The 72089-nt window shown below is 37.6% G+C and overlaps 2 protein-coding genes and 1 non-coding gene across 4 annotated transcripts; 2 read left to right on the top strand and 1 right to left on the bottom strand.

Moving 5' to 3' along the window:
- Positions 1–27937: 27937 nt before the first annotated feature.
- On the bottom strand, positions 27938–28044 carry LOC113000330 (small nucleolar RNA R71). Its single transcript, XR_003265620.1, has one exon. It is a non-coding gene; the product is annotated as a small nucleolar RNA R71 (small nucleolar RNA).
- Positions 28045–37079: 9035 nt separating this feature from the next.
- On the top strand, positions 37080–56552 carry LOC100813568 (uncharacterized protein At4g13200, chloroplastic). 2 transcript variants are annotated; one of them, XM_014771083.3, is made up of 4 exons: positions 37110–37396; positions 38379–38539; positions 52435–52621; positions 56319–56552. In XM_014771083.3, exons 1-4 carry the CDS (start codon positions 37216–37218, stop codon positions 56321–56323), a joined length of 534 nt encoding a protein of 177 aa, XP_014626569.1. In that variant the 5' UTR covers positions 37110–37215; the 3' UTR covers positions 56324–56552. The 2 variants fall into 2 exon arrangements, with proteins under 2 accessions (XP_003552081.1, XP_014626569.1); XM_003552033.5 differs by lacking the exon at positions 56319–56552 and having other exon boundaries at positions 37080–37396; positions 52435–52814.
- Positions 38550–43394, top strand: LOC121173989 (uncharacterized). Its single transcript, XM_041011892.1, has 2 exons — positions 38550–42041; positions 42140–43394. The coding sequence occupies exons 1-2, from the start codon at positions 41477–41479 to the stop codon at positions 42148–42150; spliced, it is 576 nt and encodes a 191-aa protein (XP_040867826.1). The 5' UTR covers positions 38550–41476; the 3' UTR covers positions 42151–43394.
- Positions 56553–72089: the final 15537 nt, after the last annotated feature.

The following is a 72089-nucleotide window of genomic DNA, read 5'->3' as shown; positions in this document are numbered from 1 at the left end:
AGCGTTAGCAACTTTATTTGTAAAAGAGTTTATCGACCGTATTTTATTCTTTTATTTTCACGTGACGACCTAAAGTAATGGCTGGTACATTCTTTCTTTTGAAAAAGCAAAATAGTTTAGAGATTATGAGCGGTGAGAAAGAAATGACTCTGAATAGAGTTGTGAACTGGCCATTCAGGACTCTGTAGTGAGGATTTTCCTTCGAAACCTTGTTTTGGTGAAAAGAGAAAGAAATGAAAAAGAAAAAGAAGAAAAAAAAATTTACCATGGTTTTTGTTAATTAAATCATTACTATTAAACCAGTCATTATTTTGGGGAGCCACACCATCCATAAGCCACCTATCTTTAATGGTGAGGGTTACCACTATTGGAAAACCCGAATGCAAATCTTTATTGAAGCCATAGATTTAAACATTTGGGAAGCAATAGTAATAGGATCTTACATACCCACCATAGTAGATGCAAGCACTAGCACCACAACACAAAAACCTAGAGATAAGTGGACTAAAGAGGATAGAAGAAGAATCCAATATAATCTTAAAGCAAAAAACATTATCACTTTTGCCCTAGGAATAGATGAGTATTTTAGAGTGTCAAACTGTTCAAATGCAAAGGAGATGTGGGATACTCTCCAACTTACACATGAAGGCACCACTGATGTGAAAAGATCTAGAGTCAATACCCTTACACATGAATATGAATTATTTAGGATGAACCCTAATGAGAACATCCAAAGTATGCAAAAAAGATTCAGACACATAGTCAACCATCTTGCCTCCTTAGGAAAAATCTTTCCTAATGAAGATTTAATAAATAAAGTTTTAAGATGCTTAAGTAGGGAATGGAAGCCCAAGGTAACTACCATTTCTGAAAGTAAAGATCTTTCCTATATGTCTCTTGCCACTTTGTTTGGCAAATTGTAGGAACATGAAATGGAACTTCAACGTCTCAACCAAAATGAAGAGACCAACAAAAGGAAAAGAAGCATAGCACTCAAAGCCTCCTCAATGCAAGAAGAAGAAGAAGAAGAAGAAGAATTTGATGATGAAGAGGACTTCTCACTCTTTGTGAAGAAGTTTCATAAATTTGTCAAAAATAGAAGAATGGAGAGAAGTTACAACATCAACAATGGGAAGAGATCCCAAGAAGTTTCTCCTACACTTAAATGCTACAAGTGTAATCAACCCGGTCACATAAAGGCAAACTGTCCCTCAAATGAGTCATGGCTCGAGAAGAATGAGAAGAAAAGCTATAAAGAAAGAAGATCCAAGAAGGCTTATATTGCTTGGGATGACAATGACTAATACGATGGTTCGGAGAAGGAGATCAACCTTCTATCCAAGAACTATGAAAGCGATGAGAACATCTCTCAAGAAGATTAAGCAAAAAGCAAAAGTCTGACTTCCATCTTTAAAGATCTAGGCACTTGAATCATGAAAAAGGTGACATCAAAAATCATTTTCTTTAAAATTTAGTTGATTGAAATTTTTTTTCAATTAACTTGTTTATATGATGACTAACATTTTTTTTTGTTTTGATTGATTGCTATGTGCTTATATGATTGATTGAGTTATTTTCTTTTTTGAAGCATGAAGTTTATTATTAAATTCTTTCTTGAAGCATGAAGTTTATTATTAAAACAAATAGTTGATAGTACATATGATTCTTGCATGATTTTTTGTATGATATGTGAATTACTTGCTTAAAAGTCATTCATAAAGTTTTTTTTAATCTATTATGCTATATATATTTATTTTCATATAAGAGTTTTAGATATAAAATATTTTGACCCCTTTTCAAATCCTTTCACTCTAAGAATTCATTCAGCACTTAGTTTTTCTAAAAAGCTCTCTGGTAATCGATTACTACAATACTGTAATCGATTACAGCAAGTCAGGAAGAGTGTAATCGATTACTAAATGTTGTAATCGATTACAACGCATCCCTGCTCCTATAAATTCAGATTTCGAAATCAGAAATCAGAAACCTCCATTGCTCTCGCGAAACCCTCGTTCCCAATTCTTCTTTTTGCCATAACTCACTCATTTCTTATCCAAATCACTCCCCACAAAGCCCAAAATTCATCTTTTTTCATTATCTTTCATTTAAACCGATTGAAATTTTGAAGGAGTCTCTCAAATGGTGGAACCATCAAAGAAGCGCAAAGGTTCTTCGAGTAGAAGCCAATGACATTCTGAGGTTCAAGATATTCCAATTCCTTCCTCCATTTCCTCCTCCTCATTGTTCTCATTGGAAGAACAATGTATATGGTACACAAACCTTTTCTCCTCTCGTTCTATCATAGACCCTAAGTTCATAGATATGGATTTCTTTTTTGATGAGAGTTTCGAATGCATTCAAGCATTTCAAAACTCAAATCTTATTCCCTTTATGTCTCTAAAATTGCCTGTGTATTCTGAATTGGTAAAAGCCTTTTATTCTAATCTTGAAATTCAAGAAAGTACCTTAATTTCAGAAGTTTATGGGATAAAGATGATCATTGACCAATCCCTCTTCTATGATTTGACCCAATTGTCTAGTGACGGTGTACCATTTGAAGGTGCACTGGACGATGATTGGAGGTTTGATTTTTTTGTTCATGATGCTCGCCGGTTGGTTTGCACCAACCAAGTGGATATGATCGGAAGGCTTCTTGCCGGTTCATTGGCTCTTGAAAGACGCATCCTTCACTATCTTATTGTTCGTATTTTAATCCCAAGATCTTTAAACCTTGCACAGGTTTCTGAAGAAGATCTTATAGTCATGTGGGCCTTTCATACTGGCCGACAAATTGATTGGGCACATTTAGTCCAGTATCGCATCCATAAGGCATTGCGATTAAATGCTTCTTTACCATATCCACATTTAGTCACTCTTTTCCTTCAACATTTTAATATCCCTATTGATTCTGAACCTTATGTTCCAATCAAGAGATCTTTCTTGATCGGTGCTGCTGTGGTTGCATCCTTTGGTTACCGCAAAGAGCATGATGGCTCTTGGGTAAAAAAGGGTGCTCAACCAAATGATGATGAAGGACAATTACCGGTTGAAGGGGACTCTTCACTCCTTTAGAGTATTTTGGACAGGTTTGATGGACTTCAAACCTATGTTGGTGAGAGGTTTGATGCTTTAGAACGACAAGTGGATTTTGTGTGACACTTAGGCTATAAATAGAGGTCATGTGTGTGCATTTTTTCAACTTTGATCATTTGAAAATTAAACTTCAGATTTGGGAGCTCTTTTAGAGCACAAAATTTCGTGCTCTTCTCTTCCTCTCCCTTCATTCATCTCCTTCTTCCTCCAAGCTCTTATCCATGGCCTTCTATGGTAGTGAGCTTCTTGTAGACTCATCTTCTCCTTGAAGTGGCGTCTCCTCTCTCTCTTACTTCTCCATTCCGCTGTCATTCATCTTCCAAGAAGCAAAAGAATCCATTGATGAAGAAGATCCTAGGCCTACAAGCTCCAATGGAGCTTACATCATGTGGTATCAAGAGGATCTTCATCTAGGTGATGTTCTTTTGCTTCCTCTATCTTTTTGTTCGGTGAATTCTCTTTAGTTCCTTGTTCTTCATCTTATTCTCCATGTATATCCTCCATTGTCTTGTGGTTTGGTTCTGTTTCGAGTAGATTCAAAAAAATAAACCAATTAAATCTTAGATCTACACTTGTTCTTGCATTTCTATGGTTCAAATTTTGTAGATCTACTCTTGAATCATGGTTTTGTGTTGATTTTAGGTTCTATCATTTTTCATTCATAATATTCTTGTGCTGAACCTTAGATCTAAATTTTCTTCCAAAATATTTATTAGAAAAAAAAAACACAAAAATCTAAGTGTAAATCACTTAATCCGTGTTGTCTTAGAGTCATGTTTAGTCATAGCAATTGCCACATTATGTTCTAAGTTTGTGTTGAATTTTTATTTTGTTTATTGGATTCTAGATACATTTGTTCATGTATTATTGTCATTCTTAGCCTATATTTTGAATTTTGAGTCTATTTCATGCATTTTATTTAGTTCATAACATGTTCTAAATCAATTCCTAGAAGTAGTCTTGTTGTTGAACTCTTTTTTTTGTTTTCTAAGTTTCCTACATGATGCCTATGGTGAAGTTGAGTTGTGGCTGGATTTGTGAATCAAATAAGTCTTAAGCTCTCTTGAATTGTGTTATTCAAGATAATTGAGCATAATCAAACACAAATTGTAACTATCCAAGCCTTAAGCAACATAAACACTACTCTTGATTTCTAGGTTGAAATCGCTGGTGCAGGCAGCTTGAACATATGAACTTATATAAATTACTGGGAATTGGTAACTACGTGTTTTAAGCTGAAATTTTTACTGAATTTTCTAGACATCTGGAAAAAAGAACCAAACGATTTGGATAAAAGGAAAAAATAAGAAAAATCACACAACTTGGCAGAAAAATCAGTGTCTAGGAAAAAAAAGGGAAAGGGAAGTGTGCTTGTTGTTTTGGCTCAAAATTTGTTCTAAAATTGGTGCCTATTTTATACCAATCCTAGTTCTGAAATTTCAATTGAAAATTATTGTGAAGTAAGTTGGTGCCTTTTTTTTTTTGTAATTTGTAATTGGCAATTTTCTTTGCTTTCAAACTTTGTAACAAAAAGGCCTTTCATTGGAAGTAAGTTGGGAGCCTCCAATAAGTCACCCTACTTCCATTTGTGTGTAATAATTTTAGGCAATTTTCCATTAGGATAGTGAGTGTTTTGTTGGGAACCTTAAATGAGGTCATCCAAACACTCTTAGGATCCGCCTAGTTTGCATTTCTTGCACTTTAATTTCTTGCTTACTTTTATAGCTTATTTCCTTTACCCTCCATTGTCAAACCGCCTAGATAGCTTGGCTTTTACCAATTAGTTTTTACCTTATCTTTCACACCTCTTTTAGTGTTTATTTTGGCTTGTTTCAACCATAGTTTCATTTACCTTTTTTTTTTCAAATCCCCAACAAGAAAGAACCATAACTTAGGAACCAACATGAGTCTTCATTCTTCATCTAGTGTTAATGGTGAGGGTTCTACTCCTAAGGACCCCTTGTATAAGATATTAGATGAGTTGAGATCCCTTAAGTTGTGGAAAGAAAAACAAGAGAGAAAAGAAAAAGGTAAAAAAAGAGTGGAAGAAATAAGTCAAGATGAAAGAGAGAAAATAAGCGAGGAAGAAAGAAGAAAAATAATGAAAGAAATGAAAAGAGAAAAACATGCCTCGTATAGTAGTCATGACTCTTACAAGAGTTTAAGTGAAGAACTTAGCGACTATTATAGAGGGCGCCATAGTTCACATACTAAACATCACTCCAAAAGAAAAGAAAAGGATAGAAGGCCTCAAGATGTTAACATTAGTCTCCCATATTTCCATGGAAAAGATAATGTTGAGGCCTACTTAGATTGGGAAATGAAGGTTGAACAACTCTTTGCTTGCCATCATATTAGCGAAGAGAGAAAAGTTCCATTGGCTACCCTTAGCTTTCAAGGGTATGCCCTCTATTGGTGGACTTCCCTTGTTAGGGAATGAAGGATTCATGGAGATCCTCCAGTAGAGTATTGGAATGATCTTAAGAGTGCCCTTAGGAAGAGGCACATTCCCTCCTACTATGAAAGAGAGCTTATGGACAAGCTCCAAACGCTTAGACAATGGAGTATGAATGTTGAACTACTCCTTTTAAGAGCTGGACTTAGGGAGGAGGAAAGAACAAGCATAACTAGGTTCCTTAGTGGGCTCAATATGGAAGTGAGGGATAAGGTTGAACTCCTTCCATATAGGGACCTAGATGAGCTAGTCCAACTTTGTATAAGAGTGGAGCAACAACTTAAAAGAAAGCCTTCTTCAAAATCTTATGGATTTCACTCTTATCCAAGGAAGGACCAAGCCCAAGGAGTTTTGGGGGTTGCGCCTTCAAAACCCAAGGAAGATAAGGGTAAGACCATAGAGAAATCCACCACTAAGACTAGTTCCCAAGAAAGGACTAGCAACATTAAATGCTTCAAATGTCTTGGGAGAGGTCACATTGCCTCTCAATGCCCCACAAAGAAAACCATGATTATGAGGGGTCGAGAAATTTATAGTAGTCAAGAGGAGACTACTTCTTCCCCTTCCTCTAGTGGAAGTGAAGATGATGTAAGGGGTGAAGAGTCTAGTGAGGAAGTCTAACCCCAAGAAGAAGGTGACTTCTTAATTGGTAGAAGGCTCCTTGGAGGTTGTCATACCCTAATTTTGTCCGGGAGTACTTGTGTTCGGTCCTTGAACCTTGTTTGCTCCCTTCGGAACCCTCGAAACAAGCATCATTGCATAATCCGTAAAGTTTCGCAACATTCTGGAAGGAAAAACAAGTATCATTGTGTAATTTGTAAAGTTTCGCAATATTCCGGAAGGAAAAACAAGCATCGTTGCGTAATCCATAAAGTTCCGCAACGTTTTGGAAAGAAATCAATAAAAAAAACACCAAGAGGGGGTGTACTTAGTGAAAATGAGGTGCAAATAACAACCAAGCCCACTTGGTCCTTCCTGAGTGTTCCAAAAGAAGGCAGTGCCTTCTGGTGGAAGCAACCCAGCTCGCCTAGGCATGCTGGGCGGCAACCACCTCCCTATTTTCTCCTATAAATAGGGGGAGGAGGGCAGAGCAAATGGGTTCAGCCCTTCTGGTATTGAGAAAACTCTCGAAATTAGTGAGAAAAATTGTTTCCATGAAAAAAATCCAAGCCGAGGTGATGTAAGCTCCGTTGGAGCATGTAGGCCTAGGATCTTCTTCATCAATGGTTTCCTTTGCTTCTTGGAAGATGAATGGCAGCAGAATGGAGAAGGAAGAGAGAGAGGAGACGCCACTTCAAGGAGAAGATGAGTTTAGAAGAAGCTCACCACCATAGGAGGCCATGGATAAGAGCTTGGAGGAAGAAGGAGATTAATGAAGGGAGAGGGAGAGAAGAGCATGAAATTTTGTGCTCTAAAAGAGCTCTAAAATCTGAAGTTAATATTCAAATGATCAAAGTTCAAAAAAATGCATACACATGACCTCTATTTATAGTCTAAGTGTCACACAAAATTGGAGGGAAATTTGAATTTCAATTCAAATTTCACTTGAATTTGAAATTGAATTTGTGGAGCCAAACTTTGGAGCCAAAATTTCACTAATTATGATTAGTGAATTTTAGTTATGGTTCAGCCCACTAATCCAAGATCAATTCCAAGATTCTCCACTAAGTGTGCTTAGGTGTCATGAGGCATGTAAAGCATGAAGGACATGCACAAAGTGTGACTATATGATGTGGCAATGGGGTGTAGTAAGCAAATGCTCACCTCCCCCTCTAAAATTTAATTGGATTGGGCTTCTACCAATTCAATTAAATTTATTTCCAACCACACACATCAAATATTCACTTAGTGCATGTGAAATTACAAAACTACCCCTAATACAAAAACTAGTCTAGGTGCCCTAAAATACAAGGGTTGAAAAATCCTATATTTCTAGGGTACCCTACGTACAATATGGAGCCCTAAATACAAGGATCAAATATAATGACATCCTAGTCTAATATGTACAAAGAGAATTGGACCCAAACTTGGGCCATGGGCTCAGAAATCTACCCTGAGGTTCATGAGAACCCTAGGGCTTTCTTCAGTAGCTCTAGCCCAATCCTCTTGGAGCCTCTTGCTCATGGCTCTAGTGACTGGTCCCTTCCTAGGGAGGATTGCATCACGAGGTGCTTTCGTAACGCTTTCGAGACGTTTTCGTAAGCGATTTCGTGGAGATTCTTCACCGTTCTTCATCGTTCTTTGTTCGTTCTTCGGTCTTCAACCGGTAAGTTCCCAAAATCGAATCTTTCAATTCATTCTATGCACTCTTAGTGGTCCCTACTAGTTTTTTGTACTTTTGTTTTCGTTACGTTTATTTTCTGTACCCCCTTTTAACGAGCTTTTAACCGTTTATTTAAGTCATTTCTCACTTAATAAATGATAAAAATGAATTTTAACTGATCATTTGTGTTGCAACATCATTTAATCACCATTAAAGCAAAATCTAACCGATCGTTCACACTGTAACCACGATTAAACCAAAAAAAGGCAAAATAATAATAAAATAATCAAAATATCTTTGAATAAATTAATGTAAAAATCAATCAGACGTTTTTCTTTGGATGTTTCCTTGAATGAATTGACTAATAACTAAAGTGAAACTAAAGCTAAAATCAACTCACAAATCAAGCTTTGTCCGCAAAAACCACTAAAAATCGTTTTAAGGTCTAGCGCGTTAAACGATCCTCTTTGCTTTCATCGGTTAACATGGACCTTTCAAAAGCATAAAAACCAACATGTAACTTTACCGCTTTGGCAAGAACACGTAGGTCTGATTTTCTCATCGCAATTGAGGATACGTAGGAGCAAAAGCCTCGCTTTTGTCGACCACCCCAAGAGATCGTTAATGGTCCAACGCCTTAACGTTTCTCTCCTTTCAAAAACCAAGAGATCATTAATGGTCCAACGCCTTAACATTTCTCTCCTTTCAAAAACCAAGAGATCGTTAATGGTCCAACGCCTTAACATTTCTCTGATTTCAAAAATAAGAGATCGTTAATGGTCCAACGCCTTAACGTTTCTCCCCATTCAAAATCAAAAGATCGTTTAATGGTCCAACGCCTTAAATGACCTCTTGTTCGGTTAAAATATATCTTGCCAAAAAAGATAAAAACAACTTAACCAATGTTTAGTTCTAAAAGAACTACGTAGGTTTGATTTCCTCATCGCAATTGAGGATACGTAGGAGCGAGGGAAACACCCTTGTCGATCACACCAAAATTAAAAAGCATAAAAACACAGAAAGACATAAAAAGGGAAAATAAAACATTTTGAAGTCATATTTGCACACTTAATTAAAGGTTGTCGTCCCTTGTGATGGACGTGTGGGGTGCTAATACCTTCCCCGTGCGTAAAAACAACTCTCGAACCTTTCACGATTAAAGTTCGTAGACCACACCTTTCCGGTTTTTCCGACGTTTTCCTCAAATAAACGTTGGTGGCGACTCCACGCATTTTCCTTTCTTGGAAGACGCACCTGTGAGCCCCGCGTCACCCTCCCTTCGAAGGGTAGGTTGAGACAGTTGGCGACTCCACTGGGGACTATTTTTTAGAGAGTTAGGCCAATCAATCAGCGTGCAACATCTCATCATGACTTTTTCTTTATTTATGTTCTTCATTCCTTTTTATCTTTGGTTTTTGTCCATATTTGTACATAACCTTGGCTATGTTGTTGTGTTTGGTGTGTTTGTTTATCAATTACATTCATAGTTAGAAATACCATTTTTCTACACACACATAACACCTACCCTTCACACACACATTGAGATACTAGGCCCTACACTCGGGTTCATGGGAATATAAGGAGTGGAGGTGAATTTGTGGTCATGCTGGGTCTCCGACTTTCTTGATAACAGTGAACCCTCATCTAGAGTTTTTATCTTTGATAACATATTGTTGTTGGTAGTCCCTACTGCCACAATATGTTTTTCGAAGGGGGTGATACCTCTAGAAATCATCAAGAGAGATATGACCACCTTGGGAATTATCACTAAAAGCCTTTTAGTTCCTCCCGTTTAGGTCCCTAAAATAGGGGCACGAAGCGAACATGCTGCGTGCCTTTTAAACACTGCCATGCATATAACCTAAATGTCATGTACGCCTTTGTTGTATGATTATTTGAGGATATTGTCATGTTGTGTACATCCCACTATTGCGCTTTTGCGCATCTGCATCATGTCATCACGCATGCGTTGTATGTTGGTCTCGTCTTTTATCACGGGAAGTTGGAAGGTCCATATCACCTTCTTAACTGCACACATGGGGCACTGCGCCCCCAAATGCGCAGGCAAGAAGAGATGATTTTTCGGGCTCTCGTGTCCGTAAATGCATTCATATCATGCACCGCATAAGCATCTCTTCATGGCATCGTAATGGACATATGTTCCTGCATTTGTCACTTACCATATTCATGCATTGCATTTTGCATAAGTCATTTCATCACCATGCATATGCATCTAATAGGTTTTTTGCATACCATTTTTTTTCATGTTTACTCATGCATGATCCTTGCATTTTCCTCTGCAAAACAAAAACAAAAAAAGAAGCATGAAAATTCATGCTGCATTCTTAGTTGCATATGTTCTGTACCATGAGCCAACCATGTTGGGATCATAAACCTGTTTCATTTAAAAAAATTATTGAACTTGGTACCTAATGCATGGTTAACTAAGAGAAGATGTTTCTTCGAGCATCTCAATTTCATAATTACATTTGCCATGCATAACTTAAGTATGCTCGAGTCATTCATCTCTGTGAAATGTTGTCAAATTATTGACAATTGAAATTTTCATTCCTTGGATTATAAGGTTGAACCAAGCTCATGCTTTTATGTAAAGGTTCATCAAGTCAAGTTGAAGTATGGAAGTAACCATCTTGCAAAACATTGGGGCAAAAGATGGATCGAGTTACATTGCTGCTTCGTCTACTGCCAAACACATTTAGGACTGTTGATGTCCTTGTTACTTCCAGTTTCACCTTGACAAAGATGTCATGGACCATGTTGAAAATCTAAATTGATTCAACCCCATGTCCTGCATAAAAATTCACAATACTTCAACCGTGCATCCTTCGCATACATCCATGCTTTTCATTGGTTGCATTGCTCATTGCATTCTTCCTTTGAAAAAAAAACGAACTTAATCATTGTTATCACAAGGAAAGAACACGCTTTACGACGCCTTTATCGAACTTGTGCTAGAGCAATGGGTGAAGTAGAGGAGGTGCAAGAGCAGGTGAAGGCCGACACGGAGGCCTTGAAAGAGCAAATGGCCACAAGGATGGAGGCCATGATGAGCATAAAGGAGATAATGGAGGTCAATGCGGTTGCAATAGCCGTTACCAACACCATTGTTGAGGTGGACCTGACCCCCTCATATGGCCTCAACCAAATAAATCATCCAACCTCAGATATGGTAGGTCTGGAAGGCAAAGAGTTGGGAGGTGCGGGCGGCCCTCATTTAGTGCGAAAAACAGGCATACCTTCCCACCATATGGCTTGCCTCCCAATTATATGCCACCCAATGTGGCGTACACTCCCAATGAGAATGTCAATAGCTCCACTCCTATACTCATTGAGAGCCAACAACCTCAATCTGATCATGCACATTTTCGCAACCTACCCTTCGGCGGGAGGGCGACGCATGACTCGTGGGATCATCTTCCAAGAAAGAAATATGCGCGGAGTCGCCACCAACGTTTATTTGAGGAAAACATCGGAAAAACCGGAAAAGACGTGGTCTACGAACTTTAAGTGAAAAGGTTCGGGAGTTGTCTTTACGCATGGGGAAGGTATTAGCACCTCACACGTCCGTCACAAGGGATGACAACCTATAATCAAATGTGCAAACATGACTTCAATTTTTATGTTCCCTTTTACATCTTTATTTCTTTTTGTACTTTTTATATTTTTATCTTTTTGTGGTCGACGAGGGTGTTTCCCTTGCTCCTACGTATTCCTCAATTGTGATAAGGAAATCAAACCTACGTAGTTCTTTGAGAACAAAGTGTTTGGTTAAGTTATTTTTTTATCCTTTTTTGCAAGATATGTTTTTATTGAATGAAAGGTCATTTAAGGCGTTGGACCATTAAACAATCTTTCGATTCTTTTGAAAAGAGAGAAAACATTAAGGCATTGGACCATTAATGATCTCTTTATTTTTGAAAGAGGTAACAAAGTTACATGTTGATTTTAGGCTTTTTTTAGAAATCTATGTTTAAACAATAAAGGTGGAAAATACCATTTTAAGGCATTGGAGCTTAAAAATGGCTTTTCTAGGCGATGACAAAAAGTTTGGTTTATGAATTGATTTTAGCCTTAGTTTCACTTTGGTTATTAGTCGATTCAATTAAGAAAGAAAAATCCCAAAGAAAACGTCCGATTGATTTTTTTGATTTATTTTACTAAAAGATATTTTTTATTATTATATTATTATTTTGCCTCTTTTTTGGTTTTAAACGTGGTTACGGCATGACCGAAAGGTCGGAATTCATTTTAACAGAAATTAAAGGATGTTACAATACGAATGATCGGTGGAAATTTATTTTATTTTTTGATTAGGCGAGAAAATGACTTAAATAAATGACTAAAACACGTCAAAAGGAGGTACAGAAAGTAAATGAAATGAAAATAAAAGCACGCGAAACAAATGAGGACCACTAAGGGTACATAGAATGAATTGAAAAGTTCGATTTCGGGAACTTACCGGTTGAAGACCGAAGAACGAACGACGAACGACGAAGAACGGTTGAAAATCTTTGCAAAATCACCCACGGAAACGTCACGGAAGCGTTACGGAAGCGCCTCAGCTTGAATTTTCTTCACGGAAACAATTTTTCTCACTAATTTTAAGTGAATCTCAGATACCAGGAGGGTTGAACATTTTTGTTCTTCCCTCCTTCCCCTATTTATAGGAAAAGGAATGAGAAGCTTGCCACCCAGCTCGCCCAGGCGAGCTAGGTTGCTTCCTCCAGAAGGCACCAACTTCCTGGAAGGCCCAAATGGGCCTGGTTGCTATTTGCACCCCCTTTTACTAAATACACCCCCTTGGCTTTTTTTGTTGATTCTTTTTCCGTAACATTAAGGAAACTTACGAATTTCGTGACGATACTTGTTTTCTTTCCATAATGTTACGGAACCTTACGGATTACGTAATCATCCCTTTTTTGCCTTCCGGAATGTTACGGAACTTTACGGATTATGCATTTACACTTCCTTTTGACTTCCGGCATGTCACGGAAATTCACGGGTTGTGCAACAATGCTTTCTTTTGACTTCCGACATGCCACGAAACTTCACGAATTGCCCAACGATGGGTGCCAAGTACCTCGAAGTGGTCAAACGAGGGTCGCATCCCAACAATGGATGGTCCCTAGACGAAATTAGGGTATGACCGTTGCCCCTCTTTACTTGTCTTTTACTGGAGATAAAAGGGAAGTAAAGATAAGACACTAATTTCGTTCGAGCGAAACACCATTCGGTCGGTGAATCTCCCTGCCAGCGGAACCTGCAAAAATTTTGAAAATGATCAGTACCGACACATCATCCTAATACTGTCTAATTTGATCCTCTTGGTTGACACAAGGCGCAGAATGACCATAATTTTTCTCTGCGTGTTGTTGGACACGATCGAGCCTGGGCGGCAAGGCGCAAAATGACCATAATTTGTCTCTGCGTGCCACTGGACACGATCGCCTCTGGATGGCGAAAAGGTGTACGGAATGACCATAATTTTTCGCTGCCCACCTCTCGACTTACTGTCCCCGAATGACAAAGGGCGCAGAATGACCATAATTTGTCTCTGCGCGTTTATCACTCGACTTGCGAAATATGAATGACAAAGGGTGCAGAATGACCATAATTTGTCTCTGCGCGTTTATCACTCAACTCGCTGCTCCTGAATGACAAAGGGTGCAGAATTTGTCTCTACGCGTTTATCACTCAACATGCCGCTCCTGAATGACAAAGGGCGCAGAATTTGTCTCTGCGTGTTTATCACTCATCGAGTGTACGAATGACCATAATTTGTCCCCACATGTCATCGGGCCCGCCGCCTCTGGATGACAAAAGGCGCAGAAGACGACGTTAGTCTCTGCGTGCTATCATGCTTTGAGTCTTAGAGATAGCAAAAGAAAGTTTAAAAGTGCGGGACCAAATGGTTCCCGCATGTCATCGGGCCCACCGCCTCTGGATGACCAAAGGGGCACGAATCTTTCAATGAATAGGCCCAAAGGTGGAGAGACCTGACAGCTCAAGTGGCACCTCCAATGATGGAGAAAGAGATTATCACAATAATAGTAGACACATTACCAGTGTTTTACTATGAAAAAATGGTGGGGTACGCACCCTCAAGCTTTGCGGATTTGGTCTTCATCGGCGAAAGGATCGAAGTGGGTTTGAAAAGGCAAATTTGATCATCTTGCTTTGATGAATGAGAAAATTGGGGCAAATGAAGAGGATGAGAATGAGGAAGGAACCCATGTTGAGGTTGTCATTCCTACATGGCCAAACTTCCCACCAGCCCAACAATGTCATTACTCAGCCAATAATCTTAAGATGGATAGGCTTAGAATGCAGAAGAAGCAGTAGCAATCAATTTAATAATGTTCTTTAAACATGCAAGGCAAAATTGATTGCAATAACATAAATGAGATAAGGGAAGAGAGAATGCAAACTCAATTTTTATACTGGTTCGGCAAAATCCGTGCCTACGTCCAGTGCTCAAGCAACCCACTTGAGATTTTCCACTCCCTTTGTAAAAATCCATTTACAAAATCTGAACCACACAGGGACAACTCATCCCTTATGTTCAGGAATCCTTAAAACTTAAGAGACCCTTAGTCCCTTAATTAATCTCTTTGAATGAGAAGAAAGAAAGAAGAATTCTCTCTTGAAGAGAAGGATATTACAATTGAAGTCCATGGAGAAACTCTTAATGAATTTGCAAGTGCTTGCCCAAGAGTTTCTTTTGAGAGAGCATTTGGCAATGAAGTTCTCTTGGAATCTCTCTCATTTCCTTTTGAGAGGATAAGACATTTTGAACAAGCAAAACTCTCTCTTTAAAATTCATGCCCAAGTCACCTATTTATAGGCCTTTGATGGCCATTCACAAATCCAATGAAAAGATATGACTGTTGGCAAATTTTCTGAAAACTTTCCACTGGTAATCGATTACAATGTCTGTGTAATCGATTACACAGTTATAATTTGAAGGGTCATGACTTTTGAATTTGAATTTTAGGAGTTTCGTTGCTGGTAATCGATTACAAACATATGGTAATCGATTACATGTTGAAAATTCAAAACCCTTTTCAACAGCTATTTCTCAACCCTATCTTCTGGTAATCAATTACCAGAGCCTTGAATGTCTTGAAAGCACTTTGTTTTAAGGAAAGGCTTGATCTTGATTAATCTTGAAGCAAGGCTTTGTTTGTTGAAGCAATCTTGTATTAATCTAGAAGCCATGCTTATCTTTTGAAGCAACTTTGCTTGATTCTTCTTTTGACATCATCAAAATCATGTATACATGCATTCACAGTCCTCTGCCCCTAATGCTTAACTGAGACTTGTGCTCCCGGTTAAGGGGCCAGTAGTTTCCTTTTATCAGTTCCTAGGCCACCCCCTGATCCTGGAGGAGGGCCAACTGTGCGAGCACAACCAGAGGAGGAGGCTATTGTGCAGCTACTATGCATACCGGGGCAAGATTTCACCCGCGCCGCTGCAAAGAGACGAGTGCGGATCATGCGCACCAACATGACCACTCTTACACAGATATGGATGACGTTGCTACTTAGCAACATTCTGCCCAGCGACCACAGTGTCGATCTCCCCCTGCAGAAGTATCAGTTGGTCTGTGTCATCATGACATAGGTAAGTATGCACATGGCTTAACTGATTTCTGATGCCATCCACTATTTGCAGGGATCGTGCCCACAAGACACCCAGTGGACCCGGAGAAGTCCAACAAGGCCCTAGGGTTTCCAGCTCTGGTTACGAGCCTCTGTCAGTCCTACAGGGTGCTTGTCCCCCCCAGCAAGGTCATGCCATCGTGACATAGGTAAGTATGCACATCGCTCAACTGATTTTTGATGTCATCTATTGTTTACAGGGATCGTGCCCGCAAGACACCTAGTGGACCCGGAGAAGTCCAATAGGGTCCTGGGGTTTCCAGCTCTGATTACGGGCCTCTGTCAGTTCTAGGAGTGCCCATCGCCCCTAGCAAGGTCATCAGGCCCCTATTAATAGGGCTTTCATCGAGAAGTATTGCGCCCCCAGACAGGCGCAGGGCGAGGCATCACAATAGTGAGCAACAGACGCACCGCCACCACCTCTAGAGTTCACCTCAGCTCATCCACAAAAAGGTTGGAGCGTTGCCTACGACACATGGCCGACCAGTGTAGAAGCAAGCTTCATGATGATGAATCAAGATTGATTCAAGAAGTTTTGATGATGACTAAGATGATGACAAAAAGCCCAGAGAATGATTTCAAGATTAAGTTCAAGATCAAGATTAATTTCAAGATTCATCAAGAAGATTCAAGATTCAAGAATAATCTAGATCAAGATTCAAGAATCAAGAGAAGACTTGATCAAGATAAGTATTAAAAAGTTTTTCAAAACATTGAGTAGCACAAGAAGTTTTCACAAAATCATTACAAAAGAGTTTTACTCTCTGGTAATCGATTACCAGAATATAGTAATCGATTACCAGTGTTTTAAAATGTTAAGATTTTCAAAATTCAAAATGAAGAGTCACATTTGTTGATGTGTAATCGATTACACCTTAATGGTAATCGATTACCAGTGACTGTTTTCGAAAAATTCATTTCCAAAAGTCACAATTCTTCAAGTGACTTGTTTCTGAAGATTCTTTCAAAAGTCATAACTTTTTAAGTAATTAGTTTTAAAGGAATTGCCAAGAGTTACAAGTATTGACTTGAGTCATCAAGAAATTATAAATATGTGACCTTCGCATGAAACAATCAAAAATTGATCTTACTCATCTCTTTCAATCAATCTTTCAATATTTTCTTTCATCTCTTTCAATAGATTTTTTCTGTTTCATCTTCTCTTCATCTTTCTAAAAGTTTTTGTTCAAAACTTTCTCTTCCAAGAAAATTTCTTTGTTCAAAAACTTATGCTATTCATCTTTTTCATTCTCTTCTCCCTTTGCCAAAAAGAATTCGCCAAGGACTAACCGCCTGAATTCTTTTTGTGTCTCTCTTCTCCCTTTTCCAAAAGAACGAAGGACTAACCGCCTGAATTCTTTTGTGTCTCCCTTCTCCCTTGTCAAAGAATTCAAAACGACACAGTCTGAGAATTCTTTTGATTCTTCCCTTTCCCTTATACAAAATATTTCAAAGGACTAACCGCCTGGGATATCTTTTGTATCCCCTTCACAAAGTTTCAAAGGACTAACCGCCTGAGAACTTTGTCTTAACACATTGGAGGGTACATCCTTTGTGGTACAAGTAGAGGGTACATCTACTTGGGTTGTTGTAACAGAGAACAAGAGAGGGTACATCTCTTATGGATCAGTTCAAGTGGAGGGTACATCCACTTGGTTGTTCAAAGAGAACAAGGGAGGGTACATCCCTTGTGGATCTTTGCTTGTAAAGGATTTACAAGGTTGAAAAGAAATCTCAAGGACCGCAGGTCGTTTGGGGACTGGATGTAGGAACGGGTTGTTGCCGAACTAGTATAAAATTCTTGTGTTTGTCTTTTCTCTTCCCTACACTTTTAATTTCTGCTGTGCACTTTAATTATCGCTTTTACTTTTGGTTAAGTTTTTATTTTTGTTCTTTACTTTCTTATCATTATAGTAAAAGCCTAATTGAATCTAGTAATTAAGAAGGATAAGTTTTTTAATTAGTAAAGGTTCATCAATAATTAATTCAACCCCCCTCTTAATTATTCTGAGGCCACTTGATCCAACAACCAGCAGGCGACCAAGTCCAAAGCCAAAGGTAAGCAAAATACTAGGCCCGTGACCGACAAGTCATCACGCGTCTGGCTCAAAACGTTAAAGAAGCGCTACTAGGAGGCAACCTAGAATTGGCTACGAAGAAGCTCCTCGCGAAGCGGTTTAGGAAGGGCACCATTGAAGAGGATTCCAGTATGGCCCCACAAGCCGACACAAGCTTTGACAAACACCGATTCCAGAGCGTGGAACATCAATAGTGTTTCAAGGCCATCAAAGGATGGTTATTCCTCAGACAGAGACAGGGGCAGCTGAGGGATGATGAATTTTTGCACTTCCTTGGAGGAGGCGGAGCCATACAACTAGGATCGGCAAACTTGTGATCTATCCATCATTATTTCTTTTAGTTATTCTATTATTCTGTTATTTCCCTTGTGATCTGACATTATCTGCTTCCAATTATTATGTCCATTGTGATTGAACTGCACATGCAGTTATCTGTCGCATTGTGAGTAATTTACCGCTTTTGGCATATGGTCGTACTTACTTTATGATAATTTGTCTGAAACACAAAAATGTGTAAGTCTGGTGTACTTTCGTTCACACACTTTTTTTCAATAAAATGTAATCTCGGGTATCAACCGTGCCCAGGTTACAAGCTGTTTCTAATCTTTTGAAAATGGCCAAAACTAAAAACAAACAAGAACAAAAAATATATCTTTTGGCTGAAAGGCCAGCACGCTTTTGAAAAGAAATAACTTCCAGCTTTTCTTTGAAAAAGATTCACTGATCATAACACCAGTTTTTGAAAAAAAATGTGTATGCACCTGAAGGGTGAATGCTATGAAAATTTTCCCGAACGCCCAAAATGGACTCGGATGAATGCATGAATTGATAAAATAACATGTTTTGGAAACACTGGGTTGACTTAAATAGGGAAAATGAATCCTGAGCCCTAGTGTCACATGACCATAAAAACTTGATGCTTGAGTGTCCACATGGGTGCATGCATGACCAGTTTTGCATAAAATTTCCAAATCATCATTGTTGCATGTGTGTCATGGAAATAATGTGAGACATTCCTTTATCCCTGAATCGCTGGCCGAACTAACACCCTGACATATATCATGTCCAGCCGTCCTACAAGCCTTGAGCCAAAATCCCAACTCACCATAAACCTTGACCCAGGGTGAGAATGCCCATCCTTGCCATCAGAAGAAAACAAAAAAAAAAGAAAAAGAAAGTTCCCGATCAAAGATCGGAAGAAAGCAAAAGAAGAAATTCCCAATCAAAGATTGGGAGAAAGAAAAAAAGAAAGAAAAATTCCCGATCAAAGATCGGAAGAAAACAAAAGAAATATACAGAAAGGTCTTTGGCCCAGACAATATCTGAACAATATAGAATTTTCACAAGTAAACAAGAAAAGAAAGGAAACCACGACTTGAAGTGGTCCTCTCCCTTTGATCGCCAACCAAAATCCTGTGCACTAGCGACTTTCTCGCCCTGCACTAAATAAAAACAGAAAAGGAAAAGGCCCAAACACTCAGAGCCAAATTCCTCACCAAAACACCATTCCCGAAGAAGTCCTATTGATCCATGATCACGCATGTAATCTTTGATTTGATAGGAAATGATTTGCAAAATCAAGTCATGACATATCTATGGTTCGGAATTAGGATAAAACACTTACCTCTGTGAGATTGATACACTTTGAGTGATTTTCTTCTATTTTGTTGGACCTAGTGTTTCCTCTAAATGGTCGTTTAGAAACGAAATGCTAACATCCAAAATCTCATTTATGGTTATGAGAAAATTTCATCAGCATACTCTCCTTCCCCAATAGACACATTGTTTTTCACCAAAAATCATATGTTGCTCTGATCAGTTGGAGGTTTTATTTCTTTACTAAAGCATGTTCACATTTTAGTGAAAGAACACCGAGACTATTTTAGTCTCACAAAATCAAGAACTACGTAGGTCTGAGTTCCTCATCACCAATTGGGGATACGCAGGAGCAAAAGCCCTGCTTTTGTCGATCACCCCACCTTTTGTTACCGTGACTCAAGAGTCCGGTGGCATGCGGAGACACCTGACGGTAACCCGCACACACCCTTTGCTATCCAGCGACTCGAGAGTCCGGTAGCATGTGGAGACACCTTATGGTTATCCACACTTTTTGTCATCCAGAGACGGCGAGTCCGATGACATGCAGGGGTACCTTATGGTTATCCGCACCTTTTGTCAACCAGAGGCAAGCGAGCCCGTTGACACGCAGAGACTAATGTCGTCATCTGCACCTTTTGTCAACCAGGGGCAGGCGAACCCGTTGACACGCGGAGACTAACATCGTCTTCTGCACCTTTTTTCATCCAGAGACGACGAGTCCGATGACATGCGGGGGTACCTTATGGTTATCCGCACCTTTTGTCATCCAGAGACGGCGAGTCCGATGTCATGCGGGGGTACCTTATGGTTATCCGCACCTTTTGTCATCCTGAGACGACAAGTCCGATGACATGCGGGAGTACCTTATGGTTATCCGCACCTTTTGTCAACCAGAGGCAAGTGAGCCCATTGACACGCAGAGACTAACGTCGTCATCTGCACCTTTTGTCAACCAGGGGCAAGCGAGCTCGTTGACACACAGAGACTAACATCGTCTTCTGCACGTTTTGTCATCCAGAGACGGCGAGTCCGATGACATGCAGGGGTACCTTATGGTTATCCACACCTTTTGTCAACCAGAGGCAAGCTAGCTCGTTGACATGCAGAGACTAACGTCGTCTTCTGCACCTTTTGTCATCTAGAGACGACGAGTCCGATGACATGCGGGGGTACCTTATGGTTATCCGCACCTATCGTCAACCAAGGCGAATGAGTCTGATGATATCGGGATGATGTTGGTCGTCCGATTCTGATTATTTTTGAATTTTTTTTGTAGGTTTTACTGTTGTCATTCAAGACATTCAAGCCCGACGACACCCAAGATTCTTCTCTGCTAGGCAGGGACGATCGAGTTCGATAGCATGTGGAAACGTCGTGGTTATCCCATTTTATTGCTTTCAAGGCATTGAAGTTTTGCTGACGCCCTGAAGCCTTTTTCTTTCTAAATGATAGGTTCCGCTGGTTGGAATATTCATCGGCCAATTGAAGTTCCGCTAGAACGAAATTAGTGTCTTATCTTTACTTCCCTTTTATCACAATTAAAAGATAAGTAAAGAGGGGCAACTGTCATACCCTAATTTCGTCCGGGAGTACTTGCAGTCGGTCCTTGAACTTTGTTTGCTCCCTTCGAAACCCTCGAAACAAGCATCATTACGTAATCCGTAAAGTTTTGCAACATTCTAGAAGGAAAAATGAGCATCGTTGCGTAATCCGTAAAGTTTCGCAACATTCCGGAAGGAAAAACAAGCATCGTTGCGTAATTCGTAAAGTTCCGCAACGTTTTAGAAAGAAATCAATAAAAAAACACCAAGAGGGGGTGTACTTAGTGAAAATGGGGTGCAAATAGCAACCAAGCCCACTTGGGCCTTCCCGAGTGTTCCAAAAGAAGGCGGTGCCTTCTGGTGGAAGCAACCCTTCTGGTATTGAGAAATCTCTCAAAATTAGTGAGAAAAATTGTTTTCATGAAAAAAATCCAAGCTGAGGTGCTTCCGTAACACTTTCAAGACGTTTCCGTAAGCGATTTCGTGGAGATTCTTCACCGTTCTTCATCGTTCTTCGTTTGTTCTTCGTCGTTCTTCGGTCTTCAATCGGTAAGTTCCCGAAATCGAATCTTTTAATTCATTCTATGCACCCTTAGTGGTCCCTACTTGTTTTGTGTACTTTTGTTTTCATTACATTTATTTTCCATACCCCCTTTTAATGAGCTTTTAACCGTTTATTTAAGTCGTTTCTCACCTAATAAATGATAAAAATGAATTTTAACCGATCATTTGTGTTGCAACGTCGTTTAATCACCATTAAAGCAAAATCTAACCGATCGTTCACACTGTAATCACGGTTAAACCAAAAAAAGGTTAAATAATAATAAAATAATCAAAATATCTTTGAATAAAATAATCAAAAAAATCAATCGGACGTTTTTCTTTGGAAGTTTCCTTGAATGAATTGACTAATAATCAAAGTGAAACTAAGGCTAAAATCAAATCACAAATCAAGCTTTGTCCGCAAAAACCACTAAAAATCGTTTTAAGGTCCAGCGCCTTAAACGGTCCTCTTTGCTTTCATCAGTTAACATGGACCTTTCAAAAGCATAAAAACCAACATGTAACTTTACCGCTTTGGCAAGAACTACGTAGGTCTGATTTTCTCATCGAAATTGAGGATACGTAGGAGCAAAAGCCCTGCTTTTGTCGACCACTCCAAGAGATCGTTAATGGTCCAACGCCTTAACGTTTCTCTCCTTTCAAAAACCAAGAGATCGTTAATGGTCCAACGCCTTAATGTTTCTCTCATTTCAAAATCAAAAGATTGTTTAATGGTCCAACGCCTTAAATGACCTCTTGTTTGGTTAAAATATATCTTGCAAAAAAAGATAAAAACAACTTAACCAACGTTTAGTTCTAAAAGAACTACGTAGGTCTGATTTCCTCGTTGCAATTGAGGATACGTAGGAGCGAGGGAAACACCCTTGTCGACCACACCAAAATTAAAAAGCATAAAAACACAAAAAGACATAAAAAAGGGAAAATAAAACATTTTGAAGTCATATTTGCACACTTGATTAAAGGTTGTCATCCCTTGTGATGGACGCATGGGGTGCTAATACCTTCCCCGTGCGTATAAACAACTCTCGAACATTTCACGATTAAAGTTCGTAGACCACACCTTTATGGTTTTTCCAACGTTTTCCTCAAATAAACGTTGGTGGCGACTCCGCACATTTTCCTTTCTTGGAAGACGCACCCGTGAGCCCTGCGTCGCCCTTCCGCCGAAGGGTAGGTTGCGACAGAGGTCAATCTTGTGATCTATCTCAATCCCAAAGAGAGAACATATTTCATACAAGATGCAAAATTTTAGATAAAACTTGTTTTCTCATTGTGGATAGTGGATCTTGTTGAAATTGTTGTAGCACAAGATTAGTTTCCAAGTTGAACCTCACTATCATTCCCCACCTAAAGCCTGATAAACTTCAATGGCTCAATGAGCAAGGGGAAATGATAGTTAACCAACAAGTGAAGGTACCTTTCTCCATTGGGACATATAAGGATGAAGTTAATTGTGATATAGTTCCTATGGAGGCAGGACATATTCTTTTAGGAAGGCTGTGGCAATTTGATAGGAAGATCATTTATAATGGCCTAACTAATGAGATTACCCTCACCCATCTTGCCACTAAATTTGTGTTGCATCCTCAAACACCTTCACAGGTGGCCAAAGACCAAATAACTATGAAAGATAAGAGGGATGAGAAAGAAAAGGTAGAAAAACAAAAGAAAAAGAAGGATAGTAAGGCCTTGTCTTCAAAGGCCAAGGGGAAGGAAAAAGAGGGAAAGGATTCCTCCAAGAAAATTGTTAAAAAGGAAAATCATTTTGCAACAAAATGTGATATTAAAAGAGCACTCCTTCTTAAACAATCTTTCTACCTTCTCCTATCAAGGGAAACATCCCTTAGCACTGCCACAATTCCTACATTTGAGACCTTACCCCCAAAGGTCCAAGAACTCTTGCATGAATTTGGTGATATATTTTCCAAAGAGATACCCCCTGGGCTACCTCCTTTAAGGGGAATAGAACACCAAATAGATTTAGTCCCAGGAGCAAGCCTTCCTAATAGGCCAGCCTATAGGACTAACCCTCAGGAGACTAAGGAGATAAAGTCTCAGGTTAAAGAATTGTTGGAGAAGGGCTGGGTCCAAGAGAGCCTAAGCCCATGTGTTGTGCAAGTGTTGTTGGTGCCCAAAAAGGATGGTATGTGGAGAATGTGTACAGATTGCAGGGCCATCAATAACATCACTGTAAAGTATAGGCACCCCATTCCTAGACTTGATGATTTGCTTGATGAGTTGCATGGTGCCAATATCTTTTCAAAAATTGATCTTAAAAGTGGTTATCACCAAATCAGGATTAAAAAGGGTGATGAGTGGAAAATCGCTTTCAAGACCAAGTTTGGTTTGTATGAATGGCTAGTGATGCCTTTTGGGCTCACTAATGCACCAAGCACCTTTATGAGGCTTATGCATCATGTCTTAAGGGATTTCATAGGTAGATTTGTAGTTGTTTATTTTGATGATATTTTAGTGTACAGTAGGAGCCTAGATGATCACTTAGGACATCTCAGGCAAGTTCTTTCAGTCCTTAGGAAAAACACCCTCTATGCAAATATAGAGAAGTGTACCTTTTGTGTAGATAATATAGTTTTCTTAGGTTTTGTAGTTGGTAGAAATGGGGTCCAAGTGGACCCTGAGAAAATCAAGGCCATCCAAGAATGGCCCACCCCAAAAAGTGTGGGAGATATTAGGAGTTTCCATGGGTTAGCAAGCTTCTATAGAAAGTTCGTTCCTAATTTCTCTACAATTGCATCACCTCTTAATGAGCTGGTGAAGAAGAATGTGGCATTTACCTGGGGTGAAAAACAAGAGCAAGCCTTTGCTTTGCTCAAAGAAAAGCTTACTAAGGCACCTGTTCTAGCTCTTCCTGACTTTTCTAAAAATTTGAGCTAGAATGTGATGCCTCTGGAGTGGGAGTTGGAGATGTATTGTTACAAGGTGGGTACCCTATTGCTTATTTTAGTGAAAACTTCATAGTGCCACCCTCAACTACCCCACCTATGATAAAGAGCTTTATGCCTTAATAAGAGCCCTCCAAACTTGGGAACATTACCTTGTTTCCAAGGAATTTATCATTCATAGTGATCATCAATCACTTAAGTAGATTAGAGGGCAAAGAAAGTTAAACAAGAGGCATGCAAAATGGGTAGAGTACCTAGAGAAATTTCCATATGTTATCAAATACAAAAAGGGAAAAACAAATGTGGTAGCTGATGCCCTCTCTAGGAGACACACATTGTTTTTCTCCCTAGGAGCTCAAATTTTAGGATTTGATAATATTAGGGACTTGTATGCTTTAGATGAACATTTCTCTCCCATTTACAAGAGTTATGGGATAAAGGCCCAAGATGGATTCTATTTGGCTGAGGGGTATTTGTTCAAAGAGGGAAAGCTTTGCATACCCCAAGGATCCATTAGGAAATTACTTGTGAAAGAGAACCATGAGGGTGGGCTCATGGGCCACTTTGGGATAGACAAGACCCTTGTCTTACTCAAAGAAAATTTTTATTGGCCCCATATGAAGAAAGATGTCCATAAGCATTGCACTAGGTGTGTGGCTTGTTTACAAGCCAAGTCTAGGGTGATGCCTCATGGGCTATACACACCCTTACCCATCCCCTCTGCACCTTGGGTAGACATTAGTAAGGACTTTGTCCATGGGCTTCCTAGAACCCAAAGAGGTGTAGACTCTATCTTTGTGGTGTTGGATAGGTTTAACAAGATGGCACACTTTATACCATGCCACAAGGTGGATGATGCTTCCCACATCTCAAAACTCATTTTCAGGGAAGTTTTGAGACTCCATGGTTTGCCTAGGACCATTGTGTCAGATAGAGATGCTAAGTTCCTTAGCCACTTCTAGAAAACCTTATGGGCTAAGCTAGGAACTAAACTTCTTTTCTCTACCACTTGTCATCCACAAATTGATGGGCAAACAGAGGTAGTGAATAGGTCTTTATCCACCCTTTTAAGGGCTCTTTTGAAAGGCAACCATAAGTCTTGGGATGAGTATCTTCCTCATGTAGAATTTGCCTACAACAGGGGGGTTTGATGTGCCATCATTTTCTTCTATTTTCTAAACCCTTTTTGCACCATTTTAATTACTGATTGGTCTTAATTGTCAATTAATTAGGCAGTTTTATTATTTGGGCTCATTTAGCTAATTTGATGTTTCTAGTTTAATTTCAGGAATTAATGAAACATCGGGCTTAATCCGGATTTTGGTTGTGGACTTGAAGAGGGCAAATAAAGCAGCGCTTACCTTAGTTAATTTCTAATTAGGAAATTTCGCAATTTTATTTTATGTGGTTCAGTGTTTATTTTGTTTTGGGTCAAAGTATGTAATAGGGCCCAGTGACTTTGAGTGACTCTTTTTAAATAGCAGCCTTGGGATTCGTGCAAGGCTATTCTGTTATGTTATTCATTATTCAGAGCTTTGTTTAGGTTTTTACGTTTTTCTGCTTGAATGCTACTGTTTCGTTCTTAATGCAATTTTCCATTTTCTGCTTCTAATAACAATTCCGTTCTTGTTTCTTCTTCTACTTTCATTTACGTTTCTGCTTCATTTATGTTTCTGCTTCATTTACGTTTCTGCTTTTAGTTTCAGTTGGGTTTTCTGTTTGAATTTATGGAAGGCTAGATTTTCTGGTGTTGTTTCCTTTCGAGGACGAAGCCCAACTCTCTTTGAGGTTTCGTTTATAATGTGGCTTCCTGGCAGTTTCCCCTTCACCAATTAACCCAAATTCGTGAACATTAATCAGTGCACGCTTCGTGTTCGATTAATTGCCTCTGAGCCTAACTTGCGTTCATGCTTAATGGACGAAGGGTTAACTGGTGTATGTGTTGCCTAATCACATATTGACAACCCTAAGTTGATTTTCGCTTAGTAAATTGAAATAGGGTTGGACTAAGTGGTTAACTGTTAGGGACGAATTCTCCATAACCCAGGATAAGAGAATGGCTTCTGAATCAGAGGAAACAACCCATTTTTAATATTAGTAGTTTCGTATTCCAATTTACTTGTTCTGTCCTTTAAATGACAAACAAACAAACACCCCCCCCCCCAATCGTTACTGTTACTGCAAGTATATTATGAACATTTGGTTTATCATTGCTCGTTGGGAAACGACCTAGGATCACTTCCTAGTTACTGCATTTTCATGTTTATTTGATTAGGGTATGGCCTCGATCAAATTTGGCACCGTTGTCGGGGAGCAGTGTCCTAAGGTTCATAATAGCTAGTGTTGTGTGTTTAATTCTTTCGTGTTTTATGTTTAATTGTTAGTATTGTGTTAGTATGTGTGTTACTGTTGTTTAATGTCCTGGTATTTTGTTTAGTGTGTGTTCTGTTTCAGTTTTCCTATTAAGCGCTTCCCCTATTTCAGTTTTGGGTGTTTTGCTGTGAATAATGTTTTGCGACGGACTTAGCGACCACTTTTGCTTGCGGCAAAACAGAGTAGTAGTAGAAATCATGTAGCGACGGATTTTAGCGACCACCCATGCTGAATTATTTTGGATTTTTTGTTTTAGTAGCTAGGGTTGTTATTTTTGGCTGAATTTTTTTGTGGTAACTTATTTCAATCCATATTTTGTGGGAAAAATAGCTAGAGCCTTTAGTTTGGTCAGATTTGAAAGTTCCAAAAAAGTAGCTAATTTTGTGTTTGTCAAAACTTCAAACGGCCATAACTTTTGCTCTGCTTATCAGAATCGCAATTATTATATATGTATTTGGGGAAGAAAAAAATTTCCTACGCCATGGCAGCCAGCCTGCTGAGGTCTCCATCGTCCAAAAATAGTGATTCTGTCAAAAGTTTTATATTTTTCAAGTTTTATTCACTTATTTTTCTTAACCTACCATTTTTAGTTTCCATAGTTAAACTTTGAATTTTTGCCTGAAATTTTTTGTGCTATCTTCTCATCATTTTATAAGGTTTCTCACAAAATTTCAAGTCATTTGGATATCATTTGAGGGTAGATGTAGTTCAAACCTACACCTTTATTTACATGGCAAGGCAACTAGTTGTGTATGCTGAATGTAGTGTATGACTAGAGGCAATCCATCTGACTTACAACCCTTTGATCCTGAGATAGATAGGACATTTCATAGATTAGTTAGGCATCATTTTATACCTTTTGATCATCCTGAGCATTCCATTACTGGTGAATCTATGCATTCTGTTATTGGTGATTTTGAACATCCTGATTTTGAACATCCTGATTTTGAGCATTATAATTTTGAGCATTCTGATTCTGAGCATTCTGATTTTGAACATTCTGAGAACATGGCAAAACCTCCACACCGTGAGAGGACTCTAAGGGAAATGGCTGCACCTGATTTCACCTACGAAAGCTTGTGCATCCAATACCCTGATGAGGATGTCCCATATGTTCTCAAAACTGGACAGATTCATTTGCTTCCAAAGTTTCATGGCCTTGCAGGTGAAGACCTGCACAAACATTTGAAGGAATTTCATATTGTCTGCTCCACCATGAAACCCCCAGATGTCCAAGAGGATCACATATTTCTGAAGGCTTTTCCTCATTCTTTAGAGGGAGTGGCAAAGGACTGGCTGTATTACCTTGCTCCAAGGTCCATCACTAGCTGAGATGACCTTAAGAGAGTATTCTTAGAAAAAAATTTCCCTGCTTCCAGGACCACAGCCATCAGGAAGGATATCTCAGGTATTAGACAACTCAGTGGAGAGAGCCTGTATGAATACTGAGAGAGATTTAAAAAACTATGTGCCAGTTGCCCTCACCATCAGATTTCAGAGCAGCTGCTTCTCCAATATTTTTATGAAGGACTCAGTAATATGGAGAGAAGTATGATAGATGCTGCCAGTGGTGGAGCCCTTGGAGACATGACCCCTTTTGAAGCCATAAATTTAATTGAGAAGATGGCTTCCAACTCCCAGCAGTTTAGCGCCAGAAATGATGCTATAGTCATTAGAGGAGTGCATGAGGTAGCTACAAACTCAGCTGCATCATCTAAAACTAAGAAGCTTGAAGGCAAACTGGATGCATTGGTTAACTTGGTAACCCACTGGCCTTGAACCAGAAATCTGTACCTGTCGCAAGGGTCTGTGGTTTGTGCTCCTCTGCTGACCACCATACAGACCTTTGCCCTTCCATGCAGCAACCTGGAGCAATTGAGCAGCCCGAAGCTTATGTTGCAAACATTTACAATAGACCTTCTCAAGCTTATGTTCCATACTTCTCATAGAAGATGTCTTAGTTAGAGTTGGTGAACTGATTTTCCCTGTTGATTTTTATATTTTGAATATGGAGGATGGGTTTTCTCAAGGATCAGTTCCCATCATTCTAGGCAGACCCTTTATGAAAACTGCTAGAACTAAGATAGATGTATATGCAGGCACACTATCCATGGATTTTGGTGATATAACTGTTCATTTTAATATTCTGGATGCTATGAAATACCCATCTGAAGATCTTTCTGTATTTCGTGCTAAAATAATTGAACATGTTGTTGATGAATACATGACTGATCTTTACTCTAATCTGCATGCCTCTCACTCTTCATGCATTGAGTCTGAAATTGTACTTGATCATATGTCTGAATTTGACGCTGAGAGTGAATCTGAAAGTGATATTGATTGCATGTCTGGTGGTGGTGTTTTACCTCTCGAGATTGATTTTATAAAGTCAGATAGGACTAACCATGTTTCAGGAAGTACACATACCTCTGACTTTCTTTATGAGGTACAGGCTGAGAAACCATCTCCTTCTACCACTATCCAGCCGACCACACCAGAATTGAAGCCTCTGCCATCAAATTTAAAATACGCTTACTTGGATGATAGCAAAATTTTTCCAGTGATTATATCTGCCTCCCTTGTTGATGAGCAAGAGGAGAAGTTGTTGTCTGTTCTCAAGAAGCATAAGAAGGCTATAGGCTAGACCCTGGCGGACATTCCTAGTATTAGCCCATCCACATGTATGCATCGAATAAATTTAGAGCATGGAGCTAAACCAGTAAGACAGCCACAGAGAAGACTTAACCCGATGATTCTTGATGTAGTGAAGAAGGAGATAACCAAGCTTTTGCAAGCTGGAATCATTTATCCTATCTCCGACAACCAATGGGTGAGTCCCGTCCAGGTAGTCCCGAAGAAGACCGGCCTCACAGTGATCAAAAATGAGAAGGAGGAGCTGATTCCTACTCGGGTGCAGAACAGTTGGAGAGTCTGCATTGACTATAAGAGGCTGAACTAGGTTACCAAAAAGGACCATTTTCCCCTGCCATTCATTGACCAGATGCTTGAACGCCTGGCAGGTAAATCTCACTACTGTTTCCTTGATGGTTTTTCTGGTTATATGCAAATTACTATTGCTCCTGAGGATCAGGAAAAGACCACATTCGCCTGCCCCTTAGGCACTTTTGCCTATAGGAGGATGCCTTTCGGCCTGTGCAATGCCCCTGGTACCTTCCAACAGTGCATGATTAGTATTTTCAGTGATTTCTTAGAAAATTGCATAGAGGTGTTTATGGATGATTTCACTGTGTATGGATCCTCTTTTGATGGTTGTTTGGATAGTTTGGAAAAAGTTTTGAATAGACGCATTGAAACTAACCTTGTTCTAAATTTTGAAAAATGTCATTTTATGGTTGAGCAAGGTATAGTTTTAGGCCACATTATTTCCAATAAGGGTATTGAAGTAGATCCTGCAAAAATTTATGTTATTTCACAATTGCCTTACCCCTCTTGTGTGCGAGAGGTGCGATCTTTTCTTGGTCATGCAGGATTCTACAGGCGCTTTATAAGGGATTTTAGCAAAGTAGCCCTTCCACTGTCCAACTTGTTGCAAAAGGAGGTGGAGTTTGACTTTAATGACAGATGCAAAGAGGCTTTTGATTGCCTCAAAAGAGCGCTGACTACCACCCCCATCATCCAGGCACCCGATTGGACAGCCCCTTTTGAGCTTATGTGTGATGCATCAAATTATGCATTGGGGGCTGTCCTTGCTCAGAAAATTGATAAATTGCCCAGGGTGATATACTATGCTTCTAGGACTTTAGATGCTGCCTAAGCGAATTATACTACTACTGAGAAGGAGCTTCTAGCCATAGTTTTTGCTCTTGAAAAATTTCGATCTTATTTGCTTGGTACCCGCATTATTGTTTATACTGACCATGCAGCTCTAAAGTACTTGTTGAAGAAGGTTGATTCTAAGCCTAGGTTGATCCGATGGATGCTCTGGCTCCAAGAGTTTGACTTGGAGATTCGTGATAGGAGCGGAGCACAAAATTTAGTTGTTGATCATTTGAGTCGGATCGAACATGTAACGGATGCGGATTCACCCATTCGGGATGATTTCCCGGATGATCATTTGTATATATTGTATAGTATTTCCGACTCTCTTTCTACTCCCTGGTTTGCTAACATTGTCAATTATTTAGTTGCTTCTATTTTTCCTCCCTTAGCATCTAAGGCCCAAAAAGATAAAATTAAAAGTGATGCTAAGCATTTTATTTGGGATGACCCCTACTTGTGGAAATTGTGCAGTGATCAGGTCATTAGACGGTGCATTCCAGATCATGAGACTGACTCAGTCCTGCAGTTCTGTCATTCTTCCGCACCGGGAGGTCATCTGGGTGTTCAAAGGACAGCTCGCAAAGTGCTTGATTGTGGTTTTTATTGGCCCACCATCTTTAAAGATGCGTGGAAGATCTGTAGCACTTGTGAGCAGTGTCAGAGAGCAGGAAATACACTTACATGGCGACAACAAATGCCTCACCAACCTATGCTATTCTGTGAGGTATTTGGGTCAATTCTGTGTGCATGTACGACTTTGCATGTTTTTCTTTGAATTATAGGATATGTTCAAGAAATGGGTAATTGTTTTGAAAATAAAAGTTCTTGACATTTTGTGACTTGAAATCCTTGATTCTCCTCTACATGTCATGATAGTTTTGAAAGTGATGATTTTACCTTTGTGAGAATTTGAGCCTTCCATCATCATAATCATTTGGTGTGTTTTGCCCCATTGATTGCTTGCACAATAGCCTTGGCTAGATTCTTGTTGATGCTTCCTAATTCACATGCATATTTGGAAATGATTGAGGCAAGTTTGTTCTCATAAGCTTCTAGCCAAATGGACTTACCTTGAATTAATTCCTTTGATAGCCCTTTTGAGCCTTGTTTCCCTTTCTTTGTTTTGAAGCTCACTACAAGCCTTAAATGAAAAACCATGATATCACCATATCCTTAAGGAATTTTGGAGCTTTGAAATTGTTTTGGGAATAAGTGTGGGGGTTTTTGTTCATTGGATAACATGTTTTGTTGGCTATGCTTCATGATGTATTTTGGGCCATACTTGATGTACATTGTATATTGGTTAAATGTTGGACATGCTGAATAAGATGTTGTTTCTCAAAGGCTACGTACGTAAAGAAAAAAAACCAAATAAAAAAGAAGAAAAAGAAAAGCAATAAAGTTGAGTGAATAAGACCTTAAATGACAAAAGAATGATGAGACTCTTGGTTCTACTCTTTATGTTTAAATTTTATCTTTACTTCTTTTTATTTTCTTATTTTTTCTTAATATACACTTATTCCCCATTGCTCCTCTATTCCTTTGGGATTCAGCCACTTATTCCATATTTTTCCATACCTTGTCCTTGGCCCCATTACAACCTTAAAAGACCTTTTGATCCTCATGTGCTTGTGTTTATGGGTTGATTGTCAATTTTAGAATCTTGCCAAGTTTATGTGGTGTTTGTTTTCATGGGTGCTTTGAGGGTAAATAGTAGCCTAGACACTTGAGAGATAGAGTGTATATCTTGTGAGGCTTTATCACTTTTCATTCTTGAGCTGATTAACTATTTTGCCATGATTGGGTTGCTTGGATGATTTTCATAAATGTCTTGACTTTTCGGATCTCCTTATGTTAGATGTTACCCATTCCTTTCATTCCTTGATGTTCATTGAGAAATATGTGAATGTTTTCGTTTGTCTCTCTTTGATATCCTTGGACTTTGTTCTTTGTTTCATTTTTCCCAGGAGTGAAAAAGGCTAAGTATGTAGGGTTTTGATGTGCCATCATTTTCTTCTATTTTCTAAACCCTTTTTGCACCATTTTAATTACTGATTGGTCTTAATTGTCAATTAATTAGGCAGTTTTATTATTTGGGCTCATTTAGCTAATTTGATGTTTTTAATCTAATTTCAGGAATTAATGAAACATTGACCTTAATCCGGATTTTGGTTGTGGACTTGAAGAGGGCAAATAAAGCAGCGCTTACCTTAGTTAATTTCTAATTAGGAAATTTCGCAATTTTATTTTATGTGGTTCAGTGTTTATTTTGTTTTGGGCCAAAGTATTGTAATAGGGTCCAGTGACTTTGAGTGACTCTTTTTAAATAGCAGCCTTGGGATTCGTGCAAGGCTATTCTGTTATGTTATTCATTATTCAAAGCTTTGTTTAGGTTTTTACGTTTTTCTGCTTGAATGCTACTGTTTCGTTCTTAATGCAATTTTCCATTTTCTGCTTCTAATAACAATTTCGTTCTTGTTTCTTCTTCTACTTTCATTTACGTTTCTGCTTCATTTACGTTTCTGCTTTTAGTTTCATTTGCATTTTCTGTTTGAATCTATGGAAGGCTAGATTTTCTGGTGTTGCTTCCTTTCGAAGACGAAGCCCAACTCTCTTTGAGGTTTCGTTTATAATGTGGTTTCCTAGCAGTTTCCCCTTCGCCAGTTAACCCAAATTCGTGAACATTAATCAGTGCACGCTTCGTGTTTTACAAAATATGCTTTGTGTATGTTTTAAATTATGTATGTTTTACGTACTTTGGCCTTTTTGATGTTGCCAAAGGGGGAGAGAAAAAGGATATTTTTAAGAAATCAAGATATTATATTTTCAAAACTTTAAAATTAAGCATAAATTCAAAAAGAAATGGGGAGAAAGGGATGAGTGAACGGTAGAACAAAAATTGTATGCATTCTCTTGATTTCATGATTGTCATCATCAAAAAGGGGGAGATTGTGGAAGCAATGTCTTCCAAGGTTATTTTGATGATGCCAAAGAATCAAGAGTTAAGCAAATTCCAAAGATTCAAGAATGAAGTTTCAAGAATCAAGATTCAAGATTCAAGAATCAAGTTTCAAGAATCAAGATTCAAGAATAATCAAGATCAAGATTCAAGACTTAAGATTCAAGAATCAAGAGAAGACTCAATCAAGATAAGTATTAAATTTTTTTTCAAAAACATTGAGTAGCACAAGAAGTTTTCACAAAATCATTACCAAAGAGTTTTACTCTTTGGTAATCGATTACCAGTATTTTTAAAACGTTAAGATTTCAAATTTCAAGAGTTACAACTCGTGTTTAAAAATTTTCAAATCATTTTAAACTTGTGTAATCGATTACACAATACTTGTAATCGATTACTAGAGCTTCTAAATGTTTTTATTTTCAAAATTTAAAATGAAGAGTCACATTTGTTGATGTGTAATTGATTACACCTTAATGGTAATCGATTACCAGTGACTGACTTCCAAAAATAAATTTCCAAAAGTCAGAATTCTTCAAGTGACTTGTTTCAGAAGATTTTTTCAAAAGTCACAACTTTTTAAGTGACAAGTTTTAAAGAAATTGCCAAAAGTCACAAACTTTGACTTAAGTCATCAAGAGATTATAAATATGTGACCATGACATGAATTTCATAATCTAACAATCATCTATCTTTCAATATTTTTTCAACATCATCTCTCAACATCTTTCAATCAATCTTTCAATATCTTTCTACAGAATTTTTTGATTCATTTCTCTTCATCTTTCTAAAAGTTTTTGTTCAATACTTTTTCTTTGAAGAAAAGTTCTTTGATAAAAAACTTGTGTTATTCATCTTTTTCATTCTCTTCTCCCTTTGCCAAAAGAACAGAAGGACTAACCGCCTGAATTCTTTTGTGTCTCTCTTCTCCCTTACAAAAGATTCAAAGAACTAATCGCCTGAGAATTCTTTTGATTCTTCCCTTCCCCTTAAGCAAAAGATTTCAAAAGACTAATCGCCTGAGATATCTTTTGTTTCCCCTTACAAAGATTCAAAGGACCAACCGCCTGAGAATTCTTTGTCCCAACACATTGGAGGGTACATCCTTTGTGGTACAAGTAGAGGGTACATCTACTTGGGAACTGTTCTACTGAGAACAAGAAATGGTACATCTCTTGTGGATCAGTTCAAGTGGAGGGTACATCCACTTGGTTATTCAAAGAGAACAAGGGAGGGTACATCCCTTGTGGATCTTTGGCTTGTAAAGGATTTTACAAGGTTGAAAGAAATCTCAAGAATTGCAGGTTGCATGGGGACTGGATGTAGGCACGGTTTGTGGCCGAAACAGTATAAATCTTGTGTTAGTCTTCTTCTTTCCTATACTCTTTAATTTCTGCTGTGTACTTTTAATTATCGCTTTTACTTTTGGTTAAGTTTCTATTTCTGTTCTTTATTTTCTTAACTTAGTAGTAAAAGCCTAATTGAATCTAGTAACGTTAAGAGGGATAGATTTTTAATTAGTCAAGACACGTTAATAATTAATTCAACCCCCCCTTCTTAATTATTCCGAGGCCACTTGATCCAACATGAGTGACATTTGTATTGATTGTTTCATCTTAGTCTCTATCTTTTCATATGTACATCATGCATCATCATGTAGAGGTAGGAAGATTGTTTCTAAAGTTAGAAATTTCTTCAGTGCATAAAACTCTCTTTTTTAATTGATTACAAGACTAATCGTAATCGATTACACAAGTGTTTGTAGCTTGTAGAGAGATTCTAGTTTTAGTTTAATCCATTACTAGTTAACTGTAATCGATTACATAGTTCAGTTGAGACCATGTCTGGTTTTTCATGAGTCTCTCTACTTTAATTAATTGCTAGGTGATCGTAATCGATTACTTCATTCTTAAAGGTGTTCCCAAAAGTGATCAAGAACACTTTAATCGATTACATCAAGAATTTAATCGATTACATTGTTCTTAAAAGTTTTTCAGATGTTCGGAAGAATACTTTAATTGATTGAAATGATAATATAATTGACTACTTCTTTGAAATAATCAATTACATTGGATATTTAATTGATTATAGGCGGTTATAACTGTTTTCTCTATAAATAACTACCTTGTGTTCTCACTTTTAAGAAGGAAAAAGAGAGAAGAAAAAAATGCTTAGAATAAGTGTGCGACTCACAACTTCTAGACTTCATTTTTTCTGAAGCTCTCATGGTAAAAAGTGAGTTGTGAATTACTTGTGAGATCAAGAAGAGACTCATTCACTCAAGCAAAGATTCTCATGTGATTGACCAGGTTGTGTCTCTCTTTGACTCAAGTTTTTCGTGTGTTTTACATGTTGTTAGCATATGCATGAATTTCTAAAGACATGCTAGAATAGGCTTTTTCTAGTTTGGACTAAGGGTAGATTTCTCTTAGACTCTTATTCACAAAGGATCCTAGGGTTGGGTATCTTAGTCTCTCTTTATGGGGTAGGAACTGAGATAGATTGTGATTGCCAGTAAGAATTCTATATATATATATATATATATATATATATATATATATATATATATATATATATATATATATAGTAAAAATCTAATTCGGTCTGGATTAGATGGCCGAAGTAGCTTCTCTAGAGATAGAGAGTGAACGAGTATAAAAATTTGTATACATCTTCTCTTGATCTTATCTTTCTTTCTCATTGTATTTTTGATCAATTTGTTGAAGTTTAAAGAAAATATATTTTTGAATAAAAATTTTAACAAAAAGATTTTGTGTTAATAATGATTGATTAAATATTGGTTTTAACAAAAGTTTGTGATACAATCCTTGGAAAAGATAGTTTTTCAAAACTCTATTTTTTTTGTTTGATTTGATTTAGAACCAATGCACTCCTCCATCTCGATTTGTGAGTTTTATAATCTTTTTCTACTTCTGATCTAAATTTAGTTTATTACTGGATTAAAGAGTTGGAGAAGATCTTTTGTGCCAAGACATGCCCTGAAAAATAAAGTTACTTATGCCACATATATGCTAGCCGATAAAGCAGAGTTCTAGTGGCATGAAACTTAACAGATGATGAAAGCCCATGAACAACCCCTCACTTGGTATTATAAAATTAATTATGTTGATATTGTCAAAATTTTAATTTTAGTTTAAAAATATATTATTTAATTGATAAATCAATAAATTATCAATTTAAAAAGTGTTTTTTTTTTTCTATTCAGTGAATATAAAATGATTAAAGTTAATTAAAAAAAAGAGAGTAAGAGTCATACAGGTTTATGATTAAAATAAATTATAATTAATTAAAAGACCATGTTTAAAAAAATGTAAAAGTAAGTGTTTCTACACTTTTAAAACAAGAAAATGGATAAGAAAAACACCTTTTTCTTCTTAAATACATGTATTTTTTTTTTAATTTTAGTCCCTAAAAGTTTATATTTTTTAGTCATTATAAATTTATGTTTTTTTTTTTAATTTTGGTTCCTTATAATTTTTATTTGCATTTTCAGTGTTGTAAATTTGCATCTTTCCAATTATAGTTCCTAAAAAATGAATTTATAGGAGCCAAATAAAATATTGTAATCTTATAAAGCATAAAATTGAGAAAACTTAAATTTATAAGGATTAAAAATAAAACAAATTTACAGTACCAAAATTTAAGAAAATGCAAATGTACACGAACTAAAATTCAACATTAAAACTTAAAAGGAGCAAAATTTTAAGAACGTGAACTTAGACCAAATTCATATTTAGTTTTTTTTCTTATAACTTTTGTAAGAAAAAATAAGTGTTTTTTCTTTGTTTTTCTCTTTCTTCAGATTTCTTTTCCAAGTTCAGTTTAGATAGATCTTTTGGACAAGTCCAACTCGTAGTGCGGTTAACGGGGACAACAGAGGCAGAACAAGAGTGTTTCGGAGAAAATGAACACTGTCCTTTCGTTTCTTACGTTGTCCAAAACATCTGTTTCTTTTTGTCCCTTATTTTTCAATTTCGCTGTTCCTTCTTCCAAATCCACTCACATTGAACTTCCCCGCAAAAGGGGTTCTCAAAACACTGGACTTCGCTGCAAATGTAGCATCTGGCCAGGTGGCCCTGGCTCTGGTAAAGTATTGTTTTTCTTCTTTCTCTCTCTCTCTCTCTCTCTATTTTGCTGCTAGTAATGTTGATGATGTGTTCTTCCATGATGTGCCCAGACATCAATTTCTGGGGTTCATGGGTTGCTGTTGTCTGAAAAAATTTCATCCTTACTGCTGTTTCCACTAGCATCTATCGTTACAGTTTTTTTTCTTCCTTTTATTTCACAAATGCTGAAGGTTTTTTAATTGATGATTGGATTCACGGGGAGTAGGAAATTAAATGAATGTTCATTACTTACGTTGTGTTTATTTGTGTTTTTGCTTTCTAACTTTTAAAATCATTTCATGCTACCGTTTTCAAAAACTAATTTTTAGATAGTAGGAGAGGGGGAAGAAAATGAAATGTAAGGATAAACAGGAGTATCAAAAAACTGAAAGTAGAAAACCAATGTTTTGATATTTTTTATTGTAAAAACTGAAAGAAACGTATTACTTTTGAAAACAGCTTTCAAAAACTACTTTTTTATTGAATGGTTTTTTTTGTTTTCTTATTTTTAAAATATAGAACAGAATTTGAAAATCCGGAAACAGACAGAACCTTTCTAACAATCTGTCTAACACACTCTTTCTAACACTCACTCTGTTATTGATTGAAATTCACTGAAAACTACTAAATTAGGAAAGAATAATTAAATGAGTCGTGAATCCTACCAAAATTTGGGATTTCTAATAAATTTCAGCCAATTGTAGTAGAGAGTGTGGTTAAAATAGTGTGTCAGATGGTGTGTTGCTAGCATTTCTCCTTTTCTAATAGTAATGTTTCACTTAGTAAATTGGGTTAATGATAATCCATTCTTAAGGATTTACTTTTTCAATTTGTAGTTTATGTTATTTACCAGTGAACAAGTAGTTTTCAGGTTATAAATTAGTCCACTTAAAGTTCTCTATTTTAAAGGTGATTTTATTATATTTTCTTTTTCAAGTAAATAAGTAGCTGAATCTTGCAGGTGATAGTGATAGCAGCAACAGAAGTGTCCTGGATGCATTTTTCTTGGGAAAAGCTGTAGCTGAAGCTCTAAATGAGCGCATTGAATCAACAGTTGGTGAGATTTTGAGCACCGTTGGAAGATTGCAAGCTGAACAGCAAAAGCAAGTGCAGGACTTTCAGGTATGGAGCAGTTTAAACTGGCATTATCTTGTGCTAGATAAATAATAGGGTTAATTATGTTTTTAGTCCCTGAACTTTTTCAGGTTTTTACTTTTAGTCCCTGAACAAAATTTTGACCGGTCTTAGTCCCTAAACTTGTATTTCGTTAATGTTTTTAGTCCTTGCCGTCAAATAGCATCATTAAATGATGAGATGGCGTTAATGTTATTGTTATTTTATTACATTTAGTGGCGGTTAAAAATCCAGAAATTGCCTTGCTAAGATGTAGTAAACAATTTTTGGCGGCTGAAAACCGCCAGAAATTGCTTTTGCCTTTTTTGATTGGCCCCTTTCCTCCATCCATCAATGCAAGTTCAAATCAATACAAAACTCAGATCCAAAATCAAAATCAAAATAAGTAGAGGCACAAACACAAACCCAGCAAAATAAAAAAGTTTTTTTAAAAAATAGATCAGAAACCCACAACAACCCAAACCCATAATCAGTTCTGCTTCCACTTGTTGCTTGAAACACACAACCACCCCAACCCTAAATCCAAACTGAAAACCTGGAGGCAGCGGTGTGTGCCTTTCTTTTTGGTGACCCTGTGCTATGCTACTCACTTCATTTTGGTGACCCTCCGAGATTGGTTCGTAAAGGCGGGGTTGGGGCTTGGTCTATTGGGTGTGTCGCCAGTTTGTGTACATTGTGAGAGTGAGACGTGTAGGCACACCTACGAAAACCCAACGAATCTTCTAGCTTCCAAAACCCAATTCTGAAATTGAGTTTTTCCCAAATCTCTGAGAGCACCCTTGTGTTTGCGAGCGAAATGTGGGTTGATCCCTTGCAGTAGCTTGTGTCTGCAACCCTCCAAATTTTTGTCACAATACGAGGAAAAGAGCATTCATCTGCAACCCTCTTAATATTTTAAATGAAGCTTATAATGTTTAAAAAAAGATTGATAAGAATACCAGAATAAGGAAAAGAGCATTGTAATTTTAAATAATATGTGATTTTATTTTTTTATTGATGATATTCGTTGGTCAGTGGTTATAAAAGGAGAAAAATAGGAAAAGGCAAAATCAGTTTTTGGCAGCTTTTTAACTGCTAGAAGTTATTTAATACATTTTCAACATTTTAGCAAGGCAATTTTTAGCAGTTTTGAGCCCCCACAAAATTAACTTCCACTAATGCAACTGCACATCATTATTTAACAGTGCTATTTGACGGCAGAGACTAAAAACATTAATGGAATAAAAGTTTAGAGACTAAGATCAGTCAAAATTTTGTTGGGACTAAAAGTAAAAACCTGAAAAAGTTCAAGGACTAAAAAATAATTAACCCTAAATATGTTGTCTCGTGTATTACTTCATGACTACATAAACAATAAATTGTTGCCTATTATTTTTCATCTAAGTCTATAAATTGGAAAGTTATAATCTGCTTAAAGATTTTATGTGGTAACATGATCCAGTGTTACATTTTGGATGCTCTGACTATTAATGTTAGATTGTAACTCAACTTGTAGAATATAGTTCATTCCTTTTATTGGACCTTAATTTGGCAGTATAGGCAAATGTTCAATATTGTATTTCTAATTTTAAAATGATATTACTGCTAATGGGGATTGCCAATTGTCCAAATAAAAATATTTCGAATTCCAACTGTGTATATATATATATATATATATATATATATATATATATATTTAATTTAGTCTACAATCAGTTTTGTATTCCAAAGTGTGTTGGACTGTCAAATTTTAATTACTGGGATAATTATATACAGAAGAAAGACAGATTGTTGAGCTATATAGAGTTACGTTGATGACCTAAAAGTTTAATGATACGGTACCTACAAGAGTTGAAAAAATGAGTTGGAAATTGTAAGTGGCAACCAATTGAGATGCTGATAAACATATTGTGATTTAGAATAACTAAAATGTTGCATTCTTTCTATACTAATAGAACGTGCAACAGTGCAACACTGCTATATTCTCTGAAAAATGATACAGAAAGAAAACAGAATAATTCAATAAAATAAGAAAAGAAAGGTTGTCCTCCTGTCTCCAATTGTGAAACAATGTTTAAGATAGTAAACTCCAGTTAAACGGGCCAATCTCTATTAGTTGTAATAATTAGATTGTTAGTTTGACAAGGCATAAATAATTAGAAGGACAAAGAGGAGTCTTTGGTTTTAGAGTGGAAATTAGGAGGGAAAGTCCAAGGGCTTATTTGTTTACTGTTTTCAAAAATAATTTTTGTTTACAAAAATTTGTTTGTCTCCTGAGCACATTTGGAAGTGTTTGTTCCCTAAGACATTTTTGTTTTCTTAAAGTTTGTCTCCTGAGCAGAGAAGTTTAAGGAAAAAAAAGGATGAGAAGCTGAGAAAGCAGCTCCCACTTGTTATGTAAACAATTTTCAAATTTTAATAGATTTTGGATCAGAAATTGATTGTCGAGTATTGTTGAATTGTTTTAGAAAACAGTTTTTAAAACAAAAAAAAAAAGGAAAAAAAATAGATGAGATAGAGAATCAAACAAACCACAAGTCTCTTGAGTACATAAGGAGTAGAGAAGAGATTCATTTATATTGTAAATCTGTGATCTCTTGAGTACATAAGGAGTAGAGTAGAAACAGGTCAGAATGCATTCTTTTTGTAATTAAGATTGGCTGTTTTCCACCATTCTGAATATGTATCTATCAGTATATTTCCATTCTTGTGAAAATTAACAATTGATTACAATGAATTTTTAAAACAATGAAAATGAAGGTTGGAATTATTAAACAGAAATTCTAGAGTTTAGGTGGCTTAATCATATTAGCTAAAAGGAAATTATAGATATGGACTGGTGTTTTCTGGTTCGCAATTTTAGGGGCTTGCGATCTCTGATTTGCGTGTGGCTCTCTGCTCCTCTTTGTTCTTCGCTTGGTGTTTGGCTGTTTTTCTTGTTCACTCATGGCTATGCCTGTTACTAGTGGTGGAGGTGACCCCAATCCACCACATGGTGATGCTGCGCTACCTGTGCATCCTGCTCCGGTGAACACCAATCTGAATCACACTATTACTGAGAAGCTTGATTTAACAAATTATTTGTTTTGGAGGACGCAGGTGAAACCCGTAATTCGTGGTTACAATTTGCTTCATTTTATTCACGAGGTTCTGATTCCGCAGAGGTTTGCCACTGTTGAAGATGCAAATGCTGGCAGAGTAACTGAAACATTCGAACTTTGGGATCAACAGGATCAATTATTGCTTTCCTGGTTGCATTCCACAATTTCAGCACCTATTCTTCAAAAATTCGTCAATTGCAAGACTTCCTGGCATCTGTGGGACAGAATCAATAATCACTTTCACACTCACATGAATGTAAAGTGTAATCACCTCCGTACTCTTCATCAACTTACTCTTGATGGACACACTGTTTCTGAATTTCTATCAGCGATCCAAGATCTAGTGGATTCACTTAATGCTATTGGCGAACCCATTTCAGTGCATGAACACATTGCTGTCATTGTTGAAGGTTTGCCTGAAACCTATGAGTCGTCTATTTCCTTCATTGATAACCATGCTGAACCCCTTACTGTTGATGAAATTGAAACTTTGCTGATTGGTCATTAGGCACGAATTGAAAGGTATCGAAAGAAGGCTGTTGCTTTGGTTAATGTGGCCTTTTCCTGTGTTGTGTCATCCTCTGCACAATCTGATACCAACACTTTTTTTCGCATCTGCTACTGCAAACTATGTTCAGCAGAATTCCTACTCTTCACATACTGATTGGAATCAGAATCAGAATGCTGGTCGTGGTGGTTGTATTAATGGCAGATCTGGTGGCAGAGGGGGTCATGGAGGACGTGGCGGTCATAGTTCTCTGCAGTGCTATATTTGTCAGAAGTTTGGACATGTGGCTGCAGATTGTTGGCACAAGCCCTCAACTACTGTCTCTCCTTATTCCATGATGTTTCGTCAGTCCTTTGTTACTTCTGCTTTTGGGACTCAGCTGCAATATCCCGTTGCTAATTTTGTCACTCCGCAGAACCTCAAATGTCTGTTCAACCTCAACAGCTTGTCCAACCCCAAATGGTTCTTATGCAGCCAATGCAACAACCTGTTATGCAACAGGCATTCATGCAGCACCCTCTCATGCAGCAACCTGTTATGCAACAACCAGCCATGCAGCAAGTGGTTCCCACACAGATGGCTATGGTCTCCCCTCACCAAATGACAAGTTACACTCCCAAATAGAATCATGCTCTCAAGCTATGACTATTGGTTCAACTTTTGACCAATCCAACATTTGGTATTCTGACTTATGTGCCTCTCATCATGTCAATGCCAATGTTGAGAACATTAAGCAGTGTTCTTCATTTGAGGGTCTTGATCAAGTGATTGTAGTCAATGGTCAAGGTCTGCTCATCAAATCTATTGGTTCTTCCTCCTTTATTTCTCCTTATAATCATTCTGCTGATCTAGTTCTAAATAGAATATTGCATGTTCCAACCGTTTCTAAAAACCTTTTGAGTGTTACAAAGGATAATTCAATTTACTTTGAATTTCATCCTAATGTGTGCTTTGTTAAATCTCAGGTATCCAATGAGGTTCTTCTCAAAGGACATCTTGGATCCAATGGCTTGTACACATTTCCCAAGCTGTTGTCAAATTCCACTTCTTCAAGCTCAATTGCCAAGTCTACTTCTAAGACTGATTTGTTGCCTTCCATTGTAAAATCCCACTTTCCTGTTAATTCAGCCTCTATAAATACTGTTTGAGCCAACACTTGGCACTCTAGATTGGAGCACCCAAGTGTTGCTACACAAAAACTTGTAATGCGTTTGTGTAATATTCCTTTCAATAATATTCCTTCACCCTTGCAGCAGCTCCGTCAGTTTCTCCCCTTGATCTTTGGCCAATTTCTCCAATGCTTCCACTTAGTTTTCCATCACGAACACAAATCCAACAGGTCAGACCAATTGTTAGAAACCAAAAATTGAAATGAGAAAGAAAAGAAAGGAGTTTATGACTAGTAAGAAAAGAACAGAAAATAGGACAGAAAACTCTCCTCCAAGGGTTTCCCCTTCACAAAAGATTTCTTCTTTCACTAAGAGCTAATGCTCAATCTACAAATGATAAGATCTCTCTCTCTCCTATTCTTTTCCCCCTATTTATATCTAGTAAATCCCTTTATCTAACTAACTAACCCCTTAACTAACTAATCAATATTCTAACTGTAACTTATTAATACTCTAACTATGTTAACGAACTTTCCCTTCTCCTTATATCTTGATAGTAGGGGTAGTAGGCCACAAGAACAAGGATTGAAATGAGAACAGGGAGGGACATGTGCTAGCTGATGATGGAGAGAGAGGAAGGATAGGGAAGAATAACAGAAATGCAGAATGCCACCTGTCTAGAAAGGAGTGGAGCAGGAGGGTGTGTGAATCACGAGGGAATCATGCAAATCGTGCAATAGAGGAGAAAGTGGGAAAATAAATGTCTAGAAAGGAGTGGAGCAGGAGGGTGTGTGAATCATGAGGGAATCATGCAAATCGTGCAATAGAGGAGAAAGTGGGAAAATAAAGGGCTAGAGGGGATTGGAAGAGGTATCAGTTATCATTTCAGGGAATTTTGGGGGTGCTAAGTATAGGAGTTATTCCTATCTCATAAAAAAGGAGTCACTCTTATTTTTTCTTTTTAATTCGATCATCTTGTAAGGAGCTAGTGTCCATCCATTAAATTGTTTTTCTGTTACTTTACTCCATAGGTAATCCTTTTACTGAGGGCACTTCCTGAGGGTTCCAAAACCATTTTGTGGAGAATCAATCAAATATTTTACATTCATTGTATTAATTATAGTTTATAGGCACATGATCTCCATTTAGAGGAAATTGAATATCCTCTTCATTTTTGTGTAATGCAATAAGCCTATATATAATCATTTGTGCCTCTGGTGTATTTCAGACACACGGTTTCAACCTACTATACTATCCTTCTGATTTATGTAATTTAACATGGTATCTAGTGACGTAGCTCCATGTGGAGCTTGTAGGCCTTGAATCTTCTTCATCAATGGAGTCCTTTACTTCTTGAAGATCATGACAACAAAATGGAGAAGGAAGGAAGATGATTAGAGAAGTCACTTCAAGGAGAAGATAAGTAAAAAAAAAACTCACTGTTATAGGAAGCTATGGATAAGAGTTTGAAGGTAGGAAAAAATGAGTGGAGGGAGAGGGAGAGAAGGGACACAAAATTTTGTGTCTCAAATGAGGTCTAAACTTGAAAGTGTAATTCTCAAATGATCAAAGTTTAAAAAATGCACACACATGACCTCTATTTATATCCTAAGTGTCACAAAAAATTGGAGGGAAATTCAAATTTCACTTGAATTTGAAATTGAATTTATGAAGCCAAATTTTGGAGCCAAAATTTCACTAATTATGATTAGTGAATTTTAGTTATGCTTCAACCCAATAATCCAAGATCAAGTCCAAGATTCTTCATTAAGTGTACTTAGGCGTCATGAGACATGTAAAACATGAAGGAGATGCACAAAGTGTGACTATATGATGTGACAATGGGGTTTAGCAAGCAAATACTCACTTCTCCCTATAAAATTTAATTGGATTGAGATTATCTCAATTGAATTAAATTTATTTCCTAATACACAGATCAAATATTCACTTAATGCATGCGAAATTACAAAACTATCCCTAATACAAAAACTAGTATAGGTGCCCTAAAATACAAGGGCTGAAAAATTCTATATTTCTAGGGTATCCTACCTACATTATAGAGCTCTAAAAATAATGAAATCTTAATCTAATATGTATAAAGATAAATGGGCTCATACTTAGCCCATGAGCCCGAAATCTAGTCTAAGGCTCATGAAAATTCTAAGGCCTTCTCTTGCATCTCTGACTTAATCTTCTTGGAGTCTTCTATCCAATGCTCTTGGAGGGTAGGATTGCACCATTTCCCCCCTTTTGAAAAGGTAAATCCTCAAATCCAGAGGTTTCTTAAATTCTGGGTTTCTTTCCTTAACACCTGTAAAAAGAATAAAATATATATATATTAGTGGTGTTTGGTATGTTGGAGTAAGGTAAGGTTTGAAAACCCATTTCTTGGACATCTTCCCATGAGGAAAAATGGTTCCTCACCAACTCAATGAGTAATGTTACAAGTATAGAAAAATATGGAACAAACATTTTGTAAATATTTTTTAAGTCATGGAAGCCCCAAATTTTACTTATACTTGATAGAGTGATTCACTCAGGAATGACCTTTATTCTCTCAGAGTTCGTGAGAATCCCTTGATTACTATTTAAAAAATTAAAGAAAGTAATGTAATAAAACATATATTTTTTTTTGTATTTTCATGTTGATTATTCTTATCAAAAAGTACAATAAACCTAAGGTGTCCCATATGAGCCCTTAAGTTTGTATTGAAACTAAAAATAAGAACAAACCTACCTAATGAGTTCCTATGTATGCGAATCATGAAGATGTTGGATGCATGAATGATTTTACAAAAGAGGGTTGCACCACTCAAAATATTCATCATATCACCTATCATAGGGATTCGGTGTCTCATAAGAGACTTCCAACACACTTCCAATGAAAGACCTTTTTGTTACAAAACTTGAAAGCAATGAAGGTTGTTAAACAAGTGGTCTCGGTATCTTAAGAAGAGGGGTTGAATTAAGATAAAAAACTTTCCCCAATTAAAATACTAACTCTCTTTTAGATTAACAATTCATCCTTAATATGAATTACCCAAAGAACAAGTCAAAATAAATTTCTTTAAAGCAAAAGATAAACTGCAACAAATAAAAGAAGCTTAAGGGAAGAGAGAATGCAAACTCAGTTTTTATACTGGTTCGGTCATGCCATGTGCCTACGTTTAGTCTCCAAGTAACCCGTTTGGGATTTCCACTATCTTGTAAAAATCCTTTTACAAAGTCTGAACTACAGAGGGACACTCTTCCCTTGTGTTCAAAAATCCTTACAACTTAAGAGAATCATAGTCTCTTGAACAATAAATGTTTGTTTTGAGTAAGAAAATATTTTCTCTCTTGAAGATAAGAATATTACAAGATGAAAAACACACAACAATCCTTATAGATTTTGCAAGTGTTTGGCCAAGACTTTCTTTTGAGAGGATAAGACAATTTTTGGTTATGAAAAACTCTATTGAATTTCGAACCCCAAGTTACCTATTTATAGGCCTTTAGTGGTCATTCAAAAATCTTTTGAACAGTTGTGATTTTTGGGAGTTATATTTTAAAATTTCCTTACTGGTAATCAATTACATTAATATGGTAATTGATTATACGGTTAGTTTTTGAAGAGTTATGACTCTTCAGACTTGAAATTAGAAATTTTCGTGTCTCTGGTAATTGATTACACAAGTGTTGTAATCAATTACAGACTTTTAAAATTTAAATTTCTAAAAGTTGTTAAAAATAGTTTTAACTTCTGGTAATCGATTACATCTATTGTGTCATCGATTACTCAGTTTAATATTCAAATTCAAAATTTGTAAACTGTTTTTTTTAAAGACATTTAGTTACTGATAATCGATTACATCCTATGGTGATCGATTACCAGAGAGAAAAAAACACCTTATTTTAAAAATAGTTTTTCTAAAAAACCTTGTAAAATATTTTCCTCACCTAAACCTAGGCAACATCATCTAAGAAATTCTTTTAACATCCTATGGATTAAGTTCATTGTTCTTCTTGAATTTCTTGATTCTTATGTAACGACCTGTCTCATTGCTAGGATATCATCACTTTAAATCGCGAAAAATTTCAAATTTTAAATGAAAACTCCGTTAATTTGCTTATGAAAAATGAAAGTAATTTTTTTCTTGATATACATTCACCAAACAACGCACCATTACTTAAGTAAATGAATATATATATATCTATATATATATATATATATATATATATATATATATATATATATATATATATATATATAGTAACTCAGTACACATCATTAACATAATGGAAAATAAATTTGTTCATACATATAATTAAATTTGTGATTTACATCCTCAATTCAAAAAAAAATTATGTAACCAACTATGGAGTAGTTGATTAACAAAACTCAACTCTCTCCCAAAATAATCCCAATGTCATCACGTTGGCTTGACGACTCCACAGAAGAATTTCACTTCTCGTACTCTACTGTTGTCATTCTGCTCCCACAAACAAAGGTTCACGATCATCATAGGTACTAATCACACGGTACAAAAATTGCGAGGGGTGAGTTTATTATAAAAGAAATTAATACAAAGATCAAATAACCATAATTATTAAGAAAACATTAACAAATATCATAAGTTTACACAAACATTCACTAGTCCAACACACACTCAACAAATAGTCATCATCAGTCCATAGTTCCAAGCAACCATGCTCAGTATGATGCATGCACCTGACCTTAACTCTCAAATGCAACGTGGTACCATCCTCAAGGAAATAGCTTAAGCGTGTCCACACGGCACTCTTACTTAGGAAAATTAGGCAGTAAGTGTGAAGGTCACCCTGTCGTGCACAGACAACTCCCCCCCCCCCCCCATGGTGATCAGCTCGAGTCTCAAGGGAGTTTCAAATTGAGTGACATGCCCCCAAGTACAAGTATTCCTCCTCATGATAAACTACAAGTACTTACTGACAAAGTTTATACTATTTTCATGTCATATGAAGTGTGAAACATGGGCACCATTAAATGCACTGACCTTCGATAATTAAAGCTTCTAAGTCATCGCCCTTCGGAGATGCTTAAAACTCTTTAACTACTTTTTTTCTCCCACCAGAGATATCTAACACACAAGAGACACTAAGAGGAACTCAAACTAACTAGGATAAGGGCTTAGAAATCAAGATTACCTCAGAGAAGCTTTGAAATGAAGGATTGGAGGAATTTTTTCCATCGAATCCTTGAGGAGAATTCTGAGAATTCTGCTCCGATTAAGATGTTCCTCTTGGTGTGGGGGTTCGACGACAAGCAACGGCGGCTCGTGGCGGCCATCGGTGGTCGTGGGTGGTGGAGAAGGAGGTGTTAGGTTTTGGGTGGCATTTTGGAGAAGAGGAGAGTGAAAACTTGTATTTTTCATGCTGAGGAACGTATTTATAATCTGCATATCTCGCTTAGCGAGTTCGTCTCGCTAAGTTGGAGTCCACTTTTCTCGCTCAACGTGCAAATTCTTGCTCAGCACAACTTCCTCTGCACTATGGCTTGCTCAGCGGGCCAATTCTCGCTCAGTGCAATTTCCTTGGGTTAGAATTGCGCTTAGCATGCCCTTCACGCTTAGTGAGACATCAAAAGTTGTTATTTTCAAAATCCCAACGGTCAGACTGTGGAAAAGTGTCTTAGGAAGCCCCAAACAAAATTTGAAGATGATCCAACGGTTAACGTATTCGGAATCGCGATTTTATTGAAATAGGTTTGGGAAAAATCTGAAATAAAATAATTTCAACTTAGTTCAACAAAATTCTACATAACTCAGCATTCACATCAAGAAATTCACACATGACTAATTTAAGCCAAACCTCAACTCATTCAAGTCAACCATATAGTCAAATAACACAATAAATACAATTAAACATCGATTTATAACTAGTAATATTTCAGGGTGTTACACTTGACTAGGATCAAACTTGAATTGCGTTCATCTTTGGCATCATCAAAACTTCAAGAAGAAAATATTATGTAATTACAAGATAAACTATGTTTGATTAGTAAAGAAAATAAACTATGATAGTAAGCAAGAAATTAAAGTGCAAGAAATATAAACTAGGCGGATCCTAGGAGTGTATGGATGATCACATTTAAGGTTCCCAACAAAACACTCACTATCCTAAGGGAAAATTGCCTAAAATTATTACACACAAATGAAAATTTGATAACCTATTGGAGGCTCCCAACACATTTCCAATGAAATGTCTTGTTGTTACAAAACTTGAAAGCAATGAAGGCAAGTAAATTGCAGTTTACAAAATTACAAAACGGTCCTCAATTTTGTTGGTTGTTCTCTATTTGGTGATTCACTCAATTTGAAGTGTTTCTTAGTCCAATAGCTCTTAAGGTGGTTGACCCCTTGCTTCTTGGTTCAAATTCTTCAAGGGATGACACCAATCCTCCTATCCAATTCCTTATATGGTAACCCACAAATAAGGAAACAAAGAGACAAGCAATAACCAAAGACAAAAAAAAAATGAAATGAAAGCTAAACCAATAGAGTTTTAGCAAGACAAATTTTCAAGAATTATTCAATAATTAAAGTAATGAAAAACACCTAAAAGCAAGCTACGACTCAAAGAGAAACCTAGAATGACTTTGTAGTAGAGTTACAAAAACAAAAAAAATAAGACTCAAGAAATCTTTAGTTTTGACACTTGTTTTCACACTAATTTTCAATTGAAATTTCAAAACTAAGATTTATATAAAATAGATACTAATTATAGAACAAATTTCGAGCTAAAACAACAAGCACAATTCCCTTTCACTTTATTTTTCCTAGAAATTGATTTTCCTGCCCACTTGTGTGATTTTTAGTATTTTTTCCTTTTATCCAAATCACTTGGTTCTTTTTTTTTTCTATTTTTGGTCCAGATGTCTAGAAAATTCAGTAAAAATTTTAGCTCAAAATTTGACGTGACCAATTCAAAGTAATATTTACAAGTTCGTATGTTCAAGCTGTCAGCACCAGTGATTTCAACCTAGAAATTAAGAGTAGTGTTTATGTTGTTTATGCTCAAATGTCTTGAATAACACAATTCAAGAGAGTTTAAGACTTATTTTGATTCACAAATCCAACCACAACTTAGCACTACAACTCAATTTTGTCATAGACTACTTCTAAGAATTGATTTAGAACATGTTATAAACTAAATAACATGCATGAATTAGACTCAAAATTCAAAAGATAGACTAAGAATGACAAGAATACGTGAACAAATGTATCTAGAATTCAATTAACAAAATCAAAATTTAACACAAACTTAGAACATAATGTGACAATTATTATGACTAAACATGACTCTAAGACAACATGGATTAAGTGGTTTACACTTAGATTTTTTTGGTTTTTTTGTCAAATCAATATTTTGGAAGAAAATTTAGATCTAAAGGTTCAACACAAGAAGATTATGACTGAAAAATGATAGAATCTAAAATCAACACAAAAACATGATTCAAGAGTAGATCTATAAAATTTGAACCATAGAAATGCAAGAACAAGTGTAGATCTAAGATTTAATCGGTTTATTTTTTTGAATCTACTTTAAACAACACCAAACCACAAGACAATGGGGGATATACATGGAGAATAAGATAAAGAACAAGTAATTAAAGTGAATTGACCGAACAAAAAGATAGAGGAAGCAAAAGAATATCACCTAGACGAAGATGCTCTTGATACCACATGGTGTAGCTCCATGTGGAGCTTGTAGGCCTTGAATCTTCTTCATCAATGGAGTCTTTTGCTTCTTGAAGATCATGGCTGCGGAATGGAGAAGGAAGAAAGATGATTGAAGACGTCACTTCAAGGAGAAGATGAGTTAAGAAGAAGCTCACCACCATAGGGAGCCATGGATAAGAGCTTGAAGGTTGGAGATGATGAGTGGAGGAAGAGAAGGGGCACGACATTTTGTGCCTCAAATGAGGTCTGAACTTTGAAGTGTAATTCTTAAATGATTAAAGTTTAAAAAATACACACACATGACTTCTATTTATAGTTTAAGTGTCACACAAAATTGGAGGGAAATTCAAATTTCACTTGAATTTGAAATTGAATTTATGGACTCAATTTTGGAGTCAAAATTTCACTAATTATGATTAGTGAATTTTAGCTATGCTATAGTCCACTAATCCAAGATCAAGTCTAAGATTCTCCACTAAGTGTGCTTAGGTGTCATGAGGCATGTAAAACATGAAGGACATGCACAAAATGTGACTATATGATGTGACAATGGGGTGTAGCAAGCAAATGCTCATGCCCCCTCTAAAATTTAATTGGATTGGGCTTATCCCAATTCAATTAAATTTATTTCCCAACACACATCAAATATTCACTTAATGCATGTGAAATTATAAAACTACCCCTAGTACAAAAACTAGTCTAGGTGCCCTAAAATACAAGGGTTGAAAAATCTTACATTTCTAGGGTTTAACACCACCTTTAGCTTGTTGTTCATTTTCCAACAAGGAATTTTGATCGCCTATCATATTGTTGTCTTTTCAGCATGTTTTTTGGCCACCGCCTTCAGGTCATTGCTCATTTTTTGGTAAAGAACCTTTTGGTTGCCTATTTTGTTACTAGCCTTTCCAGTGTGTTTCTCAGTGACTTTTTTTGGGCTTTGCTGACTATCTATGACAATTTCCTCTCTTCACTTTGTGTCTTCACTAATATTGGCTTGAAGCTTTCAAATGTCGGTTTTAAGAAAGTCAAAACTTCCTTAGAATTTTCTTAGGCTGATGGGTATTTCAACTCTTTCTTTCTAGCAATATTCCCTTACTTCACCAAAGATTCCTGAGTTGTCTTCATAATGTTTTTTACTATAACTCAATTTTTTATCCTTTTGTTGGAAATCAATTTTCTTGTAACAAGCTAAAGCTAGCTTGAGGGGGAGTGTTGAGAATTAATCAAATATTTTACATTCATTGTATTAAGTATAGTTTATAGTGATATGATCTCCATTTAGAAGCAACTGAATATCCTCTTCATTTATGTGTGTATTTAATGCAATAAGCCTATATATAAAGTGATGCATTTCAGACACAGTTTAAGCATACTATCCCTCTTATTTATGTAATTTAACACATTTGAATACCATTTCAGTTTCAGTGTTTTAATTCCGCTTCTGGTACCTTTCTTTTACATGTTAGAAAATATAATGCTAATGCAGGAAGAAGTGTTGGAAAGAGCCAAAAAATCAAAGGAAAAATCAGCACGTCAAGCTATGGAGGCACAAGGACTAATTTCAAAGTCTGGAGTTGAGACAAAAGTCCTGTATTCAATTACTTCTGACACTTTAAATTCTTCAACAAATCCAGTCACTTCTGTTCAGTCTACTGTTGCATCTGAAACAATTTCCGAACTTGCCAAAGGGGAGGAACCTACCACTAGTTCAACTAGTGATGAATGATCCATCCTTTTGTATTGGGCTTCAACTTTTGACTGATTTATACTGAATTTGCTTAACGCCTTATGTTCTCCAATATATATATATATATATGTATATATATATATATATATATTCAAGAGAGATTAATAAATTCTAATTCTCATTTGGAGTGTCCCTGTTTCTTCCATTATGCAACAAAATTTGATTTGACTTTGTTTTTTGAGGTATCATTAACACTTACCATGACTATTTATACAGCGACAACTTTGTGAAATTTGAATATGATCATGTCTTAATGAAATAGTCTTCTAGCTAATATTTTATCCAAAGGAGTTGTGATAAACATCTTGTGGACGTGTACCTGGCCCTTAACTTTTGATAGAGCAATATAGCTCTTTGTTTATCTGATACCAAGGTATTTTCATCATTTATTATTATTTTTTTGACACCATATGATATGAATTTACTTACGGATCGTCTTGGAAACAAGTGAACAAAGAGAAATTCGACTCCAATCGTGATTTGTCGGTAGAACCAACACTATAAAGTTCTTAAACTTAAGAACAAAAGAGAAGCTCTTAATAGAAAAACAATAAATTTAATTGATCTAAGAATTTTGTCTTTGAAGCTTACAAGAGGCTTCTATTTATAGGTTATGCTAGGCAACCTTTAAAACAAAAGAAGTAAGTTCCACAAACAATCATACTAGGCATTAATTGTACACCATCATTTACTTCCCATGGGGCTTCCCACTAAGTATGTATTTCTATTTAAGCATTTTACTTACCATTTAGCATCACAATAACGTATTAAGTTTAACTAACCATCATAATGGTTTAGGAAGCTCAAAAACACTAAAACCTGACCTAGGGAAGATGAAAAGACATGAACTTATACCTAAAAAATAAGAACACAAATTACATTAAAAATGGAAAAATGAGATTAAGGATTGAGTGTTGGACTAGATATGCATCTTAAGTATTAAGTGTTGGACTAAATTTGCTTTCCAAATTAGGCTCTTGCTATTTACACCCCTGTCCCATTTTTCTAAGTACACCCCATACCCCTTTCTACCTCCCAATTACCCATTATATCCTTTTTTATAAAGAAGTATACTCCTTTTGTTTTCTAGAAATGTCTTTCCCTAATTACATATACCTATTTTTAAAATGTATCTCTAGAACTATAAGTCATAGTTCCAGAGATATCCTTCCAAAATAGATACATATTTTTTAATAAAATATCACTTAAGAATTAAGATGGTTGACAAGAAATTAAAAAAAATGATAAACACTTATATCCATATTTGTTAGTCTTATTTTTATCCTATCGTTAGTGTTATTTAAATTCTATCTAAAATTGTGTTTTAAGGTATGTTCATCACTAACTTCATATATTATACATCTTAATTGCAAAACAAAGCTTTTAACGATGGTTTCTTTTCTTTATGTGTTAGGTCTCGACCACCACCTTTTACGTCTACCTTGGATTTTGATGATTAACAGTAAGTATAAATTATTGATATTTTAATGAGTTTATGATGAGTGGATATAATCAATTTTATTAAAGGACTTATATTATCTGCATCGCCCACACTCAAAGAGGGAAAAACTCTATTAATTATTAACTAGCATCCAATGCACTAAAACCAAAAGCGTCTATATGATATATCAATCAGTGTTATATGCCAAGTATAATTAACACTTGTTTCCAGTTGATATGAGTTTTGATATACTCTCAAAAGTGATCAACATAGTTTGAAAAGGCTATGATAATTGAAAAAGGAAGTACACATTCTCTTTTATAAATTTTCATTTTGCCTCTCTTTATTTGAATTGTCAACACTTAAATTTAAGAAAATGACAAAATGGAAGAGAATAAAAGGTCTGCACAGAATATTTCTCATGGGCCGCTTTCATCGAGTACAAGGGGCACATGCAACTATATGTACTTCTGCGCTTGTCCTCACGAACCAGAGAATGCCACATAGCCTCATCTCCCATTGTGAGACAACGGTTATTTCAAGGAATCAACACTAATCCTGTAATGGATCTTTCACTAAAGTCTATAAACGGTAGACTATACCAAAAAAGAAAGACGATGAAATTACTCTGAAGTAAAACTTTGCAAAAATCACTGGATGACTCATTTAAGTGTTTATTGTTTATCCTTTGCCAAGCAAAGTTATCTTGTATTTGAATTTTATTGTTTATCCACTCATTGAGTGTTGTTGAATACATGTATTCATTCAAACAAATGTTTGTGAAAGTCAGGAGTGACTTAGTGTTAAACAATACTTGAGTTTTCTTAGATTCAAGGATAGTCTAAGATAGTGTCAGAAGTGGTATTAAGAATACTTGTATAGCCAGGAGTGGTAGGACATAAAGTTTGCTTTGTAATCAAGTTTTAATTAGTATAAACCTTTACTGTTGTGTAAAGGGGAACTAGACATAGCTCACTTTGAGCAAACCAATATAAACCTAGTGAACTTCAAAAGGATATGAAGGAGCTTAATGAACTTCATGATTATCATATGAAGAAAGATATGATCTATGGAGATAATGTGCATAAACACATAGGGATTATGAAGACCTCAAAATGAGTAAACATAATCTTTGGGTGGAATGTGAAGAATGTTAGTCGTCTTATACGACTAACTTTTGTATAGAAAACTTTTACAAAATGTATATATTTTCCCCAATTTATGGTTCTTTTTGTAGGATTGTAAATAAATTTTGCTTTGTTTTTATCTGTGCTCAGTAGAAGCCTTGTGTATGGAATTAATGTCAATTTCTCTTCAATTTCAGGCAAAAAGGAGTTATTTTGAAGAAGTGCTAAAGTTGATGTCTCGCTAAGCGAGCTCAATGCGTTTAGCGAATGTCATCCGCTAAGCGAGGCATCAACGCGCTTAGCGGATAGGAGGAATCTGGAAGGGAATCTGTCACGCAGGCACGCGCCCAACATATGATCAGCTCGCTCAGCGAGTTGTTTGTCACCTTCCAGGCTTAGCGCGAGTTTGGCACTGAGCGAAAGTTCACTTACTTGCGCTAAGCGCGAGAATGGCGCTAAGCATGACGTCGAGGTCAATGAGCTCTTTTTTAAGCCTGACTTGCAGAGAATGAAGGGGGCTGGAAGAGAGAGCGCTGAATAGCCGTCAGAGCTTGAAGAGTGAAATACAAAAAGGCAAAGAAGAGAGCAAAGAAGCCAAGTTTTGATCTTTTAGGAATATTTGTGAGTTTTTGAGTGATTGTGAGGTTCCTAGAGATGGAGGAGACATCCCCACTCCTTTGTAAGCAAGCAATTTCTCTTAATTCCTCTTCTTCATTGTAAAAGGAGCTTCCTTGCTCTAGAAGGCTAAATCCTCAGTTGGGGATTCTTGTTGAGTAATTGATGCAAACTCTTTCCCTATCTAATTAAGGTTGTTTTATGTGTTCATTGTTTCTATGAGTACTTTATTATTGCATGCTTGTGGCTTGATCATCCATATGTGTGTACTGTTAGGGGCTTTAGCATTGAAAGATGTATTGTCTCCTTAGAACTTGATAGAGCAAGATTAGGTTACATGTCTGGACACGGAGTGCGATAATTTAGTTTTTATTATGTTGTGATCATAAAGCTGTTCAATTAAGCTAAGTTCAACAAGAGACATCTACGAACAAAGTTTAATTAGAATTAGGCTAAACTCACGAGACATCGGTGTTTATTACTTAAGCCTTCAGCATAGAACACAGAAACATCTTTAATTAGAGAAACATCCTTAATTGCATCAATTTGCTCAGTAAGAGGACCCAACGCCTTTAGATATCGGTTTTCACACTTACTTGCTCAGGTTTATTGCTTTGTAATTAGAATAGAACATACTTTTACTTTCATTCACAATCATGATTTCTGTTTACAAATGCCTGCTTATTGAACAAACCTTTACCAAATGAACAAGTTCCCTGAGTTCGATACTCGGTTCACACCATTTTAATTATTTACTTGACGACCCGGTGTACTTGCTGGTAGATTTCACATCCACACAAACAAGTAGTATCCCGGAGAGCGAAACAAGTAGTTTGGCACCGTTGCTGGGAACTTTTTCCATCTGGAAAGTTTAGTTCAGTTTGAAGGCATTAATTCATTATTCTTTGATTTATTAATTTTTGTCTTTGTTAATATTTGTTTAGTTCAGAATTTATTTTCTTCTTGAATTGGTTAACTGCTTTTCCTATTAGTGTTTGCATTCGTAGATCTTCTACAGCTGAATTGGTTCCATTGGATTTAGAAATTGAAGTAACCTTCAGAAGAAACAACGCAAAGAGAAAAAGAAAGCTTTTGCACGACAAAACAGTAGCATCAATCCTTGAAAAGACTTACTTTTCTGAGTCATCATCTTCTAATTCACCTACATCCAGGGAATCTCAAACAGTAGAATTTGAAGCCGAAGTCATGGCTGAAGAGCAACCTCAACAGGGATCCGAGGTTTACTTCACGATTTTGGACAGGGATCTGAGGTTTACTTCGCGATTTTGGACAAGTCTACATGAAGCCTTGGGGACAAAGCTGAAGCTTAGTTCAGCTTATCATCCTCAAACAGATGGTCAGACCGAACGAACCATTCAGACTCTAGAAGATCTACTTCGGGCGTGTATTATAGAGCAACAAGGTAGCTGGATGGATTGTTTGCCATTGATTGAGTTTACTTACAACAATAGCTACCAAGCCAGTATTGGTATGGCTCCTTTTGAAGCTCTATATGGACGAAAGTGCAAAACTCCTATTTGTTGGTACGATGATGGAGAAGCAGTACTTCTTGGACCGGAAATGCTACAACAGATTACCGAACAAGTGAAATTGATTCGAGAGAAGATAAAAGCATCTCAGGATAGGCAGAAGAGCTATTATGATAGAAGGAGGAAACCACTAGATTTTCAGGAAGGAGAACATGTGTTTTTGAAGGTTTCTCTTGTAACCAGAGTCGGAAGAGCTCTCAAATCTAGGAAGTTGACGCCCAAGTATCTAGGTCCGTATCAGATTTTGAAGAAGGTTGGGCCTGTAGCTTATCATATCGCCTTACCTCCGAGTTTATCGAATCTGTATCCTGTGTTTCATGTCTCTCAACTGAGACGGTACAACCCAGATCCATCACATATACTTGCAGTGGACGAGGTACAGGTGAAGGATAACCTCACCTATAAAGCACAACCTCAGAAGATCACTGATCGAAGGATGAAGTCACTGAGAGGAAAGGAGATCGCGTTGGTGAAGGTACAGTGGGGAACCGATGAGGGTGATTCAACATGGGAATTGGAGGATAGGGTGAGAGAATTGTACCCAAGTTTGTTCATAGAGTAGTTAATTTCGGGGACGAAATTCCTAAAAGGGTGGGAGTATTGTGACATCCTGGAAATTTCTGCCTTGTAAACGGTGCATTTTGTATGATTATATATATATATATATATATATATATATATATATATATATATATATATATAAGTATTATTCAGTGTATATGCATATATGTTCCTGGTAGAAGTAGGAATAGTGGGGGGCAAGATACGTGGGTTAGGCTGATTAAGGAAGAGAAATCCATAACTGAAAGGTTATAGGTTAATTCTCAATTAATTATTCTAAAAATCATCATTTTGCGTGTAACTTAAAATTTAACAAAACCAACCTCTGAACCACGCTCGGGGTTTCATTCCGAGTGTTTTGATATATATATTGCCTACTTTCGAAAACTGGTCCCGACGGGTGCAGAGAAACGCGAGGGACTGGAACCAGAGAAATGGCATGCAAACCGAGGCAGGATTTTAGCGTTTCAAAGGTCAGATTTTTCTCACTTCCTGTGGCTGTGTATGGGTCACATCAAAAGAAAAGTGGGCCCTTTTTGGCTCCACTCAAATGGAGACATGTGGCATAGCTTAAAATAAAATAATAAGAAAAGAGAAAAGCCTTTCTTTTAAACTAAAAAGCTGTATTCTCTCTCCTCACTCAGCCCCAAAATTTCAGAAGCCTTTTCCTCTCTCTCTCACGCTGCCATTCTCTTCTTCTTTCTCCACCATTGAAGCTCCAACAAAGCTCCAACCTTTGGTAGCCATTTATGCTCCAAATCGCGAAAGGAAGGCATTTTCGGAGTCCTGAAGCGCATCTCTACGTGTGGGACTTCGAAATTTCAGATTTGGGTAGACTTCTTTCTCACTTGATTTTCGTGGGTATGGGGCTTTGGGAGATATGATGGGCAGTTTTGCTTGGTTAATGCTTTGTGATAGTTATTTGTGAAGAGATTTGACGAAAGCATGCTAAACTTGTTATGTTTGAGTGAGTTAAGCTTACCCATTCAGTTTTAGGGTTTTTATGATGATGCTTTTGATGTTGGTGTGCTGAAATTGCTTATGGAAAACTGCTAGGGATGAAGGGTAGAGTTAACCTAGGGTTAGAAAGTGAGAATATGGTGTTATGAGTGAAAAAAAAGAGTGAGTTTTTGAGAGTTGGAAGGCCAAATCTGGATTTAGTGGTATTTGGAGGTTAAAGTGAGTTAATCCTAGTTTGAAATGTCATTTAGGACTTATGAGAAAGCTTGGGCTGTGCAAGAGAGAAAAACAAATGACCAAAGTGAACAAAGAGTCATTTCTAGGGTAAAATTGGATGTTGAGGAGTCAAATTTTGATTCGGTGGAATTTTAGGTGTAAATCCAGTTTGAGCAAGTTTAAATTGATGTTATAGACTTGTGTGAGGTGAGAGTTTGCTCCAAATTTACCTCATTCTCAATTTCATTTCTTAAACCTTGAAAATCCATTAAATTGAGGGGTTTTGGATACCTAGATTTTGTGTTGCTTTAGTCTGAAGCTTGTCCTTGGTTTAGACATGATTGGTACATGATTTGGGACTTGTAGGATTCAATTTGGGCAAAATTGGATGAGGGAAAGAGTGGTTTTCGAAATCTGCACTTTATGCAGAATTTTGCTGTTGAAATGTGCAGTAGAATTTTGTATAAGTGCAGAAAAATGCTTGTGTATGGCTGGTTGTGAAAAGGGTAGTACATATGGGGTTCTGGACATTTGCTAGCAGATCCCAACGGTCAAACTGTAGACTTATGTACTAGAGACTTCCGGTAAAATTTTCGAGTCGATCCAACGGTTAACGAATTGGAACGAAGGAAATGTTACTGGGGTATTTGCATGTGAAAAGCTGTGAATTTGAGTTGTATTTTGGGCAGAGTTTTTTGCCTTTGCCCTGTTTTGCTTGATTTTGTTAGTCCATGATGATTGGATGTGGAATTACTTGGATGTTGTGGAAGCTTGGGAGGATTGATGGGGACTCGGCGTTGAGAGGAACGAGGATAAGGGCTATGTGGGAGTACGTGAGCTCAGTTGGAGGTGGGCAACAGGGGATGGTGGGTTGTACATGATTTGTGGATGTGGAGAACTTGTTTTGCACCATCGCCCGACCGCCACCTAGTACCACATGTGATGGGTACCCCATAATCCTACAAGCTTGAAATAAGGAAGTGTAGAAGGGTGAAACTTCCTGCTTTTATTCTTTGACCACAGAGTGGTACCTGGAGATATGTCGCGGGGGTCAGGAGACCATGGGGACGTCAGGTCGGGTGCTATTGCCCAAAACCAAGCTTGACCAATCCCGACCCAACCCGGTCATAGTCAGTCAGTGAGAACCTGTGATGTACCTAAGCAGGCGAGCTCCGGCAGTCAACAGATAAAAGGAACAATGACCACAAAGCAAGGAGGCTTGTGTGGTGGCTGGCCAGCTGTGAACTTTGATTGATATATGGGATATGGCCTCTGGTAATCGATTACCAAGGGTGGGTAATCGATTACAAGGCTTAAAAATGAAGACAGGAGACTAAGATGGTCTCTGGTAATTGATTACCAAGGGAGTGTAATCGATTACCAGGCTTGAAAACGAGGTCAGGAAGCTAGGAGAGCTTCTGGTAATAGATTACCAAGGGGGTGTAATCGATTACCAGGCTTAGTAATGAAGGCAGCAGGTTGTGGAGGCCTCTGGTAATCGATTACCAGGCTGTGTAATTGATTACACAGAGGAACATGCCACTGGTAATCGATTACCAGTTATGTGTAATCGATTACACATTGCATTTTTGTAGGTTTCATGTCCTGAAGCTGTATAATTCGAGTTTGGCCTCTGGTAATCGATTACCAAGGCTGTGTAATCGATTACCAGAGATGAAAAGCCTAAAGATACCCCTTTTACTTGCATGTAGTGGTTATGAGACGCATTGTGTTGTGGCGTAGTTAGATTTTCGTGAAAGAGTCTACCCCTTTCTTTTCTTTCTTGTAGATCGTGATGGCGGCGCAGCTAATCCATGATCGAGTGGAGATGGAATGCCTAGAGGGAGCTTGGGAGACCCTCGAAGGCAACACGAGGTGCCGATTTCGGGGCACGATTCGATTTACGGCTACTTCATTGGTGCATCCAGATGAACCCGCACGCACGCTTCAGCGTACTGTGGAGTGGATACTACCCACGCCTACACCATACCGTCTAGTGGAGCCAGTCCAAGTGATCGAGGTGACGCCATCCGAGGAAGACCCTGAGGAGGATCTTGAGGAGCTACCTCCTGAGCCTGCTGTGGATGCTCTTGACTTTCTAGAGGGTGATGAGGACCCACTCCCTGAGGTGGATTCTCCCGAGGACGTCATGTCGGCATCTAAAGCAGACTCTACGGAGGATAGTGGCCCTAGAGAGATGGCGATCAGTGGAGGCTCTTCATCATAGTAGACAGCTCATTGGACTAGTTTTATATACTTTTGAGGGTGGGTGTATCTAGGACTGACTGTTAGGTTTACTCTTTTGTTTTTGTATGGGTAGACCTATTGTATAGGAATTTGATGATTGTATACATGTGGCTGAAGCCACCACAGTGGACACCTTTGCTCTGGATGACACTATGTATTTTGCAAAACTCCCATATTTTGGACAGCTTTAAATGATGAATGCACTTATGTTTAATCTTGTTATTTGAAAAGAAAGCATTAGCAAACTTTATTTGCAAAGGAATTTACCGATCGTATTTTATTTTATTGTTTTCACGTGACGACCTAAAGTAATGGCGGGCATACCTTTCCTTTGAAAAAGCAAAATATTTTAGATGTTATGCGTGATCAGAAAGAAATGACTCCGAATAGAATTGTGAACTGGCCATTCAGGACTCCATGGCAATGATTTTCCTTCTGAACTTAATTACTGTGAAATAGAGAAAGAAACGGAAAAGAAAAAAAAATTTCCCATGTTTTGTTATTTAAATCATTACTAATAAACCAGTCATTATTTTGGGGACGCCACAATTGGTGGTATCAGAGCAAAAGTTGGATTCTAGCGAACCTGTTTATGGTCTTGCTGTGTGAATGTTGTGTATTTCTGAAACTGGGAAGTAGGTTTCAGGGAGTGACATTAAGTCACACATTGTGTGCATTTCTACCTTCTTGTTTAAGCATGAATGTGCGATTAATTCAATAGGATTGTTGTGTGTATATATGTGTATATGTATAGAGAGAAGTATATTGTTGTAACTGTCATAGCCTGTGTGGTACACTCTCTCAGTAGGATTTTGTGGATACTAATAGTTTCCCTACATGATAGGTATGGCAGGACATGGTAGGGATCAGAACCGTGATGTCCTCGACCGCATCACAGCTGTGCTGGAAACTCTGGTGCAAGAACGTGATGTGGAGCCGGCGGAGTATCGGGGACTGATGGCTTTCCGTAAGAACCACCCGCCAAAGTTCAGTGGGGACTATGATCCGGAAGGTGCTAGGTTGTGGTTGGCTGAGACGGAAAAGATTTTCGAGGCGATGGGTTGCCTCGAGGAGCATAAGGTTCCTTATGCAACATTTATGCTCCAAGGGGAGGCCAAGAATTGGTGGAAGTTCGTGAAGCCTTCATTTGTTGCACCGGGAGGCGTGATTCCTTGGAATGTCTTCAAGGACAAATTTCTGGAAAATTACTTTCCACGAGATCTCAGGAAGCGGAAGGCGAGGAAATTTTTGGATTTGAAGCAGGGAAACATGTCTGTTGGGGAGTACACGGCTAAGTTTAATGAGCTTCTGCAGTATTGGCCTCAATACCAAGATGCTCGAAATGAGGAAGATTTATGTGCTCAGTTTGAGAATGGGCTTCGCTTGGAGATTCAACAAGCGGTTAGTTATATGCAGATCACGGATTTTAATCAGCTGGTGACAAAGTGCAGGATTTTTGAGGACAAGATGAAGGAGAGGCAAGCTAGAGGCGTTGGAGGACCACAGAGAAACCATCCTTTTAGAGGAAATAGTAGTAAGAGGATGAAGCCATATTCTAGCAACAAGGGGAAGCAACCCATGGCTGCGTCCAACATGAGTCAGTCAAGGGGGACTGGGGTGCAGTATTTTCAGTGTGGGGGACCGCATCTTAGGAAGAATTTCCCACAGCTCCAACAGACACAGGAGAATTGTTGTTATGTTTGTGACAAGGTGGGCCACTATGCTCGAGAATGTAGGGTGACCGGGAGACCGACGGTAACTGCCAATTCCAACACCGTCAATCGTGGACCCGCTAATTCCACAAGGAGCGGTAATGTTAGCAACAACAACAACACTAGTGGTGGAAGGCCAAAGGTACCCTCCCGGGTATTTGCTATGAGTGGTTCAGAAGCGGCTGCCTCCGACGATTTGATACGGGGTAAGTGTTTGATTGCTGATAAACTACTAGATGTACTTTATGATTCGGGTGCCACGCATTCTTTCATATCTCATGCATGTGTGGAGAGGTTGGGGTTATGTGTGACGGAGTTACCATATGATATGGTGGTGTCTACTCTGACTAATGAGCCTGTAACCACCTCTCGGGTGTGTTTGAAGTGTCCTATATTTGTTGAGGGTCGATCTTTTATGGCGGATTTGATTCGCCTACCTTTAGTTCATCTAGATGTGATCTTGGGGATGGATTGGTTATCTACTAACCATATCTTTCTAGAATGCAAGGAGAAGATGCTAGTATTTGGTGGAGATGTAGTTCCAAATGAACCATTGAAAGAGAATACGGCCAACGATGGAACGGGGGATGTTCGAACTTACATGGTGTTGTTCTCCATGAATGTGGAAGGGGACGCTGAAGTTAGTAGTATACCGGTGGTGTCGGAATTTCCAGAAGTTTTTCCTGACGACATTTGTGAATTACCACTTGAGAGAGAAGTGGAATTCATTATTGACTTGGTGCCTGGGGCGAATCCAGTGTCGATCGCGCCTTATAGAATGTCTCCGGTAGAACTAGCAGAGGTGAAGGCACAAGTGCAGGATCTCTTAAGCAAACAATTTGTTTGCCCAAGTGCATCACCGTGGGGAGCGCCGGTCTTATTTTGGGGACGCCACACACATCTAGCCACTTATATTGAGATTTGTAACACTGTCAGACTGGTTGGCGTGCCTGAGGATGCTGTTAGATTGAGCTTGTTTTAATTTTCTTTGTCTAGAGAGGCAAAAAGATGGCTCCATTCATTTAAAGGTAACAGTCTTAAGACTTGGGATGAAGTGGTTGAAAAATTCTTGAAGAAATACTTCCCAGAGTCCAAGACTGGTGAAGGAAAAGTTTTCATCTCATCCTTTCATTAATTTCCAGATGAGTCCTTGAGTGAGGCTTTGGAAAGATTTCATGGGTTACTAAGAAAGACGCCTACTCATGGATTTTCAGAACCGATCCAGCTCAATATTTTCATTGACGGGTTAAGGCCACAATCCAAGCAGCTTTTAGATGCTTTTGCAGGGGGAAAATAAAATTGAAGACCCTGAAGAAGCCATGGAATTGGTTGAGAATATGGCTACTAGTGACCATGCAATCTTGGGTGATAGAGCACACATCCCAACCAAAAGAAGCCTGTTGGAGCTTTCATCACAGGACTCTTTGTTGGCCCAAAACAAGTTGCTATCCAAGCAACTTGAAGATTTAATTGAAACACTAAGTAAGTTGCCAACTCAATTGCATGCTGGACAACCTTCACCCTTTTCTGTTTTGCAGGTTGCAGGTTGTGTTATATGTGGTGGAGCACATGATTTTGGCTACTGCATTCCCACAGAAGATACAACACATGAAGTGAACTACATGGGGAACCAGCCAAGACCAAACTTTAATGCAGGTGGGTATTCTGGATTTCAACATGGCCAACAATATAATCAACAACAGGGACAGTGGAGAACTCACCCTAGTAATCAGTTCAATAAAGACCAGGGTGGGCCACCTAACAGGCCACCGCAACAAGGGCCTAGTCTCTATGACAGAACAACAAAGCTGGAAGAGACTCTTGCTCGTTCATGCAAGTATCCATGTCCAATCAAAAGAGCACAGAGTCAACCATCAAGAATCTAGAAGTCCAAGTGGGACAATTGGCAAAGCAACTAGCAGACCGACCGTCAAGCAGCTTTGGAGCCAACACAGAGAAGAATCCTAAGGAGGAGTGCAAGGCTGTTATGACTAGAAGCAAAATGGTGAGCATGAATGAAGGTGAGAAGAGGATAGGTGAAGAAAAACAACAACTGGTGACTGAACCAAAAATTGACCCAGTTGGTGTCTATGAATGATAACAAAAGTGTATAACCAAAAATAATGATTATTTTATTATTATTATTGTATGAAAAAGACATCATTACACAAGGATTTAAGCTAACAAAAGGCTAGTCGTTAAATCCTCACAATCCAACTAACGTTAAAGATAGAATTATTATTCAATCAACACTATCCATTGTGGCATGTTTAAAAGAATTTTTTCTAAACACTTTTCAATAGAAAACAACTCTATGATCCATAGTTTAGATAGTAAATGATTGTTCTATAAACCTTTATGATTCAAGTAACAATAAAGGTAAAATTGCTACTCAATTAGTATCATAAATTATTGCATGTGTAAAATAAAATCATTATTTTTATTTCAAGTGTGAAAACTATAGATAATATAAATTAGAAAAGAAAGCAAAGTCTGATTTTTTTTCAAACAAACTTTAAATTAAAACAATACCTTTTTTAACACCCTAATAGACTTATCCTATTTACAGGAACGTAAACCGTCACTGAAAACAAATACACATTTATACCCTTTTTATTATTTTATGAACACACTAGCACTTCAAAAGAAAAAAAAAGACTTGACATCAAACAAAAACCTATACTTATTAAGGGAGATAAAGAGACTTGACTGCGTGCTGAAAATTTCCATGAGTACGAGAGAATTCACCTGTTTTAGTGATAATATGAGTCGTGTGTCATCTCCGAATGCTAGTGGGTGGTTTTTATAATGAAAATTGACCAACTTCTTTGGAATCAACTTATCTCAAATACCTCTACTATTCCCTTAATTTTGTCACTCACCTATGACCGTTGCCTCCTTGACGTGAAACTAATTCATGACGATACGCTTCATGTGGATCGCTTCTGATGGAAGCTTGCTTGTGGGGCTTCTATGGAGGCTGGATCTTTGAGCTTCAATGAGGTCCTTTAATGGTGATTTTCCACCATGGAGATGCAGCGGAAGACAAAGGAGAAGAGGTGAGAGGAGGCGCCATCCACTAGGGAATAAGCCATGGAAGAAGGAGCTTCACCACCAAGATGAGCCTTGGATAAGAAGCTTGGAAGGATGCTTCAATAAAGGAAAAGAAAGAGGGAGAGAAAGAGAGAGGGGGGAGCACGAAATTGAAGGAATAAAAGAGGGAGAGAAGTGGAACTTTGAAGTATGTCTCACAAGACTCTCATTCATTAAAGTTACAACAAGTGTTACACATGCTTCTATTTATAGACTAGGTAGCTTCCTTGAGAAGCTTTCTTGAGAAAACTTCTTTGAGAAGCTTCTTTGAGAAAACTTCCTTGAGAAGCTAGAGCTTAGCTACACACACCCCTCTAATAACTAAGCTCACCTCCTTGAGAAGCTTCCTTGAGAAGATTCCTAAAGAAGTTAGAGCTTAGCTACACATACCCCCTATAATAGCTAAGCTCACCCCCATGCCAAAGTACATGAAAATATAAAAAAAAATCTCTATTACAAAGACTACTCAAAATGCCCTGAAATACAAGGCTAAAATCCTATACTACTAGAATGGCCAAAATACAAGGCCCAAAAGAAGGAAAAACCAATTCTAACATTTACAAAGAAGAGTGAATCCAACCTTGACCCATGGGCTCAAAAATCTACCCTAAGGTTCATGAGAACCCTAGGGCCTTCTTTGGTAGCTCTAGTCCAATCCTCTTGGAGTCTTCTATCCAATACCCTTAGGGGGTAGGATTGCATCATCCCCTCCACCTTGGAAAGGATTTGACCTCAAATCCCGAGGTTCTTCATGCTCTGGGCTCCTTCCCTCGACACCTATAAAAAGAATAAAAACATATGTATTAGTGGTGTTGAGTATGTTAGTGTAGGGTAAGGTCTAAAAACCCTTTTCATGGAGATCTTCCCATGAAGGAATATGGTTCCTCACCAACTCAATGAGTGGTGCTACAAGTATAGAAAAATATGGGACAAACCTTTTGTAAAAAAGTTTGTTAAGTCATGGGAGCCCCAAATTTCCCTTATACTTGGTGGAGTAGGCCATTCAGGAATGACCTTTATTCTCTTAGGGTCCGTGGGAACCCCATGATCACTATTTAAAAAATTAAGGAAAGTAATGCAATAAAGCGTACCTTTTTCTATATTTTCATGTTGATTATTCCTACAAAAAGATACGACAAACCTATGGTGTCCCATATGAGCACCTAAGTTTGTATGAAAACCAAAAATAAGAACAAACCTACCTAATGAGTCCCTATGTACATGACTCATGAAAATGTTCGATGCATGACTGATTTTACGAAAGAGGGTTTCAACACTCAACACATTCATCATATCACTTATTTTAGGGATTTGGTGCCCAATAATACCTATTTTGGGCACCAACAAAGCACAAGGATTTAAGCTCTTACGGACAAAACCCTCATCCAACAACTCCTTTACTTGAGGAATAACCTCAAGCCCAAGAGGTGTGACAGTGCTAACAAGTGTCTTTTTACAAAGGAGAAGATGTGGAGGTTGTCCAAGAGGGGAATTTTCTTTAATATTTGTCTTTATTTCAAAATGACTTTCCTTCTTAGCTAACCTCTTGGAGGAGACACTTACCTCCTTAACCATTAAAGGTTGTCCTTCTTCTTGGGGTATATTTCTTCACTAGATTCTTCCCCTTTTACTTCTTCACTTTCACTAGAGGAAGGTGAAGTAGTAGCCTCATCTTGGCTACTATAAATGTCTTGGCCCCTCATAATCATGGTTTTCTTGGTGGGGCATTGAGAAGTAATGTGCCCTCTTCCAAGACATTTAAAGCACTTTATGGAGCTAGTTTTCTCTTGCATACTAGCCTTAAGGGGTTGATTTTCTATTGTCTTCCCCTTATCATCTTTGGGATTAGAAGGTGTCACCCCTAAGATGCCTTGACCTTGGTCTTTCTTTAGATAACAGTAAGAGCCATAAGATTTTGAAGTAGACTTCCTTTTAAGTTGTTGCTCTACCCTTATTTTTCAATCTAAGTTGGCCAATACATTGTCCTTCCCATGGAAGTAGGGGAGGTTAATGTTAGCCTCTTGAGGCTTTCTTTCCTTTTCTCTCCTATGGGAGTGAGGTCTAAGATGTGACCTATGCCTTCCTTCATAATAGTCACGAAGTTCTTCACTTAGGCTTTTGCAAGAGTTATGACTACTATAGGAGGCATGTTTTTCTCTTTTCATTTCTTTCATTATTTTTCTTCATTCTTCCTCTCTTATTTTCTTTCTTTCATCTTGACTTATTTCTTCCAGTATTTTTTTTCTTTTTTCTTTTCTCTCTTGTTTTTCTTTCCATAACTTGAGGGAACTCAACTCATCTAAGATTCAAGATAAATGGTCTTTATGACTAGTACCCTCGCCATTAACACTAGATGAATGATGACTCATGTTGGTTCCTAAGTTGTGGTTCTTTCTTGTTGGAGGTTTGAAAACAAAAGGTAAAAGAAACTATGGTTGAAACTAGCCAAAATAAACACTAAAAGAGGTGTGAAAGATAAGGTAAAAAACTAATTGGTAAAAGGAAAGCTATCTAGGCGGTTTGACAATGGAAGGTTAAAGAAATAAACTATGAAAGTAAGCAAGAAATGTAAACTAGGCGAATCCTAAGAGTGTTTGGATGACCACATTCAAGGTTCCCAACAAAACACTCACTATCCTAAGGAAAAATTGCTTAAAATTATTACACACAAATGGAAGTTTGGTAACCTATTGGAGGTTCCTAACACACTTCCAATAAAAGGCCTTTTTGTTACAAAACTTGAAAGCAATGAAGGTAAGTAAATTGCAATTACAAAATTGCAAAAAGGTCCTCAATTTTGGTGGTTTTTCTCTCTTTGGTGATTCACTCAATTTGGAGTGCTTCTTAATCCAATAGCTCTTAAGGTGGTTGGCCCCTTTCTTCTTGACTCAAATTCTTCAAGGGATGGCACCAATCCTCCTTACAATTCCCTATAAGACAACCCACAAACAAGGAAACAAAGAGACAAGCAATAACCAAAGACAGAAAAAAAATGAAATGAAAGCTAAACCAAAGAGAAACTTAGAATGGCTCTAGAGTAGAGTAAAAAAACTAAAAAAAAAGACTCAACAAACCTCTAGCTTTGCCTCTACAACCATCAAGACATCTTCAAAACTTCTTTCCTACTTTTCTCTTAAGCTCAACTCCAATCCACAAACTCTGACTTCCAATCATCTTTTCCCAACCAACTCCAAAATATACACATGATCTCAAAATATGGAGTACAAGAATAGATAAAGCAATGCGAACAATATCTTTAGAAATTTGGCATTTGGAGAGAAAGTTATCTTGACCAAGTCCTGAGTGTGAACCTTCACAATTTTATCAAGATTTTCATTTTTCCTTCAAAACATTCACCTTACTCAAAAGTAAGAGTGATAGAAGAAAGACTCATCCTGATGGATCAACATAACTCACACTGAGTGGAAGAAAATTTACTCATAGGGCAAACTAAAAATGTTTTACAGTTAAAGTAGGGCTACAAAAGATGTAGTCTAAGAAAGAAGTTATCAATGCTTTTGGAAAAAGAATAGCATTGTGTCGCAACCTACCCTTCGGCGGGAGGGCGACGAGTAACTCGAGGGTGCGTGTTCCAAGAAAGGAATACGCACGGAGTCGCCACCAACGTTTATTTGAGGAAAACGTCGGAAAAACCGGAAAAGACGTGGTCTACGAACTTTAAATGAAAGGTTTGGGAGTTGTATTTACGCACGGGGAAGGTATTAGCACCCCACGCGTCCGTCACAAGAGACGACAACCTTTAATCAAATGTGCAAATATGACTTCAATTTATATTCTTTTCCTTTTTTACGTTCTTATGTCTTTTTTATGCCTTTTTATGTTTTTATCTTTTTGTGGTCGACAATGGCGTTTCCCTTTGCTCCTACGTATTCCTCAATTATGATGAGAAAATCAGACCTACGTAGTTCTTTTGTGAACAAAGCATTTTGGTTAAGTTATTTTTTATCCTTTTTTGCAAGATATGTTTTTTATTGAATGAAAGGTCATTTAAGGCGTTGGACCATTAGACAATCTTTTGATTCTTTTGAAAAGTGAGAAAAACATTAAGGCATTGGACCATTAATGATTTCTTTATTTTTTGAAAGGGGTAATAAAGTTACATATTGATTTTAGGCTTTTTAGAAATCTACACTTAACCAATACAAGCGGAAAAGACCATTTCAAGGTGTTGGACCTTTGAAAATGACTTTTTTAGGCGATGACAAAAGTTTGGTTTATGAATTGATTTTAGCCTTAGTTTCACTTTGGTTATTAGTCGATTCGATTTAAGAAAGAGAAATCCCAAATAAAAATGTCCGATTGATTTTTTTGATTTATTTTACTAAAAGATATTTTTGATTATTATATTATTATTTTACCTCTTTTTGGTTTCCAACGTGGTTACGGCATGACCGAACGGTTGGATTTCATTTTAACAGAAATTAACAGATGTTACCATTCAAATGATCGGTGGAAATTTATTTTATTTTTGATTAGGCGAGAAAATGACTAATGTAAATCACTAAAGCACATCAAAAGGGGGTACGGAAAGTAAATGAAATGAAAATAAAAGGACGTGAAAACAAATGAGGACCATTAAGGGTACATAGAATGAATTGAAAAGTTCGATTTCGGGAACTTACCGGTTGAAAATCTTCGTGAAATCACCCACAGAAACGTTACGGAAACGTTACAGAAGTGCCTCGGCTTGGATTTTCTTCACGGAAACAATTTTTCTCACCAATTTTAAGTGAATCTCAGATACCAGGAGGGTTGAACATTTTTGTTCTTCCCTCCTTCCCCTATTTATAGGAAAAGGAAGGAGATGCTTGCCACCCAGCTCGCCCAGGCAAGCTAGATTGCTTCCTCCAAAAGCAACCGTCTTCTGGATGGCAAATGGCGCAAAATTCGTCTATGCGTGTTTATCACCCAATTTGCGAAATCTGAATGGCAAAGGGCGCATAATTCGTCTATGCGTGTTTACCACTCGACTGGCTGCTCCTGAATGATAAAGGGCGCAGAATTTGTCTCTGCGCGTTTATCACTCATCGAGCGTGCATATAACCTCATGTCGTCGGGCCCGCCGCCTCAGGATGACAAAAGGCCCAGAAGACGATGTTAGTCTCTGCGTGTTATCATGCTTTGAGTCTTATAGATAGCAAAAGTATTTTAAAAGTGCAGGACCAAATGGTTCCCGCATGTCATCGGGCCCGCCGCCTCTGGATGACAAAAGGCGCAGAAGACGACGCTAGTCTCTGCGTGCTATCATGCTTTGAGTCTTATAGATAGCAAACATATTTTAAAAGTGCAGGACCAAATGGTTCTCGCATGTCATCGGGCCTACCGCCTCTGGATGACAAAAGGCGCAGAAGACGACATTAGTCTCTGCGTGCTATCATTCTTTGAGTCTTATAGATAGCAAAAGTATTTTAAAAGTGCGGGACCAAATGGTTCCCACATGACATCGGGCTCGCCGCCTCTGGATGACAAAAGGCGCAGAAGGCGACGTTAGTCTCTGTGTGCTATCATGCTTTGAGTCTTATAGATAGCAAAAGTATTTTAAAAGTGCGAGACCAAATGGTTCCCGCATGTCATCGGGCCCGCCGCCTCTGGATGACAAAAGGTGCAGAAGACGACGTTAGTCTTTGCGTGCTATCATGCTTTGAGTCTTATAGATAGCAAAAGAAAGTGCGGGACCAAATGGTTCCCGCATGTCATCGGGCCTGCCGCCTCTTGATGACAAAAGGTGCAGAAGACGACGTTAGTCTCTGTGTGCTATCATGCTTTGAGTCTTATAGATAGCAAAAAGTTTATACGAATAACCGCTAGGGTATTTCTGCTTGTCGCATGACTCCAAGGTCAGTATGACAGA

This window comes from Glycine max, chromosome 18, assembly GCF_000004515.6.
Source record: "Glycine max cultivar Williams 82 chromosome 18, Glycine_max_v4.0, whole genome shotgun sequence".
Lineage (NCBI taxonomy): Eukaryota > Viridiplantae > Streptophyta > Magnoliopsida > Fabales > Fabaceae > Glycine > Glycine max.
The sequence above is the reverse complement of the archived record's forward strand: the minus strand, read 5'-3'. Positions and strand labels throughout refer to the sequence as shown.

Excerpts from the sequence above, each read along its gene's own strand:
- LOC100813568 (XM_003552033.5), top strand. The coding sequence starts at position 37,216 with ATGAACACTGTCCTTTCGTTTCTTACGTTGTCCAAAACATCTGTTTCT. Across the intron at positions 37,397-38,378 it reads GCCAGGTGGCCCTGGCTCTG|GTGATAGTGATAGCAGCAAC; the intron begins GTAAAGTATTGT and ends TGAATCTTGCAG. Across the intron at positions 38,540-52,434 it reads AGCAAGTGCAGGACTTTCAG|GAAGAAGTGTTGGAAAGAGC; the intron begins GTATGGAGCAGT and ends ATGCTAATGCAG.
- LOC121173989 (XM_041011892.1), top strand. The coding sequence starts at position 41,477 with ATGGCTATGCCTGTTACTAGTGGTGGAGGTGACCCCAATCCACCACAT.